Source organism: Nicotiana sylvestris, chromosome 3 (assembly GCF_000393655.2).
Source record: "Nicotiana sylvestris chromosome 3, ASM39365v2, whole genome shotgun sequence".
NCBI lineage: Eukaryota > Viridiplantae > Streptophyta > Magnoliopsida > Solanales > Solanaceae > Nicotiana > Nicotiana sylvestris.
In genome coordinates this window covers 41,103,192-41,175,280 of record NC_091059.1, presented here as the reverse complement: position 1 = coordinate 41,175,280, position 72,089 = coordinate 41,103,192, and the positions used below count along the sequence as shown (strand labels likewise).

The 72,089-nt window shown below is 39.1% G+C and overlaps 3 protein-coding genes, 2 long non-coding RNA genes and 1 other non-coding gene across 6 annotated transcripts; 3 read left to right on the top strand and 3 right to left on the bottom strand.

Moving 5' to 3' along the window:
* Nucleotides 1-6,657: 6,657 nt before the first annotated feature.
* LOC138887277 (uncharacterized) lies at nt 6,658-7,581 on the bottom strand. Its single transcript, XM_070169005.1, has 2 exons — nt 7,285-7,581; nt 6,658-6,828 (listed from the first exon to the last, which is right to left on the bottom strand). The coding sequence occupies exons 1-2, from the start codon at nt 7,579-7,581 to the stop codon at nt 6,658-6,660; spliced, it is 468 nt and encodes a 155-aa protein (XP_070025106.1).
* Nucleotides 7,582-9,258: 1,677 nt separating this feature from the next.
* LOC138887276 (uncharacterized) lies at nt 9,259-23,570 on the bottom strand. The gene is made up of 5 exons (XM_070169004.1): nt 23,139-23,570; nt 19,073-19,307; nt 18,239-18,432; nt 9,556-9,918; nt 9,259-9,453 (listed from the first exon to the last, which is right to left on the bottom strand). Exons 1-5 carry the CDS (start codon nt 23,568-23,570, stop codon nt 9,259-9,261), a joined length of 1,419 nt encoding a protein of 472 aa, XP_070025105.1.
* A 4,612-nt stretch (nt 23,571-28,182) lies between these two features.
* LOC138886859 (uncharacterized) lies at nt 28,183-29,930 on the top strand. Its single transcript, XR_011405785.1, has 3 exons — nt 28,183-28,229; nt 28,562-28,628; nt 29,759-29,930. It is a non-coding gene; the product is annotated as an uncharacterized lncRNA (long non-coding RNA).
* Nucleotides 29,931-35,607: 5,677 nt separating this feature from the next.
* LOC138886858 (uncharacterized) lies at nt 35,608-37,506 on the top strand. The gene is made up of 3 exons (XR_011405784.1): nt 35,608-35,671; nt 36,004-36,070; nt 37,201-37,506. It is a non-coding gene; the product is annotated as an uncharacterized lncRNA (long non-coding RNA).
* A 1,828-nt stretch (nt 37,507-39,334) lies between these two features.
* Nucleotides 39,335-39,440, bottom strand: LOC138888883 (U6 spliceosomal RNA). The gene has a single exon (XR_011406452.1). It is a non-coding gene; the product is annotated as a U6 spliceosomal RNA (small nuclear RNA).
* Nucleotides 39,441-68,591: 29,151 nt separating this feature from the next.
* LOC104231674 (probable phytol kinase 1, chloroplastic) lies at nt 68,592-71,228 on the top strand. The gene is made up of 6 exons (XM_009784708.2): nt 68,592-69,035; nt 70,019-70,086; nt 70,163-70,294; nt 70,379-70,494; nt 70,574-70,688; nt 70,775-71,228. Exons 1-6 carry the CDS (start codon nt 68,694-68,696, stop codon nt 70,965-70,967), a joined length of 966 nt encoding a protein of 321 aa, XP_009783010.1. The 5' UTR covers nt 68,592-68,693; the 3' UTR covers nt 70,968-71,228.
* Nucleotides 71,229-72,089: the final 861 nt, after the last annotated feature.

The window sequence follows — 72,089 nt, the reverse complement described above, 5'->3', positions numbered from 1 at the left end:
ACTGCCAACTCCACACTACTAAAAAGTAGGAAGAGAGGGTTGCAATAGCTTTTACCCGATATGAGGGTCGGGATCGATTTCCACATGGAGCTAGGAATGGAGTCGAGTATCTATCTAGACTAGAGTTGTGTAATTGTTCCAATTGTCACTTCTATATATTTTTGGGTTTTTTGATTATAAACTACTATTATCAAACTATTAATTGAAACTAGATTATGCTACGAGATAATTGCTAAGTTGTATCTAATGGGAAGAAGGGCGCTAGGGTCATGACATTACCTAGGTGGCTAATAGACGGGTATATGTTACTAAGGTTCGATTGACATAATTGGGGCTTATGTTATAACCGTTGCACAGTTTTTACCCACTCTCACACCTCTCGGTAGAAAGAGTGATTTTGCCCGAGTGACTCTCTCGAGACCAAATGGGTAGGCAAATTAGCTCAAGCAACTAGGGTTCAAGTTGGGTAATTACTCTCTCGAGGTTTAACCCTTTAATTGGGACTATAAATTCTCTTGAGTCCATCTCAATTCCTTGTTGGGTCAATTTTGGAGACTTAGGCTCTCTTTCTCAAGAAGAGCCAAGTCAACTTAGCACAAACCAGTGTTTGTAACCACCAATTCATAGATTAGACCATAAATTGACCCAAATAACAAATACTCATAGTCAATCTAACAATAGATGGCAACACCCATCAATTACCCACACTAGAGTTGAGCCACAACCCTAGCTAATGGGTTTAGCTACTCATGCTTGAAGAAGTAAAAATGCCCAAAATGGCTACAGATCGTCTTCTCACGAGCGCAGCTCTGTTCAGAAAATAACTGATTACCTAAAAATTATAAAATATTCTATATATACTAGGCTGGAAAAACTGGACAAAAATACCCCTGCGGGGTCAGTGCGGGCTGCATAAAATGGACCGCGGCCGCACTAGGCTCTTAGACTTCAATTCTGGGCTCTCTGAACTTGGGCTCCGCGGACCACGTAGAATGGACCGCGGCCGCGGAGGCAGCTGGCGCGGTCCGCACAATCATGACCGCGGACAGCATGGCTTGAACTTTGGCATTTTCCCTCTCTCTGAATCTCTCTTCCGCGGACCGCACAAAAAGATAGCGCGGTCGCAGATTCTTCACCGCGGACCGCGAAATGTGCCGCGTTACCTGAAACCCATTTTTGCCAACTCTCTGAATCTCTCTTCCGTGGACCGCACAAAAAGGTAGTGCGGAACCTTCACTGCAGACCGCACATACTGCGGCCGCATTTCCTGAAGCTTGGTTTTGCCATCTCTCTGAATCACCCAGTGCAGCCGCTTTCGACTTTGTGCGGTCCGCACTAGGCTTGTTTGCCCTCAGTTTACTTTGTCTTTGATACTTGAGCAGGTTTCACTCCTTTTGAGCCGATCTTTGACATTTCGTCACTTTGTCGGTCAAACCTGCAATCAAGAACAACTTATGAGCCTTTTGGGACTATTTTGTAATAATTTATAATCAAAGCATAAGCAAGAAGGAGCATGAAACACGTTAAATTCCCTAGTTATCAACTCCCCCAAACTTAAGCCTTTGCTTGTCCTCAAGCAAACAAAATAGACTCACCCCTTAAGGGAAAATCCAAGTATTTCCAGCTATCCTAAAGTAACCTCGACAAGCATCAATTGAGGCTAACAATTGCCCTCAATACGAATGAATCATTAACAATATTTAAACTTTGAAAAACCATGGATCATGTGTGACACAAGAGCATCAAGAGTTGACTCATTAAAGAACTCTCTCAATTACTTTGGTCATTGTGGAACCCAAACTCACACATCCTCAACTCTCCCTAAGCAAACCTCACCTTTTTAGAGTATTAGCACACAAACCGAAGTTAATGGGAATTCACTCATCTCTCTCAAGGAAAGGCCACAAGTCCGGCTCTAAGTACCATATGTTTGCCCCTCATGTAAGTATCCACTAATGTAAGCTTCATTCAACTCAAGATCATATAGGGCTTTTGAGGAGTCAATGTGAAGGCTTTTGGTTCAGGGTAGGAAAAGTTTTTGGTCTAAATGAGTTTCATCTTCCCTTAAGCACTTCTTTTGATTCATTTGGCAAAATTCTCTTGACTCTTTGAGTATCTCACTTCTTTTTAAGGGGTTAGAGAGACATAATGTCACTCTTTCTTATTCACTTCAAAGCATTTCTCCTTTTTCAACTTTTCCAAACCTTTTTCTCTTTTGCTTTTCTTGAATCCCTTTTTATTCTTTTTCACATTGGGCTTTCTTTTTTTCTTTTTCTTTTCTTTTTTTTTTCATTGCCTTCCTTTTCTTCACTTTTGTACCTTTTACCACTTTGTTCCCTTTCTCGTCTCTCCCCCCAAACTTAGACTTTTGCCATTGCTCAAGGAAATATCGGGTGCCAAGAGAGGGTATATTTTCGAACGGGTATAGGTTTATAGCATTGGTTCTTGGAAGAAAAAGGTTTAAGGCTCAAAAAGGGTTAACTAGGGATTATATCAATGGTAGGCTATGGAATTATTCAACTATCATTTGGATCAATGAGAGCCTATAATCACTTCTCAAGTCAAATTTCACTCAAGACTTCGCCTCAACAGACATTCATGGCAAGTTCTAGACCATTGGCTCGGGACTTGGACTCACAATTTGATTTCTCACCACACAAGCTCAAGGATTGCTAAAGATATAGAGTCGGGGGCTCACAACAACCTTAGACACGATTGAGCACACAATAGTCCCGAAAGACCACATGATGATTGTTTGGTCAACACAAGAGTCTCAAGGTCACGACTTTCACCATCCTAAACACAACAACTTGTCTTTGACCATGGGATCAAAGGCAAATGTGTTAGGCCCAAGTGAAACTTTGCTTGAGGTACCCTTAACTACAAGCTACCAAAAATAAAAACAAAAATGGACTCAAACCCTTAAGAAGGTTGTCACGCTATCCATCATAGGGATGAATCACCCGGTTCACACAATACTCCACCTTTTGAAAGAACCGTGCCATTAAGAAAACCAAAGGCTTATTGAAAGGACCAAAATGAAACAAAAAGCTACAAATATAATTAAGAGCTAAAAATGAATTTTTTTACGAAAATAGAAAGAATATATACAATAGGGGAATTGAATATACAACGGGGAATGAATATATACAATAATGTAAACTTTATATACAGACCAAAGGAAAAATAAAAAGTGCGATAAAAGTAACTAAATGTAAAGTTATATATAGACCAATAGAAAATCAAAAAGGCATAAACTGAATCAATATATATACAGTCATCCAAGGATAAAATGTAGGGCGCACCCCCTCAAAAAAAACTGGCAATGTCCCCAATGCCAACTAAACAAATAAGCACCAAAAAGTATAAGGAAAGGATATGAGGACTCCCTAAGCCGTGTCCGTCTGCGTAGGATCATCAGTGGTCCCCGGGTCCTCTGTATGCGTGGGAAACTCAGACTGGTTCCCGGTCTCCTGCTGCTCAACTGCTGGGACTAGGGCCTAGACCTGGACGGGCTGAATATCAGGAACATCCTGTGGCTGACTAGGGGAAGCCTCCGGTGGGTCCGCCAACTAGATGATCGTCTCATCTGCACTAGGGAGCTTCCTCTTCTTCTTTGGAAACCTATGTGTCTACTCCTGATGTGGCTCTACTGCCGGTACTGCTACTGGAGCTGGATCCTCAAATAGCAAGTCTAAAGGCAGCTGGTCTGCCTTCAGTTTGTCCATATCCGCTCTAAGCTCCTTCACAGACTCCTTGGAAACCCGTGTTTTGCCCAGCTTCTTGTGCTCCCGGGAAAGCTCCTTCAGCGCCTTGCCATGTGAATCCACTTCCTTAGCTAAGGTAGTCTGAGAATCAAGGATCTTCTGCTGGTTGGCAAGAATCTATTTAAGTGAATCCTCGATAGACTGGGGCACCTACACTGGCTATGGTGTCGACTGAGCCGCAATGGTGGAGGTCAATGTAGACAACTTGGACGAAGCAGTCGCCATCCAGTTGTTCAAGCTATGAAGTGTCTGGCTCAGCTGGTGGGCAATGATAGGATTGGCCTGGGAAGATGGAATCCCCGGGCCAGCTGAAGTAGAGGGACCAGAAGTAGTGGAAGGTTCGGGAGGCATATCAGCAACTGTGGAGGTAGGCTTAGTGGAGGTCTTTACCACAACCGGCTCTTCAGACTGGCCAGTTGGGGCAGAAACAGGCGGATTGTAATTCTTGTCCTTGGGGTTGTCTGATCCCTTCAAACTGTACCACGAAAACGGAGCCACAGGTTTGACCTTGATGTCAAAAGGTCTCTTCTCCACCTCCAAGTCCCGGAAATACATAGTAAAGGTGTTGGGAAAAAGGTAGTTCCGGTCATGCTCAACCCCCACTACAGAAATGACGCGGGACATCACATTGCCCACGTTGATAGGGTATCCCGCCATAATAGATGCAACAAGAATAGCCCGGGCAAGTGGAATAGTCTGATCATGGGTAGTGGGGTCAAGCCGACTGCACACAAAAGTCAACCACCCCCTAGCCTCAAAGTTAAAGGTCCTACGAAGTATTTTGGCCCCTGCTTGCAACCGCTCTGGAACCGTACCTGGGATTGCCAGGTATGAAGCTAACCACGGATGAACCTCCTCGCCCATTGCCAACTTTTCATTGTAAAGGGACTCATCTTCTTTATTGAACCCTATGTATTCATTTAGTGCCTTCCTGGTAAATACCACATTTTTGTTTCGTACTTTGGTCACTTTAGTGCCCTTCAAGATATGGGCCACATTGCTATAAAACTCCTTTACCATGTTCTCATTCTCCTTCACACAATTATCTTTAAAGTGCTCCCAACCCACTCGAGCTCGAAACTGTCTATGTATATTGGGGTGTAGGGGTCGAAGGTCTCTGTCAATGAAGCTCCTCTCAAGAATCAACTTTCATGAAGTCCACCATTCCCTAAACTTGTGGAACGCCACCTGGCTGACGAATTTGTCTTCCCAAACAACGGGATTTCTAGTCCAGTCAACACCCCCAACCTGAGGCACACCACCCCCAGGTAACTCACCATCTCCCTCATCACCTCTATCACCCTCTCCAGATATTGAAGTTGTGGGAGAGGTAGAGTATTCATCCCCACTACCTGCTGTTGAGCCCTCAGACAACCCAGAAGAAATGTTGATTGAAGCTTGAGCATCAGGGGAAGAGGGAGGAGTGTCTCTATGTATGGCCTTCTCTGGATACGAGATGTATAGTGGGACTGAATCCGAAGAGATCTCCCGGGAGGGCTCGTACTCACTTCCCGAGTTGTCAATGGCTCTGTCAGCCGCTTTTATGGCCTTCTTCATGTCTTTGATGTTTTTTCTAGCCTGGGGAGTGAGTTTTACCAACCTTTGCTTCCCTCCCCAGGAGGAATCACCTCGGCCGAGTTGTTTCGAGCCTTTGCCTCATTTTTTAACCATTGTCTGCAAGCACAAACATCTAGCTTTGTTAGTATCAGCACAATAGTGAATAGTTGTGGAAAATGAATTGTAGAACAGAAGCCAAAAGTTGCAGAAAATGTTGCAGACACAGTGCACCGCGGCCTGCACAAAGAGGAGTGTGGCCGCACTGGGGGCACCGCGGACCGCACAAAAGCCATCGCGGTCCGTGTTGGGGCAGGGTCTAGAAAACCACTTCTCTGAATCTCTACATCGCGGCCTGCACAAACTGGTAAAGCGGCCGCGGTGGGTCAGTGCGGACCGCACAAAGTGCAATGCGGCCGCGCTGGGCAAGAGGTCAATTCCTAAAAAATCCTAACCGCGGTCCGTACAAAGTGTTACTGCGGACCGCATCACAGCACCCGGACCGCACAAAAATGACCGCGGTCCACGGTGGGTGCTTGGTCAAGGAACTAAGTTAGGGTTCTTGGTCTTGCATTTTAGTTCAATTCAAACCTAGTTAGGGTCCCTACTCAGTTTACCCAGTTCATTATACATCTCAGGCACACAACCTAAGCTAACCTACGCATACAAATAGAGACATACGGGAAGAAGAAGTTACAGGCTAATGGCAGTGAAACAAAAATGAAATTATATAATTAAGCACAAAGAAATGGTTGAAATGTTACCAGATATGGATACAAAATGCAAATAATCACTCTAAACAAGAATCACAGACAATAGGGAAGATGAACAGTAACTTTTAGGTTTCAATTTTTCGAAAAGGGTAACCGGTGACCCCTGTGGTCTATTTATAGAAAAACATGTGGGACCCAGTCTTACCCACCAGCGCGGTCGCACAAAACGGACCGCGGACCGCGTTGGGTTTGTTCAGAAGAAGTCTGAGAAGGCAACCTCCGCAGTCCGCACAAAATAGACAGCGGCCGCGGAGGTCCACCGCGGTCCGCACTAAGTGGAATGCGGCCGCGGTGGCAAACTTCAGAGTAACTCACTTGTCCTTCACCAGTGCGGACCGCACAAAGTGCAATGCGGCCGCACTAGCAACTTCAGAGACTGTTCAATTTTTTCAAAATGTTTTGCACTGTATCAACACAATCCCTGCAACATCTCATAACCAATTAGCTCAAAAATCAATCCTACACTACAAAGAAAATCAAAGAAAACAAGAAGAAAAAGACATGGGTTGCCTCCTAAGAAACGCCTGATTTAATGTCGCGACACGACACATGTTACCCGCACATCACTTTAGATGAAGAAGTGCCACCACGTGGCTGTCATCAAATTTCCCAAGATAATGCTTGACCTGGTGCCCATTAACTCTGAAAACTTCACCATTTTTGTTCCTTAGATCAAGAGCACCAAATGAGGTCACAAAAACAACTTCAAATGGCCCACTCCACTTTGACTTGAGCTTACCCAGAAATAGACGTAACCAGGAATTGAACAAGAGAACCATATCTCCAACGTTGAACTCCTTACCCCGAGCATATTTGTCGTGAAGGTAATTCATTTTGTCCTTGTACAAGGATGAACTTGAGTAGGCATGGAATCTAAACTCATCGATCTCATTGAGTTGTTCAACACGAAGATTTGCAGCAACATCCCATTCCAAATTCAACTTCCTCAAAGCCCACATGGCCTTGTGCTCTAACTCAACCGGAAGATGACAAGCTTTTCCAAACACCAACCGATACATAGACATCCCAATTGGAGTTTTGTAAGCCGTCCGATAAGCTCATAGAGCGTCATCCAACGTTTTCGACCAATTGGTCCTATTTGCATTGATCATCTTTGACAAGATACTTTTAATTTCTCTGTTGTATACCTCCACTTGACCACTAGCTTGAGGGTGATAAGGGGTAGAAACCTTATGATTGACACCGTACTTGGAAAGCAACGTGCCGAAAGCCTTGTTGCAAAAGTGAGACCTCCCATCACTGATAATCGCACGAAGAGTGCCAAACCTTGTGAAGATGCTCTTTTTAAGAAATGCCATAACACTCCGGGCTTTATTATTAAGCAAAGCCATGGCTTCAACCCATTTCAAGACATAATCAACCGCCACGAGAATGTAAGTGTTCCCACAAGAGCTAACAAATGGACCCATGAAATCGATGCCCCAAACATCAAAGATATCCACTTCTAGAATCATATTGAGCGGCATCTCATCCCTTTTTGAAATTCCACCCTCTCTTTGGCACTCATCACACCTCTTCACCAAATCGCCCGTATCTTTGAACAAGGTGGGCCAATAGAATCCACAACTAAGAACTTTCGAGGCGGTCCTCACCCCACCATGATGGCCACCATAGGGTGAAGAATGGCAAGCCTCTAAGATACTCAATTGTTCTTCCTCCGGGACACATCTACGAATCACACCATCCGTGCAAATCTTGAACAAGTATGGCTCATCACAATAAAAATCCAAGCTATCTCGCTTGAGCTTTTTCCTTTGGTTAGAAGAGAGCTTATACGGGATTATTCCGGTCACAAGGTAATTGGCAACATCAGCAAACCATGGCATATCATTCATTGACACCGCAAGGATTTGTTCGTTGGGAAATGAATCATTTATCTCAAGGCCATCACAAGGCCTCCCCTCCTCCTCTAAACGGGACAAGTGGTCCGCCACTTGATTCTCACTACCTTTTCGGTCCACAATTTCTAGATCAAACTCTTGGAGCAGTAGCACCCATCTCATCAATCTTTCCTTGGAGTCTTTCTTTGTCATCAAGTACCTAAGGGCGGCATGATCAGTGTGCACTATAACTTTGGCCCCCATAAGATAAGGTCGAAACTTTTCCATAGCAAACACAATAGCCAACAACTCTTTCTTGGTGACTGTATAGTTCCTTTGAGCCTCATTCATGGTCTTGCTTGCGTAGTACACCGGATGAAACATCATGTTGATCCTTTGGCCCAAAACAGCCCCAACCGCAACGTCACTAGCATCGCACATGAGCTCGAAAGGAAAGCTCCAATTTAGTGCGGTAATGATGGGGGTAGAAGTCAACTTGAGCTTGAGAAGCTCCAATGCTTGCATACAACTCTCATCGAACAAAAACTTTACATCTTTCTCTAGCAACTTGCACAAAGGGTGTACCACTTTGGAAAAATCTTTTATGAACCTCCGGTAAAAACCCGCGTGCCCAAGAAAATTCCTCACCCCTTTGACAGAAATAGGGGGAGGAAGCCTTGAAATCACCTCTATCTTGGCTTTGTCAACTTCAATTCCCCGCTTCGAGATTTTGTGACCCAACACTATACCCTCTTCTACCATGAAATGACATTTTTCCCAATTAAGAACAAGGTTGGTGTCTTCATACCAGGCCAATAATCTATCCAAATTTTTCAGACACTCATCAAAAGAATCTCCAACCACGGTGAAATCATCCATGAAAACCTCCAAGATATCTTCCACCAAGTCGGTGAAAATAGTCATCATGCAATGTTGGAAGGTCGCCGGAGCATTACACAATCCGAACGGCATTCGAGAGAAAGCAAATGTGCCATAGGGACATGTAAAAGTTGTCTTCTCTTGGTCCTCCGGGGCAATTAAAATTTGATTGTACCCCGAGTAACCATCCAAAAATCAATAGAAAGCATGCCCCGCAAGATGATCTAGCATTTGGTAAAGGAATGGCAATGGGAAATGATCTTTTCTAGTCACCTTGTTCAGCTTATGGTAATCCATACAAACTCTCCACCCGTTGACCGTTCTAGTGGGAATGAGCTCATTGTTGTCATTGGTCACCATGGTCATACCACCCTTCTTCGGCACACATTGCACCAGATAGGTCCACGAATTGTCAGAAATAGGATAAACCACCCCTGCATCTAGCTACTTGATAACCTCTTTCTTCACCACCTCTTGCATCGCCTCATTTAGTCTTCTTTGATTCTCCAAGGAAGGCTTTGCATCCTCCTCCAAGATGATTTTGTGCATGCAAAATGAGGGGCTTATTCCCCGAATATCATCTAGAGTCCATCTGATTGCCTTTTTCTGCTTTTGGAGAACCTCCAAGGTGGCCTCAACCTACATGTTAGTATGGCAAGAAGAAAGAATAACTGATAAAGTAGAATTTGAACCCAATAATTCATACCTGAGGTGTGGAGGAAGTGGCTTCAACTCCAACACCGGTGGCTCCTCAATTGATGGCTTTGTTGGTGGAGTTTTCCGATTTTCAAGATCCAAAGATAGATTCCTCGACTCATAAGAATAAGAGCCCATCCCATGTAGGGCATTGACACTTTTCACTCTACTAGCATCATCATTGACATCCATGTTTAAGAGCACTACTTCAAGAGGATCCTTCACGTTGATCATAGCACTGGTATCATCCACAATCACAGTTGTGACAAGGTCTACAAATGAGCATACCTCGGTGCTATTGGGTTTCTTCATAGATTTGCAAACGTGGAAAACGACTTTTTTATCTCCCACTCGGAAAGTGAGCTCACCTGCTTCAACATCAATGCCTTCCCCGTTGCAAGGAAAGGTCTGACCAAGATAATAGGAACCTCATAGTCCACCTCACAATCCAAAATCACAAAGTCGGCCGGCAATATGAATTTGTCCACCCGGACAAGCACATCATTAATAATGCCCAAAGTCGCTTCATCGATTGATCCTTCATTTGAAGTCTCATTGAAGTTGGCCTAGGTTGCCCGATACCTAAAGTTTTGAAAACCGAGTAGGGCATCAAATTGATACTAGCTCCCAAGTCACAAAGAGCTTTGGCAAAATCCGCACTCCCAATGGTGCAAGGAATGGTGAAAGCACCAGGATCTTCAAGCTTCGGGGCCATTATATAGCACTAACTTGGTGAGTCATCTTTATAGTTTCACAATCCATAGAACGTTTCTTTGTAACCAAGTCTTTCATGAATTTTGCATAACCCGACATTTGTTCAAGTGCCTCCACCAGAGGCACATTAATAGATAAGTTTTTCATCATGTCAATGAACTTTTTAAACTGATTATCATTCTTCTGATTCGCGAGCATTTGAGGATAAGGTGGAGGTGGCCATGGCAGAGGAGCGTTGGCTTTTGGCACAACCGGCTCCGGTATGTCAATTATGTGTCCCTAGATGGGTTCACATCATTTTGGGTTTCAACCTCGACTTCTTCAATATCAATCCCCACTTCATTGTTCACATTTTCATCAACCACATCTTCAACTACCAAAGGGACTTCGTCCTCTTGCAACTCAACATAATCATCCATGACTTGCTTTTGCTTAGAGGCATTCATATCACCGCCTCTCCCACTTCTTGTTGTGACCGCCATAACATGATTGTTCCCACCCTTTGGGTTCACTACCGTATCACTTGGTAGAGCACCCTTCGGGCGAGTATTCAATGATTGAGAGATTTGGTCTAATTGCACCTCCAAGTTTCGGATAGAGGTGTTGTGAGAAGCCAATTGTGCATCGGAATCCGCATTCTTCTTCATCATCTTCTCAAACATCATTTCAATTCTGCTCATATCATTACCAGAAGAACTAGGACCTTGAGAAGGGAAAGGGTGTGGATTGTTTGGTTGTTGGTACATTAGGGGCCTTTGAAAGCCTTGCCCCCGGTTGCCTTGGTTCCCATTGTTGTTCCAACCGCCTTGATAGTTATTGTTGCCCCAATTGTTGTTATTTCCATTCCAATTGCCTTGGTTGTTGTTTTGATTACCCCAATTGTTGTTTTGATTGTTGTTGTTCCAATTACCACCACCTTGTTGTTGATTGCCCCAATTTGCTTAGGGTTGCCATTGTTGGTTTGAAGAGTTGCCTTTATTGCCTTGATAGTTGTTGACATATTGTACCTCCTCACTTTGGTCATCATAACCATCATTTTAACACCCATCATATTCATCAACAAATTACTCAGAATTTCTTTGATTTTGTTGCCTCATTTGCCTTCTCTTGTTGACAAGCATACTAACACCCTCCATGGCATTCACTTAGCAAGGATTCTGAACTTGTTGCAACTGTGTCTTAGCCAATTGATTCATCGTAGTAGTAAGCTCAGCTATCGCTTTCCCGTGATCATGTAATTCCTTGTGCAAATGGATAACCGTAGGGTCACTTTGAGGCACATTTTCTCTACTCTGCCATGCTGAAGAAGTGTACGCCATTTCATCAAGTACATCACATGCCTCCTCATAAGAAAGCTTCATAAATTTCCCCGGCCAATTGGTTAACAATGCATTGATTTGTAGTATTTATGCCCCGGTAGAAGGTTTGTTGGATCATGGCCTCGGTCATATCATTATTTGGACATTCCTTCACCATCGTTCTATACCGCTCCCAAATGTCATGCAAAGGTTCCGTTGGCTCTTGCTTTAAGGCTAATATTTCATCTCGAAGTGCCGCCATATGACTAGGAGAGAAGAATTTGGCAATAAACGTATCCGTCAACTCATCCCAAATTGTGATGGAATGGTTGGGGAGTCTCTCGAGCTAATCCAATGCCTTTCCCCGAAGTGAGAACGGGAAAAGTCTCAATCTCAACGCATCCTCGAACACATTCGTCCGTTTGCTCCCCCAGCATGTATCTACGAACCCCTTGAGATATTTGTAGGCATTTTGATTTGTAGCGCCCGTGAAGTACCCATGCTGCTCAAGTAAGTTCAACATCACAATGGTTATCTAAAAGTTTCCCTCCCGAATTCGGGGTGGGACAATAGCACTTGCGTAGCCCTGGTTCGGTAATACTCTTGGAGCCACTCTTGGAGGAACTGGGGAAGGGTTTGGAATATTGTCATTATGATTAGCATTGGCATTCCGGGCTCTTCGTTGACCTTGAGGTGCAAGAGGCTCCTCATCTTGCTCAAGATCATCTACCTCCTCCCCATTACTAAAAAAGTAAGAAGAGAGGGTCGCAATAACTTTTACCCAATATGAGGGTCGGGATCGATTTTCACAGGGAGCTAGGAATGGAGTCGAGTATCTATCTAGACTATAGTTGTGTAATTGTTCCAAATGTCACTTCCATACATTTTTGGGTTTTTGATTATAAACTACTATTATCAAACTATTAATTGAAACTAGATTATGCTACGAGATAATTGCTAAGTTGTATCTAATGGGAAGAAGGGCACTAGGGTCGTGACATTACCTAGGTGGCTAATTGAGGGTAGATGTTACTAAGGTTCGATTGATATAATTGGGGCTTATGCTATAACCATTGCAGAATTTTACCCACTCTCACACCTCTCGATAGAGAGAGTGATTTTGTCCAAGTGACTCTCTCGAGACCAAATAGGTAGGCAAATTAGCTCAAGCAACTAGGGTTCAAGTTGGGTAATTACTCTCTCGAGGTTTAACCCTTTAATTAGGACTATCAATTCTCTTGAGTCCATCTCAATTCCTTGTTGGGCCAATTTTGGAGACTTAGGCTCTCTTTCTCAAAAAGAGCCAAGTCAACTTAGCACAAACCAGTATTTGCAACCACCAATTCATAGATTAGACCATAAAATTGACCCAAATAACAAACACCCATAGTCAATCTAACAATAGATGGCAACACCCATCAATTACCCACACTAGGGTTGAGCCACAACCCTAGCTAATGGGTTTAGCTACTCATGCTTGAAGAAGAAAATAGAGAAATAGATGAAGAACAAGACATATTAATTAAAAGCTAAAGTAAATACAAAGATTCAATGATAAAAACTAAGTAAAAATGCCCAAAATGGCTATAGATGGTCTTCTCACGAGCGCAACTCTGTTCAGAAAATAGCTGATTACCTAAAAATGATAAAATGTTCTATTTATACTAGGCTGGAAAAACTGGACAAAAATACCCCTGTGGGGTCAGTGCGGGCCGCATAAAATGGACCGCGGCCGCACTAGGCTCTTGGACTTCAATTCTGGGCTCACTAAACTTCGGCTTCGCGGACCGCATAGAATAGATCGCGGCCGCAGAGGCAACTGGCGCGGTCCACACAATCATGACCACGGATCGCATGGCTTGAACTTTGGCATTTCCCTCTCTCTAAATCTCTCTTCCGCGGACCGCACAAAAAGATAGCGCGGCCGCGGAACCTTCACCACGGACCGTGAAATGTGTACTGCGGCCGCGTTACCTGAAACCCATTTTTGCCAACTCTCTGAATCTCTTTTCCGCGGACCGCACAAAAAGGTAGTGCTGCTGCAGAACCTTCACCGTGGACCGCGCAATGTGTACTGCGGCCGAGTTGCCTGAAGCTTGGTTTTTCCATCTCTCTGAATCACCTAGTGCAGCCGCATTCGACTTTGTGCGGTCCGCACTAGGCTTGTTTTCCCTCAGTTTACTTCGTCTTTGACACTTGAGCAGGTTTCACCCCTTTTGAGCCGATCTTTGACATTTCGTCACTTTGTCGATCAAACCTGCAATCAAGCACAACTTATGAGCCTTTTGGGACTATTTTTTAACAATATATAATCAAAGCATAAGCAAGAAGGAGCATGAAACATGTTAAATTCCCTAGTTATCAATGTCTTACAGATATTGTTGTTGCCTTATATAGGTCTGACGAGACCGAGGTTGCCCACATGGGGTATTGTTGCTTCGGGATTTTGATAAGTCGATAAGGTGGTGATTGGCGATAGTCCTCGAGACATTAATGGTTTCTTGCCGCCAGTCCACGAGTGTTTGGGATGCCAGTCCCCGAGTGTTCGGGATATTTTTTTATTCTTGAGCCGTTTTTGCGAACTTGGTATTGCCTAATTGAGGGCTTACGAGTTTCGAGCTTCCGACCCGGAGGTCATATGGCTTCGAGTTTTTTATGCCAGTCCTCGAGTGTTCGGGACATTTTGGGCCCTGGAGCCATTTTTGTAATTTTGATATTGCCTCGTTGAGGGCTTACGAATTCTAAGCTTTCGACCCAGAGGTCATACCACTTCGATTGTTTGACGCCAGTCCCCGAATGTTCAGGGCGTTCTTGGATTCTGGAGCCATTTTTGTAACCTTGATGTTGCCTCATTTAGGGCTTGCAAGTTCAAAGCTTCCGATCCAGAGGTCTTGTGACTTCGAGTTTTTGATGTCAGTCCCCGAGTATTCAGGACGTTTTTGGCTTTGGAGCCGTTTTTGTAAAAAAAAATACCGAACTCCTTTGAAACGTGAAATGCTTTGATGGAGGGGAAAGTATTCTTCGATTACTTGGTACAAGTATACGCATTTTTGCTGTCAAGGGCTCGGTTATTCTATACGGACACGATTCGTTCGACTGTTTGGCCCGTGATCGGTGCCAACCCTGCACTACTATAAAGTAGCGAGAGTGGTCGAAGCAGCTTTTACCCGAGAAGGTCAGGATCGATTTCCACAGGGAGCTAGAAATGGAAATTGAGTTTCTATCTAAATTAGAGATGTGTAATTGCTCTTAATTTCACTTCTAATCATAATTAGTCTTTTGATTACTTCTAATTTAATGCTAATAAGATGCTAGATTAAACTAAGAGTGAAATACTTTAAAGGTTGTCTAAATAGTTAAGAAGGCACTAGGAAAGTGACTTTCTCCTAGGTGGATACTTGACGGGCTCTCGAGTCTAAGGCAAGATTGTCATGTTGGGGATTACGATATAACCAGTGGACGATACTTCTCACTCTAGAACTCTTGGTAGTTTGAGTGATTTTGCCCTAATTGACTTTCTCAAGACCAATTGGGTATGATAATTTGTGCAAGCAATTTAGGTTCAAGTCGGGTATTACTATCTCTAGGTTTAACCCTTTAATTGGGGCTATCAATCTCTTGAATACGCCCCAATTCCTTGTTGGACTAATTTTCCTAGACTCAAATTCTCTTTCTCAAGAAGAACCCAAGTCAAATAGGCACAAATTAGTGTTTGCAACTACTAATTCAACATTAAAACCATAAATTAGTCCAAATATCAAACACTCATAGACATTCATGCCTTAAAACACAAGACTCACCAAATACCCACACTAGGGTTGAGCCACACCCTAGCTAATGGGTCTAGCTACTCATGATAATAGAAGAAAATTGAGAAATAGATGAAGAAAAACCCATAATATTTAATTACAAGCTAAAACTTGAAGATTCAATGGTAAAATTACTCAAAATAGATAAGGAACACTGTTCACGAGCGCAGCTGCTCGTTAGAATTATAATTGATGACCTAAAAATGGGAAAAGAAACTATTTATACTAGGCCGAATTTTCTGGACAAAAATACCCCGGTGGGGGTAGTACGGACCGCACTTGGTTATGAGGCTTCTTGGTTTAAAAGTCTGCCCTCTGAACTTAGCCACCGCGGGCCGCACAAAATGCACCGCGGCCGCGGTGGCTTTTGTTACGGACCGCATTGGCAATTAGCTCCAAATCTTCAACTCTCTGAATGTTTCCTTTGCGGATCGCACAATATCGAGTGCGGCCGCGGTGAATCCGTTGTGGTCTGCATGAAATGCTTTGCGTCCGCATCGCTTGAATGTCTAAAATGAGCACCTCTCTGGACTTATTGCATTGTGACTTATTCTTGGTACTTGTGCATGTTTCACTCCTTTTTTGAGCAGGTTTTGAGGAATTGTCACCTTGTTGACCAAACCCTGAAAACAAGTACATCATGTAAGCCTTTAGGACTATTTTGTACACATTTTTAATCAAAACTCAAGTAAGAAGGAGTGTAAAATGCATCATAATCCCTAGTTATCAATTCTCCCAAACTTAAGCTTTTGCTTATCCTCAAGCAAACAAAATAAGACCCACCCCTTAAGAGTAAATCCAAGAAAATTCAGCTGACCTAAAGTGACCTCATCTAGCCTCAATTAGGACTAACAATTGCCCTCAATTCAAATGAATCATTAACAACATTCGACCTTTTAAGCACCATGGATTTAGTGCGGCACAACAGTATCAAGAGTTGACTCAACACATCAAAGAAACTCTTTCTGCTACCTTGGTCATTGTGGAACCCAAACTCACACATCATCAACTCTCCCTAAGCAAATCTCACCTTTAGGATTGTAGCACTCAGAACAAGGTTAATGAAAATACACTCATCTCTCTCAAAGAAAAGTCACAAGTCTGGCTCTAAGTACCATATGCTTGCCCCTTATGTAAGTCACCACTAATGTAAGCTTCATTCAACTCAAGATTATATAGGGCTTTTGTGGAGATATAGTGAAGGCTTTTGGTTTAGGGTAGGAAATGTTTGGTCTAAGTAGGTTCCATCTTCCCTTTAGCACTTCTTTTGCTTCATTGTGGCACATATTCTCTTAACTTTTTAAGTCATTTAACTTCTTTCTAAGGGGTTAGAGAGACACATTGTCACTCTTTCTTGTTCATTTAAAATCTTTTTCTCCTTTCTCAACTTTTCACACTTTTCGTCTCTTTACTTTTATTGAATCCCTTCATTCTTTTCTGCATTGATCATTTTTTTTGTCTTTTTGATTTTCTTTCTTTTTCATTGCCTTTCTTTTTCTTCATTTTGTACCTTTTACCACTTTGTTGCATTCCTCATCTCTCCCTTCAAACTTATGCTTTTGCCTTGTGCTAAGGAATGATCGAGTACCAAGAGAGGGTATTTTTAGAACGGGTAAAGGCTTGTATTGTGGTTTTTTAAAAGAAAAAGGTCTAAGGCTCAAAAGGGTTGACTAAGGGTATTATCATTGATAGGTTATGGAAGTGTTCAAGATATCATTCGGGTCAAGGAGAGCCTATAATCACATCTCAAGTCAAATTACACTTAGGATTTTGCCTAGACAAACATTCAGGGCAAGTTCTAGACTAATGGATCGAGACTTGGACTTGCAATTAAAATTCTCACCACACAAGCTATGGGATTGCTAAAGGAACAGAATCGGGGGCCCACAACAACCTTAGTTGAGATTTGAGCAACACAATGGTCCCGATAAACCACTTGATGATTATCGGTCAACACAAGAGTCTCAAGGTCACCACTTTCACCATCCTATATACACAACAATTTATTTTTGACCATAAGATCAAAGGCAAATGTGTTAGGCCCAAGTGAAGCTTTGCTTGAGGCACCCTTACCAACTAGCTACTAAAAAGCAAAAAGAAAATAGACTCAAACCCTTAAGAATGTTTTCATGTCATCCATCATCGAGAAGAGCCACCTGGTTCACACAAACTCCACCTTTCGAAAGAACCGTGGCATTAAAAACCCAAAGGCTTATTGCACGCAAAAACTCAAAACAAGAAGCTACTAAAATAAAATAAGAAGCTATGAAAGGAAAAATGCGGAAAGTAAAAATGAATATATACAATTGGGGAATTAGTCGAATATACAATAGGGAGAATAAATACATACATAAGAACGTAACTTTATATACATACCCAAAAGTAGAAAGTACGAAAAGTGCAATAAAATGATAACGTTATATACATACCAAAGGTAAAAAGAAAGCATAAAGAAAAAAATTGTTGTCATATATGCAGTCATCCAAATAGGGCTACCCCCTCAAATGAAAGCTAGCATTATCCTCAATGTTAACTAACCAAAATAAGCACAAAATGAGGAAGAGAGGAAAAAGAAACTCCCTATCGGCCCTCCGTCTACATGGGGTCTTGAGTCTGGGTCCCTGGGTCCTCGGTCTACTCGAGAACCTGTGACTGGTTCCCTGTACTATGTGTCTCAACTGGGACCTGGGCTTGGACTGAGTCATGGGCCTGTACTGGAATCTAGGGCTGGCTAGAGGATCCTCCCTATGGGTCCTCTAACTCTATGACAGCATCGTCAGTACGGGGAATCACCATCTTCCTCTTGGATAGCCTCTTTGACTCCTGCTCTGGCTAGGGCTAGGCTGCTGGAGCCGGGTCATGCAATAACAGATCCAGAGGTAGGTGATCCGCCTTCAACCTCTCTACCTCTACCCTTAGCTCCTTTACCGACTCTTTTGAAGCCCTAGTCTTTCTCAATTTCTTCGGCTCCCTAGCAAGCTCCTTCAATGCCTTTCCATGATAATCAACAACATCTATGAACTTCTTCTGGTTGTCCAGAATCTCCTGCAGAGTGTCCTCCACTAACTGTGGGACCTGTGGCGGAGGAGGTGCTGACTGGGCTGCCACCGAAGTAGATAGTACAGACAACTTAGAAGTGGATGTTTGCATCCATTTGTTGATGTTGGCGAGGGTCTGGCTCAGGCGGTGGGCAGTCAAGGGATATGCAGTGGATGTGGGGATCTCTGGAGCTGTAGAAGTGGATGGTCATTGGGCCATGTCTATTGTGGTGGAAGGAGGCTGAGTAGGAGCCACTACTACTACTGGCTCTTCAGACTGGCCAGTTGAAGTAGTGGCTTTGCCCTTGGGGTCTTTGGGGTTGTCGGGACCCTTGGTGTTGTACCAGGAGAATGGTGCCTTTGCTTTCACTTTCATATCAAATCTCTGCTTCTCCACATCGAGGTCCTAAAAGTACATGGTCAGGAAGTTGGGGAAGGGATAGGATCTGTCACCTTCATTCACCACCCGTGTAATTACCCGGGACATCACATTCTCGATGTTAATCGGGTACCCCACCATGATCGATTCCACCAATATAGCCCGGTGGATAGGAAGTGAGTTGTCTTGGGTGGTGGGGTCTAGCCTACTACACACAAATGTTTCCCATCCTTTAGCTTCAAAGTTCAGTGTCCTTCTCAAATCTTCACTCCCGCAGTCAACCAATCTAGGGTGGTACCTGGGATTGCCAAGTACTCTACCAACCAAGGACAGCCTCACCTAATGCCACCTTTTCTAAATACAATGACTGATCCTCCTCCGGGAAGCCCAAGTAATCATTTATTGTCTTGCCATCAAATTTCTCCTTCAAGTTCCACACTTTGATCACTGTGGTGCCCTTTTTAATGTGGGTAACATTCGTGTAAAACTCCTTCACCAAGTGCTCATAGGCATCCTCCACATGGCCTATGAAATAATCCCAGCCTGCTCTCGCTCTGAACTGCTTCAACACATTGGGGTTGTGAGGCAAGAGGTCCCGTGTAATGAATTTTCTCTCTGGTATTAACTTCCTCTCAGGCCACCATTCTTTGAACTTGTGGTAGGTGACCTCACTCACAAATCTATCCTGACATGCCTCCGGATTTCTGGTTCTCTCTACCCCTCCTACTTGGGGCTCACCCCTTCTTCTTCTTCTACGGGCCCCTCCCCAGATAGTGAAGTTGTAAGAGAGGTGGAATATGCATTGTCACTGCCTATAGCTGATCCCTCAAACGACTCAGAAGATATGTGTACTGATGCTTCGGCAGTGATAGAGACCGGAGGTGTATCCCTCAACGTTCCTCTCCGGCCAGTCAGGAACATACTCTGGCACGGAGTCTGATGATGCCTCCTGGGAAGGCTCATATTCACTCTTGGATTGGTCAATAGCTCTATCAGCAGCCTTAATGAGCCTTCTGGTGAACTTCCAGGAGGATACCCCCAGTATTCGAGGTTGATTGAAGAGAAGCTTTGAATACTTGTTGAGTCTTCCTTAGGTAGCATATGGATGTTGCCTCGTTAAAAACCTTGCCGGTAAAACCCTTCTTGGGATAAAAGCCCGATCGAAGGAAAAGAGTGCAGCATATGCTTTCAAAACCTAGGGCCTTTGAGCTTTTAGCACTAATAGCGTTTGAGCATTGATACATTCCAATTGCTTGGAAGTTGTTCGCCTTCCATGGTGCCGAATTTGTAGGACCCTTTGCCAACTACCTCGAGGACGCAGTACGGTCCTTCCCAGTTCTGACCTAGCTTTCCTTCATTAGGATTTCGAGTATTCAAGGTGACTTTCCTTAGGACTAGGTCCCCGATTCCAAAATATCGGAGATTTGTTCTCTTGTTGTAGTATCTTTCGATCCTCTATTTTTGTGCGGCTATTCGAACCATCGAGGCTTCTCGTTTTTCATCTAATAGTTCGAGAGCAATAGTCATGGCCTCATTGTTAGAGCTCTCGGTGGTGCGTCGGAATCTGGCGATGGGTTCTCCGACCTCGACCGGTATCAAAGCCTCGACGCCATATACCAGGGAGAAATATGTTTCCCCCGTGCTTGATTTTGGAGTTGTTCGATATGCCTAGAGTACTTCGGGTAATATTTCTCTCCATCTTCCCTTTGCGCTTTCCAGTTTCTTCTTTAAGTTTTGAATTATGGTTTTGTTTGTGGACTCGGCTTGGCCGTTTGCACACGGGTAGTAGGGCATTGACAGGATCCTTTTGATCTTGTGATCCTCGAGGAACTGAGTCACTTTGCTTCCGATGAATTGCTTCCCGTTATCACACGTTATGTCGGAAGGAATTCCGAATCGGCATATGATATGGTCCCAAATGAAATTAATGACTTCTTTTTCCTTTATTTTTTTGAAGGTCTATGCTTCAACCCATTTTGAGAAGTAGTCAGTCATAAATAAAATAAATCTAGCTTTACCTGGCACCGTTGGTAGAGGTCCGACGATATCCATCCCCCATTTCATGAACGGCCATGGCGACAAAACTGAATGTAGTTGTTCTCCAGGTTGGTGAATCATTGGGGCGAATCTTTGGCATTTGTCGCACTTGCGGACGATTTCTTTGGTGTCCTTCTCCATGCTGTCCCAATAGTAGCCTGCCCTGATTATTTTTCGAATTAAGGAATCAACACCGGAGTAATTTCCACAGGTGCCCTCGTGGATCTCTCGGAGCACATAGTCTATATCTCTCGGCCCCACACATACTGCTAGAGGGCCATCAAAAGTTCTTCTATAAAGAGTTATGCTTTTGTCGAGCGAGTATCGGGCTGCTTTGGTTCGCAGGGCCCTCGACTCTTTTGGGTTTGCGACCGCTCTCCAAATAATCGATATATTTATTTCTCCAATCCCATATTAGGCTAGTGGAGTTGATCTCGGTGTGGACTTCCTCGATCACTAATTTGGATAGTTGAACAATAGATCCGGGGAGTATGTCATCTTCCTCAACAGACGATCCCAGGTTTGCGAGTGCATCGGCTTCGCTATTCTCCTCTCTGGGTATGTGGACCAGGGTCCATTCTTTGAAGTGGTGCAATGTGATTTGAATTTTGTCTAAGTATCTTTGCATCCTGTCTTCTCGAACCTCGAAGCTCCCATGTACCTGATTTACCACGAGGAGGAAATCGCATTTTGATTTGATGACTTCAGCTCCTAGGCCTTTGGCCAATTCCAGACCTGCAATCATAGACTCACTCGGCTTCATTGTTAGTTAACCTTATGGTTTTTATAAATTGTCTAATCACGCCGCCCGTAGGTAACCTTAGGACTATGCTGATCCCGAACCCTCTTACGTTTGAGACACCATCAGTGAACAGGGTCCATATCTCGGAAGATGTGCCCGTTTTTAGCAAAAGTTCTTTCTTGACTTCGGGTACGAGAGAGGGAGTGAAGTCGGCTACGAAATCTACCAAAATTTGGGACTTTATAGCCGTCCGGGGCTGATACTCGATATCATATCCCCCATGTTCGATGGCCCATTTGGCCAGTCGGCCCGATAATTCGAGGTTTATGCAATATGCTTCAAAGGGGATATGTTGTTAAAACGCAAATATGATGGCATTGGAAGTAAGGTTTCAATTTTCGAGACGCACTTATTAATGCAAGAGCTAGTTTTTCTAGGTGTGGATACCTAGTTTCAGCATCACCCAGGGTCCGACTTACATAATAAACAGGGAACTGCGTACCTTATTCTTCTCGAACCAACACACCACTTACCTCTATCTCGGATACGGCCAGGTATAAATATAATGTCTCATCCTCTTTTGGGGTGTGGAGTAAAGACAGACTTGTCAAGTATCGCTTTAACTCCTCCAAGGCACGTTGGCATCTAGAGTCCATTCGAAGTTGTTTTTCTTTTTAAGCAGGGAGAAGAAATGGAGACTTCAGTCCGACGACCTCGATATAAATCGACCTAAGGCTGCTATCTGTCCGGCCATCCGTTGCACGGCCTTTACATTATTTACCACTATAATTTATTCAATGGCCTTGATTTTATCAGGATTGATCTCAATTCCTCTATTTTATACCATGAAACCTAAGAATTTGCCCGATCCTACCCCAAAAGCGCACTTCTCGGGATTGACTTTCATGTTGTAACTACTGAGGATGTCGAATGTTTCCTACAAATGAATCAAATGGTCCTCTATGCATAGGGACCTAACTAGCATATCATCAATATAAACTTCCATGGAATTGCCTATTTGATGCTCGAATATCTTATTAACTAGGCGTTGGTATGTGGCCCCTGCATTTATTAGCCCGAAGGGCATTACATTGTAACAGTGTGTGCCGTACTTCGTGATGAATGAAGTCTTTTCTCTATCCTCTAGATTCATCTGAATTTGATTATACCCCGAATAGGCATCGAGGAAAGTGAGGGATTCATGGCCGGCCATGGCGTCGATCAAACGGTCGATGTTGGGCAGTGGGAAGGAGTCCTTGGGGCACGCCCTGTTTAAATATTTATAATCTACGCACATTCTTAGTTTATTCCCTTTATTAGGAACTACCACCACATTGGCTAGCCGTTCGGGATATTTTACTTCCCTAATAAACCCTATTTGAGGAGCTTCGTTACCTCGTCTTTGATGAATGCATGCTTTATCTCGGACTGGGGTTTCCTTTTTTGCTTCACCTGTTTGTACCTAGGGTCGACACTTAGTCGATGGGTAGTTATCTCTGATGGGATCCCTATCATGTCTAAATGGGATCAAGCAAAGCAATCGATGTTGTTAATAAGGAATTGAATGAGTTTTTTCCTGAGTTGGGGGGTTAATCCTGTCCCCAAGTATACCTTCTGATCTGGGAGATTCTCGATCAATACGCCTTGCTCCAGTTCTTCAACGGTCAACTTTGTTGTATCTGATTCTTCGGGGGCAATGAAGGTTCTGGGAGTGAGGAAATCCTCTTCATCATCCTCAGGGGTTTGTTGGCTTTCCAACTCTTCCGAGGTGGAGTATGCAGAATTCAGTACCTCTTCATGGACCGCGAACATTTCCTTCACCGCATGTTTCTCCCCATATACCATCTTATTCCGTCCTTTTGTTGGAAACTTCATCATTTGATGCAGGGTCGATGGTACCGCCTTCATGTTATGTATCCATGGCCTACCAAGCAAGGAATTGTACCTCGTGTCACCTTTAATGACGTGGAACCCGGTATCTTGAACTGCATCGGATATGTTAACCAGGAGGGTGATCTCTCCTTTTGTTGCTTCGCCGGCCATATTGAAGCCGCTGAGGATTCGGGAGGTAGGTATGACCTGATTGAGTAATCCGAGTTGTTCTACCACCGTCGACCTAATTATGTTGGCCGAGCTACCTGGATCCACGAGTACACGTTTAATTTGGATATTTGTTGGCCCAAGAATAGGTGAAGTTTTGAAGAATGACAAATGAACTCAGTCATGGACCAGGTCCATCTTGTAAAGCACTGTCATGATCAACCTACACATGTGAGATGCACGTGAAGGAGATAAGTCCTACTAATCAAGCAGCAATATCTCCTAATTTGATCGAAAAGGTTGCATATTGGATAAGGGGAGAAAGTCCCCTTATATGAAGAAAACACAATCCGGATAAAGAGAGTGTTAGAGTTTGATATCTTCAAGGACTCAACTACGATAGAAGATTAGAAATTGAGTCCCAATCAAACTCTAATTTCTAACCTATTAAATGACAGTGATTGTTCTCTTTTATAGGTATTGCACAAACACAGAAGTTAAACTAAATTGAAATCAAAAGAGCAAGGCAATTTTGCAAGCAATTTATGTGAGATTTGAGTGTGCACTCCTGAAGCTACTTGAAAGAGATAGAAGAACCAGTTCCATTGGATTTTTTCTTATTCTAGTTCAATTGTAGTAGGTGGTTTAAAGTTGTACCTTTCAGCTTTCATAGAAGCAATTGTATTAGGTACTTTGAGTGTTCAAGTTATAAGCTAACTTGAAGCAACAGTTGAGGCTATGTGCTACAAGGGATTAAAGTTAATCCTTAGGTTTACAAAGAGTTTTTGTAAATGCTATTTTGGCTCAGTGATTTTAGTAGAAGTTTGGAAAAATCCTATTGAGTAGTAGGTCGTGGTTTTTTCACCTTTTGGGCCAGGTGTTTTCCACGTAAAAATCTCGGTGTTCTTTATTTTATGTACTTTTTATTCCGCAAACAGTAGTAGTTAGAACACCTAGAAAAACCAGGTTCTTCTAAAGCGAAAATTGGGTACCACACAAATCACCCCCCCCCTTCTTGTGTGGTATTGACGTTTAGAACATCAATATTATTTAAGAGAAATGAGATTACCAGCGCATCGTTGTGTGGATGAGACAGAGTCTCGAAGTCTTCTTTGTTGAACGTGAGGATGTCCTCTTATGCCTGGGCCCGGGTTTGCCCTTGCGTTGCCGCAGAAACCTTTATTCGCTTAATCTCGGTCCCCTGGGGAACATTGGCCCCCCAGATAATCATATGAACGATGTGCTGAGGTTTTCCCACTTTGCTTCCCCTGTTTGCTTCTCTTTCTTCCCGGTGAGGTTTTTCCGAGTGTCTAGTTGATTTGCTCGATGTATACTCCTTTTGGTGTGGGAACTTACGCCAATGTGTTGAGTGTTGCGTAAGACCATATCGACGGGAATCGGTTCTGGTGCAACCTCAGGGTTTTGTGGTGGTAAACCATTACCTGGAACTAGGGGTGTTCAAACCAAACCGGAAAACCGCACCAAACCGAAAAACCAAACCAAACCGATTAAAAAACCCGATTAGGTTTGGTTTGACTTGGTTTGGTATTGAGTAAAAAATCCGAACCAAACCGACATATAAATATATAAATTTTATTTATATTTTTAAGATTTTATAGTGATTTTTCTTTAGAAAATGTAGAAATATTTGGGATCCTCTCATGTATTACCCTTGAAAGCGTAAATTAACGAAAAATTATTGTTAGATTACTAAGAAAATAACTATCATGTGTTACTAAAAAAAATCTCCCATTAGAATATTTTAATAGATCATATGTTTGTCAATTTTTTTCATATTCACTAAACATATATTCACTTATCAAAGCTTTATCTATGATTTTAACAAAGTAAGATTAAAATAATATTCATGTAACAAAAAAATTCGAAAACCCGACAAAACCGAACCAATCCAAACCGATATAGTTGGTTTGGTTTGGTTTTGATAAAAATCGAACCAACCCGGTCCTTGTACACCCCTACCTGGAACAGCTGCACCATAGTTTTTATGGTCATCGACGCCGTTGTTGTCATGTGCGTTTACCAAGTTAGACATTTTGACCTGAAATCAAAGATTCTTGGACAAGAAAAGTTGTGAAAGATAACTTGCGTTATGTAGTAAACCAGCAAGAAAATAATCACTATTACTTTTAGCCCCACGGTGGGTGCCAAACTGTTTACCTTGAAAATGGTAATAACAATTAGATTTGATTTTATGGTTCTAAAAATATGTGATCTATTTTTATGCTAGTTGTTAGGCAATATATGCTAAGTGAAAGATTAGAAAATAAGATAATAGCTTGTAAATAGTGCAATAATAAAACCGAATGGATGGAAATCGGAGCCTCAAGCTTGTGCATACGGAGCCTCGAGGTCAAGTCGGGTGCCCGACTAAGGGTAGTCGGTGTAGGATTAATAATTATAATAAATTCGATTGTGGCTCTTTATGACCAGCAATGAGCAATAAATGAAGAACAATAAATATAAGCAATAAATGTAAGTAGTGAGATCAAGAGAATATGTTAAGTTAGGGAGCAGAGAGAATGTTCTTGTATATTTAACATTGTGTATACCCTTACAAAAATGACAAGGGTCCCCTTTATATATGAGGAAAAAGTTCCAATATGACACATGCATAATTATTACATAAAGTAGCTGGTACAACCACCCAATCAGCCTGGTGCAGGATGTCACCGTTTGTGCAAGCGTTGTCAGAAAAATATTGCTCCTAGGGAACTTCCCGCTTACTTGCGATAAGCACTGGTTCGCTCTGCCCTGACACCGGGCACGAAGAGTCCTCGAAGACTCCGAACCCCAAGCTATTCTTCGGGCCCTTCGAGGTGAAATTATGCAATGCCTCATCGACCATAAATTGGTCTTCCCGATTTTAGCCATATACAATACTTGATCAGGACTAGAGAATAGTTGTAACGACCCGACCGGTCGTTCTGAGCTCCGGCGCGTCATTCAGCAGTTTGAGGTCATGAACGGCTTCATCTCAGGTATATTGACTTGTGTGTATGGTCAGAATTAAAATTCAGGAAGTTTGGAGTCAAATCTAAATGAAAATTCTCATTTTGAAAGCTTAAAATTGAAGAAATGAACTAGGATTAGAATTTTGAGTAAACGACCTCGGAATTGGGATCTGAAAGTTCCAGCATGTTCGTATGATGATTTTGGACTTGGGCGTATGTCCGGATTTGGTTTTGGGTAACCCGTGAGCATTTCAGCGTATATTGTGAAAGTTAGTACTTTAGAAGAATTTCATAAATTTGGGTTGGAAGGCATTTCAGTGTTATAGAAGTCCGTTTGGGATTCCTAGTCTGGGAATAGATCCGTATGATGATTCTGGAGTTGGGAGCGCGATCGGAAGTGAATTCGAATGTCCGGAGGTCATTTTGAAGTCATTTGGCTAAATAAAGAAATTTGAAGGTTTTTTAGAAAATTCGACCGGAAGTGGAAATTTTGATATCGGGGTCGGAATGCAGTTCCGAAAGATGGGGCAAGTCCGTAATGTCGATGTGACTTGTGTGTAAAATTTGAAGTCATTCCGGAATGATTTTGGTAAGGTTTGAGACACTTAGTCTCTTTTACGGAAGCTTAAGTTGGAAAAGTCAACCGAATATTGATTTATGTGTTAGAGAGCTCGAAATGCAAATTTTATGGTTCGGATAGCTTCGTTAGGTGATTTGGGACTTAGAAGTGTGTCCGGAATATTTTTGTGATGACCGGTGTAGAATTAAGCTTGAATTGGCAAAGTTAGTATTTTGGCGAATTCCGGTTGATAGGTGAGATTTTGATCCGAGGGTCGGAATGGAATTCCGAGAGTTGCTGTAGCTTCGTTATGTCATTTTGGACTTGTCTGCAAAATTTGAGGTCATTCGGACGTGGTTTGGTTGAGTTTTTGATCAAAAATGGAATTTGGAAGTTCGTGAGATTCATAGGCTTGAATCCGATGATGATTTGATGTTTTGATGTTATTTTGGGTGTTTCGAAGGTTGGGACAAGTTTGAATGATATTGTGGGACATGTTGATATAATTGGTTAAGGTCCCGAGGGCCTCGGGTGGATTTCGGAAGGTTAACGGAATGAAATTCGGACCAAAAAGAAAAGAAAAAGTTGCAGAAAATTGCAGAAATTCTGCTGCGAGTAGTCCGGTTTGGAAGCTCATATCTTGTAATATATAAGAAATCAGAAAGAGTGCAAAACACGAAAGTTATAGCCCATACATTCTAGTTTTTGGAAAGTTAAACCATTCGTAATTTGGATATCATCTCAGAAAGTTACGATGGATCGAAAAGGGCTGCCGGAGCAATTTCGGCAGAATTTACGATGCACTTTAGAAGCTCATATCTCGGGATATATAAAGAGTTATGTGGTGTACAACCTATCAAATTAAAGATCTTTGAGTCTAGTTTCTAAATCTTCAAACCGTTTGTCATTTGGATATTTATACAAGACGTTATGGGTGTTTAAACAGAAAGTGTCCGACAAGGAACAATTTTAATAGGATGTACAACTTGTATAGCACAAGTGCAAGGTACAACTCGACGAAGCACAGGCAGATTCTTTTATACACGGATTTAGCTCACTTTTCTTCATTTCTTCAAAGTATGGACGATTTTTGGGGAGCTTCAAGAGGGGATTTTCATCATCAATGTGAAGGTAAGTTATCCCCACCTATTTTGAGTTAAGTACATCAATTATGTATGGATTTGAGCATGAAAATTATAGAAAAATTGAGGATTTAGGCCTAGGGATTTGAAAATAAGATTTGGTGATTTGAGGGGTCAAATGAACTCCGATTTTGGTAAATTTTATATGTACGGACTCGTGGCGAGACGAGGAATCCGGTGATGTGACTTTCATAATTTTTCGAGAAGTGGGCCCGGGGCTCGGGTTTTGCTAATTTCGGGATTTTCGACATTTTTCGAGTCTTTTCGATTGGGTTATATTCCCTTAGCCTATTGTGACGTATTCGTTGTGGTTTTGACTAGATTCGACGCGCGAAGAGTTCGATTCAAGAGGAAAGGGCATTGCGGACTAGTCTACGGCAGGTTAGAGGTGAGTAATAGATGTAAATGCTGTTCTGAGGGTTTGAAACCCCGGACTTTCACATCGTAACGCTATATTGAGGCGTGACACGCACTCCATGGCGAGTGCGGGGTCGGATACTATTGGGGATTGTGACTTGGTCCATCCCGTGTGATGTTTATACTATACTGGTGATTGATACACATACTTCATTGATATTACTGGGCTTGATGTCATGTTTAGGGCCTTGTGCCGATTTGTAAAATCCTTCGAGGATTGATATTACTGCTTAGCATGATTTGCATATCATTTAATTTCAGTCCAAGGTTTTAAATGCTGTTTTGCAAACTCAGCCATAATTCTAAGTGTTGAAAACTTAAATGATATTTTTAAATGTATTCCGGGCTGGGAACTTCTGTTTTGTAAATGCCCAAGGGGCTTATTATATTATTTTCTGGACTGATTATAAAGTGACTTGAAACAGTGGTAACAATGACACTGTGTGATATACTTGAAATAGTGGTAACAATGACACTGGATGATATACTTGAACAGTGGTAACAATGGCACTGTATGATATAAATTGGTCAGGTAACAATGGCTGACCGGTCAGGTAACAATGACTGACCAAGATATTGCGCTTGGGCTGTAGGAGCCCCTCCGGAGTCTGTACACACCCCCAGTGAGCGTCGTCGACGATAAATAAATATGGATGGCTCGGGCTGCACGCCGCAGTGGGTACTGGAATGTACCATCATATGCATTGCATTGCATTCATGCATTTGTTCATTATTTGTCGTTGTGATATTTCTGGAGATATTTATCTGCTTTTGCTGATGATATCTGATCCTTGAGTGTTGGGGCCCGAGTGGCTGACCAAGAACGAAGATATTGCCCGAGGGGTGGGTTTCTGTGCATAGTGACACCGATGGCTGGAATTATTTTGCAACTGTTAAAAAGATTATTTTCAAAAGAGGTTTAAAACTGAGTCAGATATTTTATAAAGGATTTTCATGGAATTACTGTTTTCAAAACGGGTTGTACCGTCTTAGATAGCATGATGAAGTGTTCTTACGTGATTTCTTATCGCTCAGTTATTATTTACTCTTATTACCATTGAGTTAGAAGTACTCACTTTACTCCCTGCACCTCGCATGCAGTTGCAGGTACTGTTCACCCGGTAGCTGGTTATTAGCGGACTGAAGGTATACTATTGTAGCTGAGCAAGGTGACCGTCAGCGTTCACGGCACCGTATTTCTTCATTAATTCTAAATTCCATTCTGTATATTGCTGGTCTTGTATTAGTATTTAGATCTTTAGATGCTCGTGGCTTGTGACACCCCGATTTTCGGGCTGAGTCGGGATGGTTTCCATTATTCTATCATGTTTACTTCGCACTTGTGATTATATTATCTGCAAATTAGACTTATTCCTGCTAAGTAATTATAAAGAGATGTATTGTTTTGTTGTTGGCTGGCCTTGTCCCCACGAGAGGCGCCATCACGGCCGGGTTGGGATTTTGGGTCGTGACAAAGTTGGTATCAGAGCCTAGGTTACTTGGTCTCACGAGTCATGAGTCGGTTTAGTAGAGTCTTGCGGATCGGTATGGAGACGTCTGTACTTATCCTCGGGAGGCTGCAGGACCTTTAGGAAAACTTCACATTCTTGAATTCTTATTGTGCGTCCTCGATTCAGTTTGAAAAGAAACTTTTGAAATTCATTCCGCGTGATCGTATGCACCAACGGGCGCTCAGTATCAGATGTGTCTCGATGGCTTTTGATTCCCCGATCGAGGGGCGAGGTGTAATCTCTGTGAGTTTGAAGTTAGACCAGTCAGGAGGACTTGAGGCCAAATCTTTGCCAATGGCTTGAGCACCGAGGTGCTGATTTTGTGAGCAAGTGTTTTGAACTCATATGTTCATTATTGTTCTTGTTAGCCGAAATGGCAGTTGGATATCCACGTGATGAGTATGTTAGTGTTGCGAGGTGTATTTGTACGACTTGGTAGTGGCGAAGAAGCCTACTGGATAGTAGATGAACTGTTAAGTGATTCGTTTCTTATTGTGATTTGTTGAGTAGCCCGAGTTATGGGCGCGTGAAGAATATTTTTCGTGTCTCCTAGTTAGATAAGTCTGGGAGCTGAGATCGCTTCCGTAAATGTATTATGACGAAATCGTTGAGTCAAGGAGACCACCTTGAAGGTCGAAAATATTAAAGGAAGAATATGTTCCTACTTGGTTGAATAGCCCAATAATGGAGGGTTGAAGGGTATTTTCTATGTGTTATGATTCAAATAGGTGCAACGCATGTCCATGTATCAATTTAGATTTATGTAATTGATATGCATTGTGATGCTTTGTCAAGTTGTGGATGTGTTGTTAGGATGGTTTTGGTGATTCTCTGGCAGGTGGATAGGACCAATTACAAAGGAGGCTCTGCCGAAATTTTTGAAAAATTTAGGACTTAAAAAAAAAATTGGTCGCCAAGAGAATGGGCTTAACTGTTGTGTGAGTAAATGCAAGAATTGCAGAAGAGTTAAAATTCCAGATGATTCGTGTTTCCACGAGCTTATGATGGAGTGAGTTTAATCTCACCATGATATTACGACAACAATAGAGTATATGTGTTGTGATCTATGGCTTCGAGCCAAGTTGGGGAGCTTGCTGTTGATTAGCTGATTGCACGGTTTATTACCTGCGTGAATTCTGGTTATTGGCGTATTGGTGGGTTATTGCAGCTACGGAAAAGGACCATGAGTGGTAATTTGAGTAAATGAATTGTTGGATGCATGCTATGGTTAGCCTTATTGGCTCATGTTCAGACTTGAGGGAAGATTCATGATTTATGCCTCGTATAGGTGCAGGCTTCGAGGGAAGTGATCCCTCTAGGTGCTTTATCGAGAGGGTATTCATATGTTATAAAATTCAGTAGAGTTGGTTGCATTCGGGGCCAAGTCAGAGCTGGGTGGCTCTCAATAGCGGTCCTAGTTAATTCAAGAGGTAAAGTGTGGTGCCTAATGATTTTGAGTCTATAAGTACGGTTAAGAGTCAAGCTTTTGAAGCAACTTATGAAGAAAGGCACAGAATGTTCTATGATGTTTTGACTTGCGGTGTAGCATTTGAGAGACATGAAATAGTCATGGTATTTGAGACAGCATGGTCTCGTGATTTAAGGTCACTCGGGGTGAGTTTGGTTGAAATAAGTTAGGTGTTAAAGGGAGATATTATTATTTCTAAGGAAATCAAGGATAAATTGGAAGGAAGTAGATTGATTAGCCATAGCTGAGTTGGTATACTGGTGTCAGTGATCGGTTCGTTCAGCGTGATCGAGTTATGCATGTGAGGCTTGTCGGCCGCAGTGATTGATGTTATTCTGAAGCATTCTTTTGTTAGGGCCTATTATGAGTAGGCGGATCCCAGAAAGTGTTATGGTGGCTTGGACAACTACTTAGAGATTGGCATATTCGACGATTATGAGGATTCGCCTGTATGCTGCTATAGTTCTCCTGAAGTGAGTTAAATGGAAAGTCTTATGTGATGAAGTATTAGCCTATCGGCGGTTCCATAGTTGTGATGGAAATCGCGTCTATCGTATATTGGCACATGAGGTGCAGTGAGTGGTATGGAATTTGAAGTAAGGACCAAGGTTGCAGTTTGGTCAATGACTGTGATGTCACGATCTCAGATGAGCAGTATATGAGTTTCAGTGTTTTGAGTAAGATGGGTATTGACGTCAGTATCACCTGAGGTCGGTGTTCTGTGAGAAAGGCTTTGCATCCTGGTTAGGGATTCTTGATTGCTTTTCAGCGTTAGTGCAGCTGGTGGTTTGGATGTGCAGACCCGTTAATTATTTCGGAAGATGGTGGGAGCTTGTCCCACAGGAATATTGTATAAGTGTGACATGTAGTCACTTGATTAATTAGAAATTTAAACCAAGTATGAGGATTTTGGTAATATCATCCATTTGAGAATTTATGCCTGAAGGGCACTCTGTTTATTGGGTTATGGACCTGTGAAAGATTATTGGCCTAGCTTGGCACGATCAGGATCGACTTGAGGTCGGTTGATAGGTTTAAATGTGGAAGTGAGCCTTATGTCAGGCCAGTTGTGTTTATTTCAGCAATGCGCTCTTTATGGAAGGATAGTCGCGATCTTATTTCGTGGTCAGTTAATTCATGTAAATATATATTGCACCATATGAGTTGTTAGACGGCTTGGTAAATTCCTTATGTGTTGAGGTTCCGCTCAACGGTGATGTTATATGAGCAGGATGAGACTTAGATCATGTATCGCACCTCAGTTGTGCTTGAGTTTGTAGCCTATAGCGCTATATGTTTCCTTGGGAATGATATTATGCACCTTAGTGTGTTTATGACCGATATTCGGTATTTTGATGTGATGAGCTATTCAGCTCGACGTATATCTCCTTATGTGAGTTCTATATGTGGATCGGGTGACACACCGCCATGGGTATGTGTTTGGATCGGGTTGCACGCCACAATAGTGTGATGTTCAGTTCAGTGCCCATATTTGCTTTTGTGTGTTCTGTTTCCCTGTTTTCTGAGGAAGTCTATGTTAGTGTGCGAGTTGAGTAGTTCCTTCTAGAGTTCGCCTTCCTTTTGTATCGCGTTCGAATTGATAGCATACTGGCACATTGTGGCGCCTTATGGGATTTTTGATTATGTCTGAGGTGGCTTATTGCCTAAGCAGTTCGTACTGGGTGAGACGAGGTTACTAGATTTGGGGTCGGTGCAAACGGATTATATGTAGTATATTATAGAGCAAAGATCATTCTTTGGTTTGGGACAAGGTAATGGAACTTGTCAGGAGTGTAGATCCAATGAACTGTTGATTCAGCAGTTGGTTGTGAATTTCGGCACATCTCTTCAGTCGTATCGGTGTTGAAAAAAATATAAAAAAAAAAAAAAAACTAGAGCAAGACCTGTGTAGATCTTGAGATGCAATGGGAGCATCAGATTCGTGGAATTTCGACCATTATGTTTAAAGAATGTTATTGTGGTTCTATGAGTAAGTGATGCAAAGTGTGAATTCAGCAAAGTTATGCAGTCATGTTTGGGTACAGCGTGTGGAGATTGATATGGTGGTCGTATGATGGAAACAGGCTTGGCAGGAAAATTCAGGATGTTGGAATTGGGCCTAATGGCTTATTTGCTTGAATAAATAAGTACATCTACAGAATTATCGAGCTAATGTGCTCAACGGAGTAGTGGTAGCATGGGAAAGTGCATGATATGTTAAACAAGTGATTTTGGACTACTTCAGTGTAGTTCTCAGCACGTTCGAGGACGAACGTATGTTTAAGTGGGGGAGATTGTAACAACCCGACCGGTCATTCTAAGCTCTGGCGCGTCATTCAGCAATTTGAGGCCATGAGCGGCTTCATCTCAGGTATATTGACTTGTGTGTATGGTCAAAATTAAAATTCAGTAAGTTTGGAGTCAAATCTAAATGGAAATTCTCATTTTGAAAGCTTAAAATTGAAGAAATGAACTAGGATTAGAATTTTGAGTAAACGACCTCGGAATTGGGATCTGAAAGTTCCAGCATGTTCGTATGATGATTTCGGACTTGGGCGTATGTCCGGATTTGGTTTTGGGTAACCCGTGAGCATTTCAGCGTATATTGTGAAAGTTAGTACTTTAGAAGAATTTCATAAATTTGGGTTGGAAGGCATTTCAGTGTTATAGAAGTCCGTTTTGGATTCCGAGTCTGGGAATAGCTCTGTATGATGATTCTGGAGTTGGGAGCGCGATCGGAAGTGAATTCGAATGTCCGGAGGTCATTTTGAAGTCATTTGGCTAAATATAGAAATTTGAAGGTTTTTGAGAAAATTCGACCGGAAGTGGAAATTTTGATATCGGGGTCGGAATACGGTTCCGAAAGATGGGGCAAGTCCGTAATGTCGAATGTGACTTGTGTGCAAAATTTGAAGTCATTCCGGAATGATTTTGGTAAGGTTTGAGACACTTAGTCTCTTTTACGGAAGCTTAAGTTGGAAAAGTCAACCGAATATTGACTTATGTGTTAGAGAGCTCGAAATGCAAATTTTATGGTTCGGATAGCTTCGTTAGGTGATTTGAGACTTAGGAGTGTGTCCGGAATATTTTTGTGATGACCGGTGTAGAATTAAGCTTGAATTGGCAAAGTTAGTATTTTGGCGAATTCCGGTTGATAGGTAAGATTTTGATCCGAGGGTCGGAATGGAATTCCGAGAGTTGCTGTAGCTTCGTTATGTCATTTTGGACTTGTCTGCAAAATTTGAGGTCATTCGGACGTGGTTTGATTGGATTTTTTATCAAAAATGGAATTTGGAAGTTCGTGAGATTCATAGGCTTGAATACGATGATGATTTGATATTTTGATGTTATTTTGGGTGTTTCGAAGGTTGGGACAAGTTTGAATGATATTGTGGGACATGTTGATATAATTGGTTAAGGTCCCGAGGGCCTCGGATGAATTTCGGAAGGTTAACGGAATGAAATTCGGACCAAAAAGAAAAGAAAAAGTTGCAGAAAATTGCAGAAATTCTGCTGCGAGTAGTCCAGTTTGGAAGCTCATATCTTGTAATATATAAGAAATCAGAAAAAGTGAAAAACACGAAAGATATAGCCCATACATTCTAGTTTTTGGAAAGTTAAACCATTCGTAATTTGGATATCATCTCAGAAAGTTACGATGGATCGAAAAGGGCTGCCGGAGCAATTTCGGCAGAATTTACGATGCACTTTAGAAGCTCATATCTCGGGATATATAAAGAGTTATGTGGTGTACAACCTATCAAATTAAAGATCTTTGAGTCTAGTTTCTAAATCTTCAAACCGTTTGTCATTTGGATATTTATACAAGACGTTATGGGTGTTTAAACAGAAAGTGTCCGGCAAGAAACAATTTTAATAGGATATACAACTTGTATAGCACAAGTGCAAGGTACAACTCGACGAAGCACAGGCAGATTCTTTTATACACGGATTTAGCTCACTTTTCTTCATTTCTTCAAAGTATGGACGATTTTTGGGGAGCTTCAAGAGGGGATTTTCATCATCAATGTGAAGGTAAGTTATCCCCACCTATTTTGAGTTAAGTACATCAATTATGTATGGATTTGAGCATGAAAATTGTAGAAAAATTGAGGATTTAGGCCTAGGGATTTGAAAATAAGATTTGGTGATTTGAGGGGTCAAATGAACTCCGATTTTGGTAAATTTTATATGTACGGACTCGTGGCGAGACGAGGAATCCGGTGATGTGACTTTCATAATTTTTCGAGAAGTGGGCCCGGGGCTCGGGTTTTGCTAATTTCGGGATTTTCGACATTTTTCGAGTCTTTTCGATTGGGTTATATTCCCTTAGCCTATTGTGACGTATTCGTTGTGGTTTTGACTAGATTCGACGCGCGAAGAGTTCGATTCAAGAGGAAAGGGCATTGCGGACTAGTCTACGGCAGGTTAGAGGTGAGTAATAGATGTAAATGTTGTTCTGAGGGTTTGAAACCCCGGACTTTCACATCGTAATGCTATATTGAGGCGTGACACGCACTCCATGGCGAGTGCGGGGTCGGATACTATTGGGGATTGTGACTTGGTCCATCCCGTGTGATGTTTATACTATACTGGTGATTGATACACATACGTCATTGATATTACTGGGCTTGATGCCATGTTTAGGGCCTTGTGCCGATTTGTAAAATCCTTAGAGGATTGATATTACTGCTTAGCATGATTTGCATATCATTTAATTTCAGTCCAAGGTTTTAAATGCTGTTTTGCAAACTCAGCCATAATTCTAAGTGTTGAAAACTTAAATGATATTTTTAAATGTATTCCGGGCTGGGAACTTCTGTTTTGTAAATGCCCAAGGGGCTTATTATATTATTTTCTGGACTGATTATAAAGTGACTTGAAACAGTGGTAACAATGACACTGTGTGATATACTTGAAATAGTGGTAACAATGACACTGGATGATATACTTGAACAGTGGTAACAATGGCACTGTATGATATAAATTGGTCAGGTAACAATGGCTGACCGGTCAGGTAACAATGACTGACCAAGATATTGCGCTTGGGCTGTAGGAGCCCCTCCGGAGTCTGTACACACCCCCAGTGAGCGCCGTCGACGATAAATAAATATGGATGGCTCGGGCTGCACGCCGCAGTGGGTACTGGAATGTACCATCATATGCATTGCATTGCATTCATGCATTTATTCATTATTTGTCGTTGTGATATTTCTGGAGATATTTATCTGCTTTTGCTGGTGCTATCTGATCCTTGAGTGTTGGGGCCCGAGTGGCTGACCAGGAACGAAGATATTGCCCGAGGGGCGGGTTTCTGTGCATAGTGACACCGATGGCTGGAATTATTTTGCAACTGTTAAAAAGATTATTTTCAAAAGAGGTTTAAAACTGAGTCAGATATTTTATAAAGGATTTTCATGGAATTACTGTTTTCAAAAAGGGTTGTACCGTCTTAGATAGCATGATGAAGTGTTCTTACGTGATTTCTTATCGCTCAGTTATTATTTACTCTTATTACCACTGAGTTGGAAGTACTCACTTTACTCCCTGCACCTCGCGTGCAGTTGCAGGTACTGTTCACCCGGTAGCGGGTTATTAGCGGACTGAAGGTATACTATTGTAGCTGAGCAAGGTGACCGTCAGCGTTCACGGCACCGTATTTCTTCATTGATTCTAAATTTCATTCTGTATATTGCTGGTCTTGTATTAATATTTAGATCTTTAGATGCTCGTGGCTTATGACACCCCGATTTTCGGGCTGAGTCGGGATGGTTTCCATTATTCTATCATGTTTACTTCGCACTTGTGATTATATTATCTGCGAATTAGACTTATTCCTGCCAAGTAATTATAAAGAGATGTATTGTTTTGTTGTTGGCTGGCCTTGTCCCCACGAGAGGCGTCATCACGACCGGGTTGGTATTTTGGGTCGTGACAACAGTAAAACGTGAAAACATAAGCTTAAACTTCATTGATTGCTATTAAAAAATTTTGAAGCTTTGAGCTCGAATATTGGATCATGTATTTGGATTAAGTGTTGTTACAAATGATTAGGAATATCATTTTGAGTTTATATCTCTGTTTTGAGAGACTTTGATGAAGATTCGAGTTGGTATTTGTTGAAATTTCAGATTGAAACTTAAAGATGAAGAAAACGAGTGATTTTATTTTGTGTCTCACACAACTAACACTAGTTGTGTGAGGCCTCTTTCTATCTTATATATTTGTGGACCCATATCTTACACATCTGGCTCCACAAAATTCTGAGACTCACACAGTTGTGAGATAAAAAAGAGGTCTCACACAACTAGTGTTAGTTGTGTGAGGCACAAAATAAAAGTTTTCGAAGAAGACATAAATAAACTGAATATATTTTTTTATGTTGGGTGTATAAACGACATAATATATATATATATATATATATATATATATAAATATGTAAATGATAGTTTTTTGACAAAATTTTATACAAGAAAGTTACATACAAGCTGTATATAAATTATAGCTTTTGACAAAATTTTATACAACAAAAAATTATGTTCAAGTTGTATGTAATTTGTAGCTTTTGACTGGATTTATATATGTTTATAATAAAAAAAGTTACTTTTTTAAATAAAAAAATCTAGCTAAATCACATAAATATTATCCTAATACTTGAAGCACAAAAAAGTTAAATTAGACACAAACATACATGAACCACAAATCCTTCATATCTATGTAAGGTCATGTTCATAACACATGGGCTAAGGCCTAAATTTGCAACCAAATTGATGCAATTATTTTTGGGAAATTATCAGCTATGTCCATTTATAGGTAGCTCATTACAAAAATTGGTCAATTGATAAAATATTACTAATATTAGCCAAATTAGTCAATTAGCTATTTGTAGCAAAAAAATATCAATGTTTGCTTTGTTTTAAGTGTGTGTTATTAGAATAGATTGGGCACAACTTAAGGAGCTTGAATCTCAGTTTTGGGATGATTTGGTGAAGTTTTGAGGTGGTTTGAATTGAAAATTCGGTAAAAACTGAACATGAAAAAAATGATATGTGTATCATTTGTGTATCACATATGTATCATATTTGTATCATTCATGTATCACATATGTATTATATTTGTATCTATTGTGTATCACGTGTATATCCATGTATACTTGTGTGTGAGATACATGCGTGATACATGTTTGATACATGTGTCGCAGAAGACTTTTTTGAACTCGATTTAATTACGAATATTGATACAAAACCAGTCCAAATCACCTCCAATCTTCCTCAAATTTTGTATATTGACTTATCTATATATTTTCAATGAATTTCAACTATACCCATTGAAAAAGTTCCTTTTTTGTTTAGATTTTTGGAATATTGTATATATTTTTTGTATTTCATCACTTTATTTGTTACCTCATCCATAAAATTTCTTTTCCGTCTTGTATCTAGTGTTGTTAATCATGCTTAAAAATATGGAAGATGATTTTTGCATGTGATTCTTTGAGAGAAAGAACCCTATTATTTGGTTTTTTAATTTTTGTTGGCTAGTTTGGTAAGCCTATGATTAATGGCTAGAGGTTGGCAAGTTGAGATTTATTTGGGGCATTTGTCTAAGTTTTCCATTATTTTTGGCTTGTTCTTAATAGAAGATTTTATTTGATGATTCATTACAAATATTATTTTTAGTTTTTTTGTTTTTTTTTTAAAACAAAAATTGGATCATTTCTCGATTTGTGCATGTCAACCTTGCGCAGGGGCCATGCTAATCTTCTCTGTATCGTTCTAATATTATCGGAGAAGGGACAAATGTTATTTTAGTTATACTATAATCTTTTCACCGGAGATCAATAAAATAAAATATAAAACTTTTAATAAAATATATGAGCTCTTCGTAGATTTATTTTCTACTACTCAAATTATAATATGCGAGATAATTTTCTGGTAATGTTGTTAGCCTTAATCAAATTATATTGAAATAAGGCTCCTAAAGAACAAAATTGAAAGAATTGATTTTGAACAAATCATCATCAAAAATAAATACAACGAGAATTGAGAAAGAAAATGAATTTAATTAAACAAACTGAAAAAACTGTTTTTTTTTTTTTTGTGGTTACAAGAAGTTGCTCCTTTTATTTGATTGGCAGTAAAGTGACAAGCACCATAAACTCGATGTTGTACCTTAGCACTAAAATTACAATGATGTAGCTAACCTTTTTTTTCTTTTTCCTTTTTGATACATTTTAATGTATCAAAGTCTACCACGTTACAGCTAAACGATATATAGAGCCCGTTTGGCTTAGTTGAATTAGAGTAGCTGATAAACATTAGGTGCTGAAAAGTATTTTTAAGTGTTGAAGCTGATTTATAAAATAAGTAGTTACGTGTTTGGATAAAAGTGCTGAAATTAATAATAAGCAGCTGAAGAACTGGGTATACGAAGAGTTTTATTTTAAAAAGAAGTATTTTAGGGATAGAATAAAAAATATTTTGATCAAACCTAAAGTATTTATAAGCTGAAATTTGATAAGTTGGGGGAGACCAACTTATGACTTTTGGCTTATAAGCACTTAACTTATAAGCACTTTTAATTTTATCAAACGCGTAGTTAAGCCAAAAAGTGTTTATAAGCCAGTTTGGCCTACTTATAAGCTTAGCCAAACACCCTCATATAGGACCAATCTATATAAATAGGCCAAATACATAGTTTACCCATCAACCTTACACCCAAATCCCCATTACACATCTTTTCACCACGGACAACCTTTTACACACCCAACTTTTGTACAGTGTGTCTAAGACATACCACTTTGAGCACGTGGTCAATGCGTGTTATTATCAACAAATGAAGCGCGTGAACATGAGAATTTTTATATCAAATGTCAATTTTTAATTTTTTTTTTAAATTTAAAATAGGGTCATCTTCTTTCTTGTTTAAAAAAATCATTGAACCTGTCATAGCTACTCCTTGACGCTTAAACCCACTTCTGTCCACTCGATCCTTATCAAGTAGACCCACCAAAATTTCTCATATCTTTTCTTCTTGATTAGTCCTTCGATTTGTTGATTTGTTTTTTTGTTTTTTTGGTTGAGAAATTGTAATTAGAATTCAAAAATTAAAACTTTTTGTAGCTCTACCTATCATTAAAGCTAGGCTTAAGCTTATGTACAGAAGAGTCTTCTTTTCTCCATAAAAGCTTAGATTGAGCTTTGCCGTGGCTAAGTTAAATTTCTGAAAGGGTGAAATTTTCAAAATTTCCCCAGCTATATTAAAGCTTAGCTCAAGCTTTTCCAAATAAGCACATTCTTTAATTTTGTTAATGGGTGAGTTTACACATAATTAAATCGTAAAAACCTTATAGGTGATGATGGAAGTTATGGTGGACAAGATGAAGAAGATGGGGACATGTGTTATCTTTTCATTATTAGTCGTGACACGACCTTATTGGCGCGTGATAGTACACATGCTTTGAAAATCTGGGTAAGAAAAAAGTGGTGTGTCTTAGACACACTCTACAAAGGTTGGGTGTGTAAAAGGGTGCCGTGGCGAAAAGGTGTGTAATGGAAATTTGGGTACAAGATCGATGGGTAAACTATATATTTTGCCATATAATTATATAAAAGAGGGACATAGAAGTGTGACGTGGCACATCTCATATATGAGTATTCTTATTTATCTATTTTCCTATTTTTTGCATTTTTCCAATCTTTTTCCTACAATTTTGTTCTTTATTGTGATTTAAAAGCTCATGAATTGTGTTATTCCAATAAAGATGGAACGGTTGTGTTCTTCCAATAAACATGGAATGGTTGCAACAATTACTAAAAATAACGGTAGCAGTTTCAAAGGATGTCATAATGAGTAAATTACATAATGAATATAGTGGTGGCAATTAATACACCACTCCTCCTCATAATAACCAACCTTTCACCCAATTTATTCTTTATAAAACTTAATACAAATAACATATATACATCGACAAAAACAAAAAAGAAGAGAAAAAGAAGCTTTTGAACTCAGAATTGGATTTGCAAGAAAAATATTATTAGGGAGTTAGAGTTCAAACTTCCAAGAAAGAAAAGGACAAATCACGTTTTGCTAGCAACATATCTGTTGCATCAGTAATTGTGCTATGCATTTGCTGATAGATTTTATGTTCTAAGTTCTCTTCATTCTTCTAATGCTCTGCTTTTAATGATTGCACTTTTTAATGACTAAAGGGTTAAAATATTTTCATCATATGGATATATTTATCGCAATATTTAGGTAAGTTCGATTCTTACTTTAATCCATTACAAACTTTTTGTTGATGCACTGGCCGTCATTTAAGTATTTTATAACATTAGTTAAGAGGTATTATGGGGCTTCAGTGCGACAATCTTGATTGATTAATCATGATTGAACTTTTAGAAAGTGATCAGAAATTGTATCTAATGTCATTTTAAGATCTCTTTCGAGTTAGTATATGGAATAATTTTTTTCCTCAAGCTAGCTCTCTGTTACTTCTCACAGAAGTATGGCAACGTCAACACTCAAGTCCAACATTGATTATGTGATGAACAAAAAAATACACTCACTTATTTTTTGAAAGGCAAAATACATACTTTACCCATCGACATTGTCTCTAAATCCCTCTTACATACCTCTTAAATACGAGAATAATATTACACACTAAAATTTTTAAAGGTGTGTCAATTACACACCAAGGTGTTTGACCACATATGCTCAAAGATTGCTCTTACACGCGCCAATCAGCATCTGACACGTGTCAAATCGAGGGGAAAAAAAAGAAAAACTCGAAAAAAACCTCTACAACCCCCCATCCCCCCAAACCCCCTCTTCTCATCTTCTCAAAGAAAAAAAATACATAAAAGAAACCTCCCCTCCCTCTTCATCTTCCTAACCCCATCATCTTCTCCATCACCACCATACTACCACCAACCCTTCCACCACAAGAACTTTCTTCCCTAACTATAGATTCAATTCTTTGCCGATTTTTAACAACATCCATCACAAATTCTTATACAAATTTCAAATTCAAGCTCAAACCCAAAGCTTCAAACTTATTAATGGTGTTTTTTGAATTTTATCAAAATTAATTATCTAAGTAAAGTTTTACTCAACAATAATCACGAATTCAAACTAATTTTTTAGGTCATGGAACACTAAGACCCGATTAAATCTTTTTCAAAAAGTCAATAATGATGATTTTTATAATACCCAATAGCTCCTATGTTCTTATTTTTTTTTCTTTTCTTATTAGTCATGGGGTTGGAGAGACGAAACATGAGGGGTAAATAAAACTAGGATGGGTATTGGGGACAAAGACGAACTGGGAGGAGGGATGGGGAGGGGGAAGAGAAAACGCTGGATTTTGGGGTTGGGAAAGATGACATGGGTTATATTTTTTTCCTTTAATTTAAAGGAAATAGTTAAAAAAGGGGAAAAACACAACTTAATTTCAGGTGAATTTTTTAGTTTTCACGCGCCTCTTTTATGTGTAATACACGTGTGTGACACATGACAAAAAAAATGTGTAATTGACACACTTTTAAAAGTTTTGGTGTGTAATACTATTTTCGTATTTGACAAGTGTGTCAGAGGGATTTGAGTACAAGGTCGAAGGGTAAAGTATGTATTTTGCCTTTTTGAAAACCCAAGTTATTGTTCCTTTTGATTTATTTTACAGGATAGCACCAGAGGACATGGAGCAATTACATGAATATGATTTCAAGTAATATTTCTATTAAGTTACGTGATCTATGTAGCTAATGACATTGAAAAATGCAACCCCAACCTTAATTATGACAGATTACAAGAGGAACAAATGATACGCTTGAGGTACTTTTTGTAATATTTACTTACTGTTGACCGTTAATGTTTTTAATATTAGTGTTTCCATTGCTCTTACACCTTCTTCCCTTTTGTATTATGTAATATTTTAAAGTGCGAACCAATATTCCAAATATTTTTCATGTTCTCATATGGGATTCAGTATTCAAAACTCCGCAATATTAGTAGATTAACATTTTTGGACTACTTTCTGAGAATTATATTTGAGTTTAATATTTTGACATTTGATAATTCTATTCAAAAAAAATGAATGGGTAGATAAATAAGAAACAAAAAGTCAAAAAAAAAAAAAAGAAGAACAAGAGGAAAGGCAAAAGACAAGAAAAATGTCTAGAAAGGATCAACTATCTCTAGAAATAATAAAACTCCAATAATGACAAACTAGAAAAAATACATACTTCATCTAGAAGTCTTTTTGTTGCATTCATCGTTTAAAATTTTTACATTAAATCTTTAACGTATTGGTCAAGATAGAGGTTGTATGAGCAATTCAATTTTGATAAATATTTTCATCTTAAGAATTTTTGTATGATCATCATTATTTTTTTTCTCCTTTTTTTACTTCTTTTCCCTCATTTTTTATTTATTTTATTTTTAATAGCACAATATGTCATTAATTTATTTCATCTTTATTATACCATTTATACTCTTTTCCGAAATGTCTCCTTCATTCCTAACGCATCATCTTCCTTCTTATTAGTTTCATTCTCCTTCCTCATTTAAACATATGCATTATTTTCTTCCTACACTCATATTTTAATATTGTTGTCTTTTAATTAGTAATTAATTATTTTTATATCCTTCTCCCCAGCACCCAATTCTACCTCTATTCGTTTTATTTTTCATTCACGTACTTCTTTTGTACTCATTTCATGCTTGCATATGTCTTAATTTTTTTTAATAGTTTTATATATGGGTATTAAACGGGTGGGCCGGGCCGGGATGGGTAGGGAAATTTAGTACCCCTACAGGTTATGGTCCGGGCCGGTTAAGAGTTGGACATATCGGGTTTAACGGGTTTGGGTTCATCCGGGTAAAAATTGAACCGTAAGGATTACGGGTTCATGGGGCCGGGTCAGGTTAGTGTTATGTTTTATTTTTTTGTATTTAGTATAACTATTGTAAGTTATATTAATATAAAGTAAAAATATAAAGAATACAATGAAGATGGGAAAAAATTATACTTATAAAGTGCTATATTTATTTCAAAATTCAAACTTACAAATTAAAAGGTATACATATAACAACAAGTAAATTAACCAAAAAAGAGTAAATTCAAAGGTTTTGCATTGCCTTAGTAAGTTCTTCATAATCAATATGAACTGAGTGACCTTCTTCTGGAGTGTTAAATTCGGATGGGTTACCATGTGTTAATATATCTCCAAGTTCCTCGTCTTCTGGGCTATCAACATCTTCACGTCCTTGATTTTTTCGTTCCGATCTAATCCAATCTCTGAAACATACTAAAACTTCCAAAGCATTGCTTCCCAATGAGTGACGGGTGTCTCCAAGTTGTTGTCTTGCTTGGCTAAATGCACTCTCTGATGCAACAGTTGAAATTGGCACATTCAGCACGTCCCGAGCCATAGCGAAAAGAACAGGAAATTGCTTTCCATTCTCATGCCACCATCCCAACGGTGAAAATTCCTTTGTGCGAGGCTCTTTTTGCTTCTGCAAGTAGAATTGAAGTTCATCAATGTTCCTGCTACTGGTTTGAGTGTTAGAAAATGTAGAAAAAATATTAAAACTATCAAGGCCTTCTTCATCATCCACAGTAGCAGAAGTGGTACAATGCATAGTGGGATTAACATTGCCTACATTAAGAGTAGCATCATCAATTACATTTGCATAATAACTATATAATTGTTGTAAAGATTCATTTAGCTTGTTCATACAAGCATATAAATCTGGGATTTCAGTTGGTCCAATCTCCATATAAGTATATAAAGCATTCATTAATTGGTGATAATCAGACATCTTAATAGAAGGATTTAAAACATCACCAATTAAGTAAATCAGAGAAATTGTAAAGAAATATTTTTTGAATTTTGCTTGCATTTTTTCAACAACATCCCTATATTTTTCTTTTTTCTTAAATTCAAAGAGTAGAAAAGAAATTTCAGCTATATGTACTAAAGTCATAGTAACAGTAGGGTAATATGCTCCAGAAAACTCAACAGTAGCTATATAAAATTTATGTAAAAATTTAACATCATTAATGACCTCCCAAGTGTAGACATGTGATTTTTGACTCTCCCCAAGATTTTTTATATTTTAGCATGTAAATATTTAATTTAGGCCTAATATAGCTATTTTAATTATTTTGACTCTTTTACTTTATTTTATTACAAGAAAATAAAAATTACAAAAATATTTTATTTTATGTACCTTTCATAAAGTCAAAAAAAATTATTACAAAAATAGTACCTTATTTTTATCTTTATATAATCTTGAAAAATACAAAAAAAAAATATACTAGTTTCATGTTTTAATATAGATTAGTTTAATTAATTAGAATTTGTTTTTGCATCATGTAGTATAGTTATCTTATCTTAAAGGAATTTAGCTATGGCGTTTTGAATAATAATTTTTGGAGTCTTCTTAGCCCAAAATTGAGACACAAAAGACATGGTCCAATCCAATTACTCTTAGCCCATTCTTCCCAACCCATTAGCCCATTTAAGTGCAAGATTTAATCTTAGCCATCTATTTCCTTCTAATCCTATGGTCATCATCCTTTCCCACTTCCATATAAAATACACAATTCTAGAAACCCTAACCCCCCCCCCCCCAAAAAAAAAAAGTTTTCAATTCCTAGACCTAAACACACAAAAATAACGCCTAAAAAACCATCAGATCCCTAAGAGCTCATAGCCGCCATGCATCTTCAACATAAAGACCATCTCCTGATAGAATTTAGAGAAACAATCTAACTAAATACATGAGAGATTAGGCAGAAAAGTTGTCGTGAACATGAAAACTTTTTATCATAATTTCTCAATAGTTGAAGACCGGTTCAAGTGATCAGCTTCGTGGTCATAATCCAACGAGCTTTCAAAACTGGCGACGTTCATCAAAATTGTCGTTTGAGATCGCCGCTCCGAGGTTCGGTTCGACAGTCTTCGTTTTTTGTTCAATATTTTTCTCAGCAGCCACCATTGAGGTTCCTTTCTTCCGATGTATCTTTAGTTGAACACTAAATTCATGGATATATGATTTTGTCTTTATGTGATTTGTGAGATTAGAATAACTCCCTTACTTTTGTTCCATTCTATTGTTGAGATTTGCTTGGTTTATTGCTTAAATTGTTGATTTCTAGTGCGCAGTATGTGTTAGATTTAGAAGAAAAATTCATGTTTACCAATTGATAATTGAGAGCTGATTTATTTGTTAATGGGTCATATAATATCTTTTGAGAATGACCTTAGAGTACGTTTTCCCAACCCCGTTTGATTGAGCGATAGTCATTTATAGTTCAGCAACAGATTTGGTTAGCTTTGGTATATTATGAATAACTGTAGGTTTGCTTTTTTTCCATGTTATATTCTTTTGTTTGATGCAAACCTTTAGTGACAAAAACATATCCAAGTTTGAAATAATCACAAACTTTCCTTCAACGCGTAATTAGTTATTAATGAATCCTTTCCTTGGCTAATTCACATGGCTTCCATCTATAAAAATATAGCCAGCCACTAATTCTGGGGTACGAGGTAAAGAACTGCATTTGATCACTCGTAAAAAGATCTAGACTATTAAAACCATTTGTTCAAACTCACAGAAAAACGTCCATAACATCGAGCCTCTACAATAACTTGAAAGTAATTTAGGAAATAATATGAACATCCATAGTTTGCTTTAAGTTGAGTACAATCTTTTAAAATAAATTGAGGTGTGCCATTCACGAATAAATTCATAACTCATGGCCCTTATATAATTAATGTGAACTCTTTAGAAATTGAGGTGTGCCATTTAGTTGAATTTTCTATGGCCCTCGCAAACTTCAAAATGCGTAGTTGCTTTAGGCACGCTATTCTAAAAATTACCTTCCTAAACTCGGGTGTGAATTTCATGTGACCCAAATCCAAATCTTAACAACGTTAAATAAAATGTCTCTTGGACTGCGGGTGCATTTCATGTGACGTGGTTCAAAGACGTGTTTTAGGTGACGTTGAAATCTTCCTTAAAATAATTAAAAGCGGTTCAAAGTTAAAATGCACATAGTTTTAAAAGTGTTTTAAAATCAGATAATTAGGCTAATAATAACAGTTGAGCGACCGTGCTAGAACCACGAAACTCGGGAATGCCTAACATCTTCTCCCAGCTTAACAGAATTCCTTACCTGGATTTCTGTGTTTGTGGACTGTAGAACAGAATCAATCTTTTCGTCGATTCGGGATTTTAATCGATGACTTGGGATACCATAAATTATCCCAAGTGGCGACTTTGAATTTAATAAATAAATAACCCCGTTTCGATTGTCACTTTAATTGGACAAACTCCCTTATATACTCCCTTCCGGGAGTGTAGTGAAAAAGGAGGTGTGACAGCTCTGGCGACTCTGCTGGGGATCGAACCCATAATCTCTCGTTCAGGGTTCAAGAATTCAAGCTTAGAATAATTGTTATATTTGGCTATATTTATTATCTAATTTTATTACATATTTGAGCCTAATATGCTAAATGTTGCTTTTACCGCTTTGATATTATCTGAACTGTATATAAACTGCTACGAAACCCTTCCTCTCTCTGAGTCTTCTAAATCATGGAGAAGTGTGCACTTCGTATGACTTCTCTTCTGTTAGAGTCATATCCCAAATTTTAGAACGAGGTTCGGACAAGTTGCAAAGTCGGTGAAGCTTCTGTATTCCTGGTACGCTGCCCCTCCCCCCTCTCGGCTCGAGCTGTCCGCTCGGGTAAGCCAGGTCTAGAACAAATAAACTCAGGTTTTTATACCTAGTATAACATAGCCTCATGTCGGATCCCTAGTAGGAACACTTTTTGGCATCATGTGCATTTTGACTTTGGGGACTCAACACAGGGGTTGAGTCCGTCTAGGACAGGTGTACCCAAAATTCAAAAGATCATCTTGATGCATCTTACGTGCTACTTGCGTATCTGTCTGTTTCGGCGTGCATGTTGACTGGCTTCTAGAATAGGGAAAGCAAATGAAAAGAAAAAGAAAAAAAAAAAGAGAAAGAAGAAGAAAGAAACAAGAGAGTGAGATGTAGGTATTTGAAATATCCTGAAACTCTGCCGAAATTTTGAAAAAATAGAAAAAGAAAAGTCATTTCAAAATAAGTCATGTTCTTCCTGTTCCGTCAAAACGGGCGAACTACGCGGGTCTGATTCTCACCGGATGTGAGATACGTAGGCAAACCTCATCGGTTCCGGCCCATAATTTTCAAAAAATTCAAAAATATTTTCCTTTACTTCCTCTCAAGAAAAGTCTTTTTTTTGAGACCCCAATTTTCAAAAAATCCAAAAATATTTTCCATTACTTGCTTCTTTAGAAAGTCTTTCTTTAGACCCTAATTATTATTATTTTTTTTAAAATATACAAAAATATTTTCATTCTTCTTTCAAAATTTAAAAGAAAATTCAAAATTCAAAAATATTTTCTTTTTTTTAGAAGAATTTATTTCATAAATTCAAAATAAAATTCCTAAAATATTTTCTTTCTTCTTTAAAAGATTTTCTTTCAAAATTCCAGAAAAAATATTTTAAAAAAAATCTTTCTTCTTTAGAAGTCTTTCTTTGCAAAAATGCTGAAGAAAAATCAAAATCCAAAAATATTCCCTTTCTTCTTTATAAGTCTTTCTTTCGAAAAAATAAAATAAAAAATTCAAAAAAAAGTTAGTTTATTTACTTTATTCATGATCTTTCCGAACTACGCAAGATCTGATTCATATTCCCACATGATACGTAGGCAACCCACATCAGGTTCGATCAACCATTGAAAAGAAAGATGAGAAAAAAATGAAAAAAAATAAAAAAAAAAACAAAAATGAAAAAATATTGCTAATAATAAGGACCGACTAAGTCCATTCTAACATGTTTTGTTTTGAATTGTGAAGAAAGTTGAGGTGATCGGTTTGTGGTAAGCTGGAAACACAAGATCCAGGGAAAAATGATAACTGACATCGAAGTTGTTACAAGTGCCCAAGAAACTCAGGGTCAGAGGGTTCAACAAGAGGCTACTGTGTTTGAGAGAAATAGAATACTAAAACAGCAAATGACCGAAATGTGTCAAGCATGGGCCAGTGGTCAAGGACAGCCTCGTCATAAGTCACAATTTGCTACACAGCAAGAGCAGTACCACTCTCGAGTACCACTCGTACTCGTTTGATCTTCCTACAAACATTGAGAAGCCTGCCCAAAAGATGGTACAGGAGGAAATAACCCAAAGAGTGAAAAGCTTAGAACAACGGTTGAAAAACATGCAAGGGTTGGCAGGTCAAAAGAGTGTTGCCTTCAAAGATCTATGTATGTTCCCCGATGTCCACTTGCCGCCTGGTTTCAAGACTCCCAAATTTGAAAAGTATGATGGACATGGAGACCTCATAGCCCAGCTAAAAAGGTATTGCAATCAACTGAGAGGTGCGGGAAGAAACGAAGAATTACTGATGGTTTATTTTGGGGAAAGCCTTACGCGAGTAGTATCCGAATGGTTTTTGGATCAAGACACATCTCGCTGGTACGTCTGGAATGACATGGCACAAGCCTTTGTCAATCAGTTCCAATACAACATCGACATTACTCCAGACTGCATTTCCCTTTCAAACCTAAAGAAAAAACCAAGTGAAAGTTTCAGGGAATGTGCCATTAAATGGAGAGAGCAAACAGCTCGAGTTAAGTCACCCATGGATGACCACGAGCTAATCACTGTCTTCCTTCAAGTGCAAGAGCCAGATTACTTTCAAAACATGATGTCCGCAGTTGGCAAATCCTTCTCGAAAGCAATCAAAATGGGATAAATGGTAGAGAATGGTCTTAAGACAAGCAAAATTATAAGTCAAACAATTCTCAAAGACACAACTCAGGCTGTCCCGATCGAATCTGATAATTTCAGTGGCACGAATGAGAAGGATGAAGAAACCATGACGACAACAGGTTCGAGAAGAGGTCCCAGGAAAACACCTCGAAGGTATGTGCAGCCTCATCAGGTTTCCCATGACTCCCCTGAGCATTGTTATCCATCTCGGAACCCACAATACTCTGTTGCTCCACATCAGTATGTTGTCCAGCCACCAAAACACCCCAGAAGGCGAGCACGAGCATCACAAAGTTTCTACCAGCTTCCACAAAATTTTCAGGTACCCTATAACCCACATCTAGGCCAGAGGTATAGAGGGGAACAAAAGTTGAAAGATAATTTTACACCAATAGGAGAGTCCTATGCAAGCTTGTTTGAGAAATTAAAGCATTATGACATGATTGCACCTATTCCTCCAAATCATGTGGACCCACGTGCAAGAAGCTTTGACCCTTCTAAAAGATGTGAATACCATTCCAATGCCCAGGGGCACAATATTGAAAGTTGTCGGGATTTGAAAAGAGAAATAGAAAGGATGATCCAGGAAAACCTGATTGTGATCCAAGACAGTGACACCCAGAATATTGCGAAGAATCCTTTACCTGCACATGATGATGCACACTTTGTGGGGATGATGCATGGTGATAAGGAGTATGAGAATCCTCTCGGGAATTTGCTAACTGAAGTTAATGATTTTGAAATTGGAGAAGGCTCTGATGATTCTGATGAGCAAATTTGTGGCTAAATATCAAGCATAGCAATTGAAAAGTCATTCCCTCCTTACTAGGAAGGAATCTTGGTAGCTTGTTTTGATGTTTTTTCTATTATCTAGGTTATTTCAAGGTTGTGATCCAGATTTTATTTGTTTTATTGAGTCAAATCCTTCTATCCCTCCATTCTGTTTGTGTGAGTCTTGTCTTTCTGTTCTGTTGTTATTTTCATTAGCTGGGTTATTAGGGTTGTAACTCGGATTTTAGGTTGTTTGTCTTATTGTTTACTCAATGAAATACAGTTTGTCCTTTTGTGTCATTCCATGCTTAGTTCTTTTCCCGCTAGTTTTAATGACATGACATGCATGCGAAATTTTGGCCAGATCTTAGGAACTAATTTAATCTGGAATTCGATAACTAAAAAAATACTTTTGAGGATGAATAAAGAGTTGGAATACTTTGGAACTAAGGTCGAGTAAAATTCACCTTCAAATCATTATGAAGATCGGGTTTGAGGATGTTTAATCAATTGATGTTTGTTGAAAAGTTTGTCACTAAGGGATGAAAAAATGTCTTGCGACTACGGCACACCAAGAAGACAGACATGTTCATCAATGCTGTGATCGCGAAAAGATGCCATGTTTGACGTTCTTGAGGTTGGGAGGCCCTTTTTCTTCTACCCAAACACTTTATATCCTTCGCTACCCCTTTTGAGTCTATGTTATTTTCTTCGACTACCCTCTTTTGGAATCACGTTTAGAGTCAAGAGTCAAAAAAATGAAAAAGAAAAAAAAGTCCATGTCCCAAGAGTACAAACTGGGGCAATTTTCAAGTGGAAAAAAAATGAAGAAGAAAAGAACTGGCAAAGATCCATGCCCCCAGCTAAGCTGGGGCAACCTGTTTTGAAAAAAGAAAAAAGAAAAAAAAGACAAAAGAAAAAAAGACAAAGAAAAAAAAAATGAAAGATGAAATTATAGTTAGGTCAGATGTTTGAACTACGTTCGACCTGATTCCTTAAAAAAGGATACGTAGGCAGCCTCACGGTTCGGTCCAACCAAATAAGAATTCAAAAAAAGAAAAAGAAAAAAATCCCAAAAAAATCCCCAATAGTTGAAACTGGGGTAAAGATTTTATTTCACTTTTGAAAAAGTCGATTCCAAGAGTTGTAGGTCTACAACCCCCTTTACTTTGAGTTTATTTTGAGCCTTCATGATGTCCTTTCTTTCTAACCCTATCCAAAATCCTTCCAAATAAAGACCTCCCGATATGCCTTCAAGAATGCCAAGAGAAGCATGCAATGAGAAACGGTTGTCACATGACGTAGAACACCGTCGAGTTTCTCACAAAAAGGGAAAGAAAAAGAAAAGAAAAATGAGAGAGTCTTATTAGTGAAAACCCTCACGGGCACTGTAAGACGACGGTAAGCAGAGATGAATAAATGAGAGAGACTTGATGGTGAAACCCCCTCGGAGCACCACTAGTCGAAAGTGAGTCGCGAAGTTGATGCAAAAAATTGGCACGAACAAGCCCGACTTCAAAGCTTATAAGAATGGCAAAAGGGAAGATTGGATTAGTTTTATAGATCATGCTGTTGAGTCCAAAATGCATGTCATGACCATTAAGGCTAGTTATTGAAAAAAAACTCTTCCTTCTGTCCCTCCGACAGGAGGCATTTCTTGTTAATATTGTTTCTTTATAGCATTGTGCCCTTCCCTCTGAGTTAGTCCTTGTCAAAACAAGCAAGAAAAGATTTCAAAATCTGTTACCACTTTTTCAGTTGCACAAAGTAAATTTGGCCAGTACACTCGGTTGTTACTGTCAACGTGCCTTGAGGATTCATGCAAAGGCTCCCCCAAAAGACTCTTGTGAGCCTATTTGGCGTAAGCAAAGATAACTTGTGATTCTCTCTGACAGACAAATTGCTCAAAAGCAGGAAGTCATTCAAGATATCAGAAAAGGTCATCTAAGAAAAAATCTCCAATTGGGATACGGCTGTTTGAGCTGCAAATACAAATGGTACTGGTGTGAAACAATCAGAGTTGGTGCAGAACAAAAGTCTTTTGAGACTGACTCAAGCTGATTGAGTAGAAGCCAAGCTGCCCAAGACTCAAGGCCACAAACCGACCACCATTTTCAAAACTGACAAATTTTTCTTTGTATGAAACAGGAACAAAGCGGTGCAAGGAAAGTGATTCAAAAAGAGAAAAAAAACAAACAAAAAAGAGAAGAAAAAGAAAAGACGAGAAGAGCCGACAAAGGGAAGTTTCTCAAATCTTTGCCTTTATTTGTCTTGTTATTATGCATAAAATCTTGCCATTGATCTTCACATTTTTCCTCCTAGGATAAAAAGTCCTAGTCTGATGGATTTTCCTCCCAATAAAATCTTAGTCTGATGAATTTTTCTCCTAAGATAGAGAACCTAGTCTGATGAACTTTCTCCTAGGATCGAAATCTTAATCTGATGAATCTTTCTCCTAAGATAGAAAACATAGTCTGATGAATCTTTCTCCTAGGATAAACATCTTAGTATGATGAATCTTTCTCCTAAGCTACCAAAAAAGAAAAGAGACCTAGTCTGATGAATTTTCTCTTAGGATCAAAATCTTAGTCTGATGAATCTTTCTCCTAAGATAGAAGACCTAGTCTGATGAACTTTCTCCTAGGATAAACATCTTAGTCTGATGAATCTTTCTCCTAAGATACAAAAAACCTTAGTCTGATAAATTTTTCTCCTAAGATAGAAGACCTAGTCTTATGAACTTTCTCCTAGGATAAACATCTTAGTCTGATGAATCTTTCTCCTAAGATACAAAAAATCTTAGTCTGATGAATTTTTCTCCTAAGATAGAAGACCTAGTCTAATGAACTTTCTCCTAAGATTAAAATCTTAGTATGATGAATCTTTCTCCTAAGATAGGAAACCTAGTCTGATGAATTTTCTCCTAGGATCAAAATCTTAGTCTGATGAATCTTTCTCCTAAGATAGAAGACCTAGTCTGATGAACTTTCTTCTAGGATAAACATCTTAGTCTGATGAATCTTTCTCCTAAGATACAAAAAATCTTAGTCTGATGAATTTTTCTCCTAAGATAGAAGACCTAGTCTGATGAACTTTCTCCTAGGATAAACATCTTAGTCTGATGAATCTTTCTCCTAAGATACAAAAAATCTTAGTCTGATGAATGTTTCTCCTAAGATAGAAGACCTAGTCTGATGAACTTTCTCCTAGGATTAAAATCTTAGTCTAATGAATCTTTCTCCTAAGATAGGAAACCTAGTCCGGTGAATTTTCTCCTAGGATAATAATTTTAAAAAAAGGGGAAGTCTGAATTTGGAAAAAGAAGAAGAAGGGAGTCATTTTTTAGTTTTCTTAAGATTATCAATGTTTAGTTTTCTTGAAATCAGGGGGCCCCACCTGGAGAATAGGGTCAGTTTTTTACTTTAGTCAAGCTTAGTTTATAGTTTTTCGCAAGCTCAATCACTTTTAGGAGACGTACATCCTAGTCTAGTCTTTAGTTTACTCATCATTGCATCAATAGTATAAGTGATTTACAATATTTCTAACAACTCACAAATCTTCCTAGTGCAAACTGGGGCAGAAAATTTTTGTTTGTTTTGTTGGTTTTGATTGCAGGCACCCACATGAAAAACAAGGGAACACGAAAAGTTCCAGCAATCAGGCGCCCACATGGAGAACAAGGGAAAACAGTTCAAGTTTCGAGGAAAAACAGTTGTAAGTTTCAAAGGAAGACAGTTCAAGTTTCAGCAATCAGGCACCCACCTGGAGAACAAGGGAAAACAATTTGAGTTTCAAGATAAAGCAGTTCAAGTCTCAAAGGAAAAAAATTCAAGTTAGAAGTAGCAGAAGCTCGCGGCAAGAAGGCAAGTCAACAGACGAGATGATCAATGGAAGTAATCTCTGTCTAGAATTAAAAAAAATAAAAAAATAAGAAAATAAAAAAGGGGAAAAAGGGAGTGAATCCAAATGCATAAGCAGATGAAAAACTGTGGAATGCTCAAGACATGATTGAGGTCACAAGCTCTGCATGTCCTGCCTTGATTTGAAAAGCTGAAGAAGATTGAACCAACACCTGCAGCTAACAAGCATCAAGATTCAGATCAGGGTCCGCATGAAGAACCAACCAAGACTCAAGATCAAGCTTCAGAAGACTCATAGATAGGAATCTTATAACTCGTAGCTGATTGGCTTAGTTAGTCCTTTTCATTTTTGATTTTGATGTAATAACGGGACTGCGGATCGGAACCTCGACGGCACCTCAGCCGGCCCTCCACCTCGGTAATCCATCACCTTATTCACTTCTGAACTACACGTGGCCTGATTCCTTTATAGCCAAGGATATGTAGGCAGCTCAAATACCAGGGCTCGGTCACATTCCCTTCTCTCTTAGTTTTGGTCTCCTTAAATAAGGGTCGGGTCAAAAAACATGTCTAGTCGTTCTTTGTCTGAAAACTCTTCGTGTTTCCAGTCAAAGAGGGGCAGCTGTAGACATGTGATTTTTGACCCTCCCCAAGATTTTTTTATATTTTAGCATGTAAATATTTAATTTAGGCCTAATATAGCTATTTTAATTATTTTGACTCTTTTACTTTATTTTATTACAAGAAAATAAAAATTACAAAAATATTTTATTTTATGTACCTTTCATAAAGTAAAAAAAATTATTACAAAAATAGTACCTTATTTTTATCTTTATATAATCTTGAAAAATACAAAAAAAAAATATATAATAGTTTCATGTTTTAATATAGTTTAGTTTAATTAATTAGAATTTATTTTTGCATCATGTAGTATAATTATCTTATATTAAAGGAATTTAGCTATGGTTTTTTGAATAATAATTTGGAGTCTTCTTAGCCAAAAATTGAGACACAGAAGACATGGTCCAACCCAATTACCCTTAGCGCATTCTTCCCAACCCATTAGCCCATTTAAGTGCAAGATTTAATCCTAGTCATCTATTTCCTTCTAATCCAATGGTCATCATCCTTTCTCACTTCCATATAAAATACCCAATTATAGAAACCCTAACCCCAAAAAAAAGTTTTCAATTCCTAGACCTAAACACACAAAAAATAATGCCTAAAAAACCATCAGATCCCTAAGAGCTCATAGCCGCCGCGCATCTTCCACATAAAGACCATCTCCTGATAGAATTTATAGAAACAATCCAACTAAATACATGAGAGATTAGGCAGAAAAGTTTTCGTGAACATGAAAACTTTTTATCATAATTCCTCAATAGCTGAAGACCGGTTCAAGTGATCAGCTTCGTGGTCATAATCCGACGAGCTTTCAAAACCGGCGACGTTCGTCAAAATTGTCGTTTGAGGTCGCCGCTCCGAGGTTCGGTTCGACAATCTTCGTTTTTTGTTCAATATTTTTCTCAGCAGCCACCATTTAGGTTTCTTTCTTCCGATGTATCTTTAGTTGAACACTAAATTCATGGATATATGATTTTGTTTTTATGTGATTTGTGAGATTAGAATAATTCCCTTACTGGTTTTTGTTCCATTCTATTGCTGAGATTTGCTTGGTTTATTGCTTAAATTGTTGATTTCTCGTGTGCAGTAGGTGTTAGATTTAGAAGAAAAATTCATGTTTACCAATTGATAATTGAGAGCTGATTTATTTGTTAATGGGTCATATAATATCTTTTGAGAATGACCTTAGAGTACGTTTTCCCAACCCCGTTTGATTGAGCGATAGTCATTTGTAGTTCAGCAACAGATTTGGTTAGCTTTGGTATATTATGGATAACTGTAGGTTTGCTTTTTTTTTCCATGTTATATTCTTTTGTTTGATGCAAACTTTTAATGACAAAAACATATCCAAGTTTGAAATAATCACAAACTTTCCTTCAACGCGTAATTAGTTATTAATGAATCCTTTCCTTGGCTAATTCACATGGCTTCCATCTATAAAAATATAGTCAGCCACTGATTCTGGGGTACAAGGTAAGGAACTGCATTTGATCACTCGTAAAAAGATCGAGACAATTAAAACCATTTGCTCAAACTCACAAAAAAACGTCCATAACATCGAGCCTCTACAATAACTTGAAAGTAGTTTAGGAAATAATATGAACATCCATAGTTTGCTTTAAGTTGAGTACAATCTTTTAAAATAAATTGAGGTGTGCCATTTACGAATAAATTCATAACTCACGGCCCTTATATAATTAATGTGAACTCTTTAGAAATCGAGGTGTGCCATTTAGTTGAATTTTCTATGGCCCTCGCAAACTTGAAAATGCGTAGTTTCTTTAGGCGCGCTATTCTAAAAATTACCTTCCTAAACTCGGGTGTGAATTTCATGTGACCCAAATCCAAATCTTAACAACGTTAAATAAAATGTGTCTCGGACTGCGGGTGCATTTTATGTGACGTGGTTCAAAGACGTGTTTTAGGTGACGTTGAAATCTTCCTTAAAATAATTAAAAGCGGTTCAAAGTTAAAATGCACATAGGTTTAAAAGTGTTTTAAAATCATATAATTAGTCCAATAATAACACTTGAGAGACCGTGATAGAACCACGGACCTCGGGAATGCCTAACACCTTCTCCCGGGTTAACAAAATTCCTTACCCGGATTTCTGTGTTCGCGGACTGTATAACAGAGTCAATCTTTTCCTCGATTCGGGATTTTAACCGATGACTTGGGACACCATAAATTACCCCAAGTGACGACTCTGAATTTAATAAATAAATAATCTCATTTCGATTGCCACTTTAATTGGACAAACTCCCTTATATACTCCCTTCCGGGGGTGTAGTGAAAAAGGAGGTGTGACACCAAGTAGTAGTTGTTAATATAGGGTTTGGATCAGTACAATGCACATTAGCAACTTCAGTTATTGGGAATCTATATTTATAGCAACATTTTAAAAATATATATGTATAATTCCATCTAGTAACAATTTCGTCTGACATGAATCTAGGTTTAAGGTTATACTGGATACACTTATTCTTAAATTCCTTTATTCTAGATTGTCTATTATTTCCTTGAATAACACCAACTGCTCTTCTAACATGAGTAATCTCAGTTAAAATAAATCAAGGCCACTTTTAACAATTAAATTATAAACATGACATGCACACTTAACATGAAAAATTTCATCAAGAGGTGATTTCAAATGCAGTTTTAATATTGAATTGCGGCATTATTGTTAGAAGCATTATCAAAAGACATACACAATACTTTTTGCTTGAGATTATAAAATTCAACAACTTCACAAATAGTACTACTTATAAACGCAGCAGTATGACTCTGATCTTCATCATATTTAAAAGCGATAATACGTTTTTGCATACAAGTAGTATCATCTATCCAATGATATGTAATTGTCAAATAATAATTCCCATTAACAGTATGACCAATATCAGAAGTTAGAGAAACTCTACAAGGAAGGTGGCTAAACAAAATAATGTATGTATGTTTGATATTGTCCATGAAGTCTAAAGATATCAGATCTACAAGTACTTCTAGGGATACCTTTAAATAAAGGATTGTAAATCCTTTGACTATACATAATAAGATATGATGAAGAAACAAAATAAAAAGGTAGACAACCCAAAACAATCATTTTTGCTAACTCCTCACGATCCTTCATTTTATCATATTTTACAAGACCTCCAGTAGTAGGGTTTAGAGTTGATTGATTTCCATCTCCATCAGATCCCCATTCTATAGGATGCTCAATTCTCATATGTCTACTAAGTGTCCCAGTTCCCCCATAATTGTCCTCCAGTCTTATGTTTAAAAGTATCATTACAAAATTTGCTTTTAACTCTATCACTATTCAGTATGTCTTCAAAAACTTTTCAAACCTTACTTCTTTTTCTACGATTACTAGTCTAGGCCACAGGTGGTCTACTACTAGCACCATGACTACCACCCCTGCCACTAGCTCCAACACTACTAGGTGTAAGTGGTATCTCATCTTCCATTTCTAATTCATTATCTTTTATACCGAAATCTTCCTGGAATTGTTCATAATCTATATTATTATCAGGTAATGTTTCTGAAATAATTGGAGAGGTATTTAAATTACTACCAGATGCTGAAGCTGAAGTACTACCTCTTTTTTTATTTCCCCGATTAGTAAACTTGATACAAACTCTTTTTGCATCATTAAATATTGTAAAAATTTAACTACTAGCAACAAATAAATATGAAAATAAAATAGTAAATAAGAGAAAGAGTTAGAGGGAGTGCACCGAATTCGGCAATAAATTGAGCACTTGATGATTTCGCAACTCCAATGTTACCACGAAGAAACATCAATTATTCCAATTTTGAAGTTCAATTGTTCAAACTTCAAATAATAAATACTACGATAAATTAAATTCCAAAAAAAGAGCCAAATAGTTTATTGCACTTTAATAAGTGAAGATTGAAGAATGAGAGAATATGAGAATTGAGATTGAAAATTGAGAGATGAGTGAAGAAATGAGGAAGAGGGGGAGGATATTTATAGTTTTCAAAGGGGGGTTAATTTTTTTTTAAATAAAAAACCCAAAAATGGGCTAAATATGAAATTCAGCCATTGGGCAATGGCCATTTTGTGGAATGGACCGTTGCCAATGGTCAGAAATCTGAGCCCACGTTTAAAAAAAAATTGTTACCGTTAAACCGGTCTGAGTCGGGTCGGTTAACCGGATGAACAATATTATTTGTTGACCGGGTTTGACCGGTCCGATTAACTGGTGGTTCAAAAGTGAATGGTACAAACTGCCCTGCCCCTATAACCCAGCTCCACCCGGCCCCCTTCTACCGGTCCGGTCCGGTTTCGATTTTAACCGATCTGGGCCGGTTCGAAAACGGGCTGACCCGGCCCGTTAGATACCTTTACTTTTATAGGATAGCATAATATTAGTCGCACATATTACAAACACATATCCTAGCATATTTGGTTATTTTTTCAGTTTGGGAGACATAATTTTGACGGATGTTGATTATGTGTAATTTTTCTTTTTCAATTGATGAGGTTCAATGACAATCTTATTTTTGTGGTATTATCCTAACATATTTGATCATTTTTTAGGTTCATGGGACATATTTACGACTGAAATCTTGGCACATGATGGTCATATGTAATCTTTATTTTTCAATTGGTTATGTTTACTGACAATCTCACCTTTGTAAAGACTGTGCACGAGTATTTATATGGAATAGTGTACTTCACAAATTTATTCATATTTGTGTGTGCATATATATATATATATATATATATATATATATAAAGAGAGAGAGAGTCCGAAACTTATATAGTGCCAAAAATGGCACAAAATACGTTTCTACTGTTAAAAAAAAGTTACATAAATACACAAAATACAGTATATACTGCGTTTTACTTTAACAAAAAGTTAGCCGTTAAAGTTAAACACAGTATTATACTGCGTTTTATTAAAAAATTAATTTTTTTAAGGAAAACGCACTACAATATTGCGTTTTCCTTAAACGCAGTATTGTACTGCGTTTCCCTATAAAAAACTATAAAATTTGGGGCCACCTTAATAAACTTCTGCAGGACTGCAGAGAATATTTGTTTTTTTAGTGTAAAACATAGTATAATACTGCGCTTTACACTAAAACGAATTATTATACTGCATTTTACACTAATTTTTGGGTCCACCAAGTGTTCTGCGGATAACTGATATAACAATAATTGAAATACATAAAACGGTAGTATACTGCGTTTTACATAAAAAATTATGCACCCCAAGCTCGTACTTGCCTTATTTAAAGGCGTTTGAATTTTATGAAAATCCATTCAAAATTTTCCTTCAAACTTTCGTTCATACTTCTCTCTTCTTCTTATCAATCATTTTTTTATAATGTCTGAAGAGCCAAAAATAAGGGTTTTATTATATTGGAGGGGGGGTGAGGTTGTGCTGGAGAATAACTCTGTGAGGTATAGCTCACCTCCACAGTGTAATGTTAAATTCTCGCTTACAATGGAGTATAATAAATTGGTATTGCTGTTACGTAAAAAAATGAGGGTGAGGAAACGTTCGGTTAACCTTAAAGTAATCGGTAGATTTCCGTATTCAGTGACTCCATATGGGTTTGCTTATTATTCTGAGTTTAACATCGAAGATGATGAAACTCTTAGAGATTTTTTGCGGATTCCGGATGAATACAGGGAATTTATTGTAATAAAATTATTGGAAATGTACGTCAAGGTTGAAGACGTTCCCAATAATGAGGGGCGTGCATAGTAGGGATAACCCCTAGTCATCGGGTGGTTATTCTGGAGTAGTTTTTGCCAGACAGATTGCTAATAAAAGAGCTTGCCTTGATTTAAAATTGACACCACCGGCGAATGAGCAACCACAAAATAATTTTTCTACTTTATATAATCCACAATACGACTGGTAAACTTTATTTTTTCTACGATTTAGCGATGTTTATTTTATGTTTTAATTGGATTTGTATTAACACTCATATTTTTCATAGGCGGTACTGTCCGGATATGAATTTTACAAGTTATGACCCCGCCCCTAGTTGAAATATGCGTAGTTCTGGTATATTGGACCACGGTGGTCCATCCGGGAGTCATCACCAACAAGAAAATATACATCATGAAACGGCAAGACAGTATGACTTGTACGTAAAGTGATATAGCTATATGTAAAGTATTTATCTAGTTGGGTAGCTTATCATTTTGTTCTTTTTGTGCAGTGAAAACGAGCATCTTGATGTTCCTGACCTCACACAGCTGCCCATAGACGACGTACTGACTCGTGATTTGGCAGATGCACAGAGTCAGGAAGATGATAGTGATTATGACAACAATGCGGATGGGTCTGGAGATGACACACCCTTCCATGATGAGGGTGATGACGAGGAGGAAGTGGATGCCGAACCTAAGCTGACGAGGGAGCATGCTCCTCCACCTCCCGCTAGACCAAGAGTGTATGAGTCCCACGTGCCATTTCATGAGCGGAATATTCGATCGTACGAGGTCACAATTCACCCAATCCGGGGTGAACAAGAATTGGGGATCGGATGCGGACGAAATTCCCGCCAATGGCTGAGATGTTCAGTCGACTCCCGCCCTACCTTGATAATTTGCCAAGTATGTCAGACGTGGATGCCCTCACAGGGGATGATGACGAAATTTGGTCAGCGATGTGGGATGAGTCTAGACCAGCGGTGCTGGCAAAGGGCATGTATTTCCTTGATAAAGCTGGCAGGATCGGTAGAAGAGGCTGCCGGGCCGTCAGCAACCTACAAAATAAGTACTAAGCTTAGCATGTGAAAATGTATATTAGTATTGTACGTGTTAAGTCAAAAATATTTTCTCACTGTGGTCTCGTCAGCCTCCTGAGTATATGCATCTGTGGTGTCCTCATCAGCGCATACAGTGGCCTCCGTGATGGGTTGGGACGAAGCCTTAATAAGAAAATTAAAAGTTAATTAATGACAAATCATTAAGGAAAAGAAAACAAATTGAAATTTTACAGTAATAAAAGCATACATGCGCCTGTGGTAGATCCGGATCAACCACCGAGGATTAGGCATAACTCAACCTACGTCCGCCATCCACGTCCTGGGTCGCCCGATCCTCAGCTGCAGTAGATGGGCCTGAAAAGAACTGGTCTACATCTCCGTCGAATGTACCCGTGATCAACAATGCATCTGACGGGGTGACCTATGATGCTGGCAGAGATAACTGAAGGTTGTACGACGGCATGCTGCTGGAAGGCTCATCTAGCTGAGGGAAATAACCCGGCTGATCATATCCAAGATCTTCATCTCCAAAATCCTCATCATGTGCCTCAACAGGTGGGTCGACAGGTGCCTCAATGCCCCCTTGCTGAGGACCAACTCATTGCCGTCCCCCGCGACCTCGTGGGGCACCCCTGCCTCTTGGGACAGCCCTGCCTCGTGGGGCACCCTTACCTCGTGCCCTACCCCTGCCTCGTGGGGCACCCTTCCCTCATGCCCTACCCCTGCCTCGTGGGACAACCCTACCCCAATGGTAATCCTCTGGCGCTGCATACTCAGCCTCGTGATCCAACCTCGTGCCATCTCTCGCTTGATACAGGGTCCGACGAGCCAACTCTTCCACCCACCGACCATACTCAATGACTGAAGCACTGTCGCCATGCTGCTGCATCTCCTATCCCAACTGGTAGAACATGTGATGCCCAATAGCCTGCGCAACATTTAAAATATTAATTAAATAACGATATATCACAATTATAAGATATTAATAAGTCACAAAAACATACTAGTGCCTCGTGCCTTCCGGCGTATGGTCTGTTTCGATCGCCAAGTACATGAATGGGGTTCCCTATCATTAGTCAGGTGTGACGGCGGTACCATGACGTATGCAGCTCAATAGTGGCCTCCTGGATATGCGAAAGTGGTGGCGGAATACGGTACTCTCGCTGGTCCCAAATATGGACCTGCTTCTCTAGCCATCCTACAAATTCATCGTCCATCCTGGTATGGTAGTCCCACTAATAATGTGTAGGCACTCATGCAGGCTCCCCCGGTATAGGCTGGGGACGGTGAAACTGGCGAAGAACACGCTCTGTGGCATAATGCTCAACACATCGAAGAAGATCATCGGGATGGAAGTGCTCCAAAGTAGTCGGTCGACTGAGCAATAATCGGGCAGCTGGGCTAGCAACTCGTCGCTCTATGGCGTCCAGATGAACTATAAAAAAATAACATAAAAGTGAGTATGCGCAACACAAGTGAATTTATAACAAGTTTAGGTACATATTTACCTGTCCGGCCACCAGCATATCTAACACATCCCTGACAAGGGGGAGATTATGATGAGCATCAGTCCCTCGGTAGTTCCCACACCGGAGAACCCACCTCGTAGCTAGAGGGAGAAACGGAGGCGCGACACTCGGCTCTATTGGTGGTAAAGGTGGCTGCAACGGCAAGATCCACTACCAGGCCCAAACCTAAGATAAAAGGTTGACGTAAAATTTAAGAGTCATTTTGACCATATAGAATTCGGAGTAATGAACAGAGTATTCAAAAATGTTATCACCTGTAGAAGCGGCAGAAAACCACATATGTCCACCTGGATACCCATGCTCGCCCGGCACATACTCCTGTAAAGGTATGCTAGAATAGCAGCACCCCAACTGTATCGGGGTAACTCATCTAGCTGTTGTAGATGATGCAGAAAGCGCATACTTACTAGATTTCCCAAAGTGTTCGGGAACAAGACACCCCCCAAAAGAAGGAGAAGCGCCAACCTCATGTACCGCTCAATATGGATAGCCTCTGTTTTGCCGGTAATGTCTGGGTGCAATACCTCCATATGCTCTCTGATAGCTGTCATAGAAACGCGACTGCCCCCTCTAAGTGCAGCATCACCCTGTGGTCTGTAACCAGTATATTACCCCATCAAATCCAAATACTGGGGATGCGCCATAGATCTCATGTACTGGGGCAGTGCAACGGCCAGTCCATCTACACGCAGCCCATACAAAATCTGAACATCCTCAAGCGTGATGGTGGCCTCTCCAGTGGGCTAGTGAAAAGTGTGCGTCTCCGGTCGCCACCACTCTATCAACGCTATGATGAGAGACCACTCGAGCTGCATCCGCCCAATCTGAAAAATTCTAAGGAAGCCCATAGCCTCCAGGCGATGGACTACGCGAGCATGGAAATGTCTTTGCCTCAAAAAGTCTCACAAATCGTCAGGTCTCCTAGCGCGGAGAGTCTGATCCAATAGATGTCTCTCCCATACATAGGAGGACCTATGGTCGCCCTGCAACACTATGATCCTCGGTTGGTCCAGGATGTACAGGCGGCAAGTCCATATCGTCTACTGTAATTTAAATAATATTAATTGTGTGTTTGTGTTATAATAAATTAAATAATTAATTATTTAATTGGACTGAGTAATTATCTATGGGTTCCAGGCTCGATATTTGAGGCCCGGTAGCACCAAGTTTTTCTTAATTATTATGTGTGTCAATTTCAACATTTTTAGAATTTTGTTAGTTTAATAAATTAAATAAGTAATTATTTAATTGGACTGAGTAATTATCTATGGGTTCCAGGATCGATATTTGAGGCCCGGTTGCACCAAGTTATCTTTAATTATTATGTGTGTCAATTTCAATATTTTTAGAACTTTGTTAGTTTACTAAATTAAATAATTAATTATTTAATTGGACTGAGTAATTATCTATGGGTTCCAGGCTCGATATTTGAGGCCAAGTCGCACCAAACTATCCTTAATTAGTAATTATCTATGGGTTCCAGGCTCGATATTTGAGGCCCGGTAGCACTAAGTTTTCCTTAATTATTACGTGTGTCAATTTCAACATTTTTAGAATTTTGTTAGTTTAATAAATTAAATAAGTAATCATTTAATTGGACTGAGTAATTATCTATGGGTTTCAGGATCGATATTTGAGGCCCGGTTGCACCAAGTTATCCTTAATTATTATGTGTGTCAATTTCAATATTTTTAGAATTTTGTTAGTTTAATAAATTAAATAATTAATTATTTAATTGGACTGAGTAATTATCTATGTGTTCCAGGCTCGATATTTGAGGCTCGGTCGCACCAAACTATCCTTAATTAGTAATTATCTATGGGTTCCAGGCTCGATATTTGAGGCCCAGTAGCACCAAGTTATCCTTAATTATTATGTGTGTCAATTTCAATAAGTTTAAAATTTTGTTAGTTTAATAAATTAAATAATTAATTATTGAATTGGACTGAGTAATTATCTATGGGTTCCAGGCTCGATATTTGAGGCTCGGTTGCCCCAAGTTATCCTTAATTATTATGTGTGTCAATTTCAACATTTTGAGAATTTTGTTAGTTTAATAAATTAAATAATTAATTATTTAATTGGACTGAGTAATTATCTATGTGTTCCAGGCTCGATATTTGAGGCCCGGTTGCACCAAACTGTCCTTAATTAATAATTATCTATGGGTTCGAGGCTCGATATTTGAGGCCCGGTAGCACTAAGTTTTCCTTAATTAAAACGTGTGTCAATTTCAACATTTTTAGAATTTTGTTAGTTTAATAAATTAAATAATTAATTATTTAATTGGACTGAGTAATTATCTATGGGTTCCAGGCTCGATATTTGAGTTAATTTGACAGCATATATTAATTTGTTATTTTTGTAAGTTTATTTTTATAAATTAAATAATTAATTTTGTAAAGAGTAATTGGATAGAGTTTGTAGTTAGTACATACTTAAAACTACATAGACTCTACGCTAAAAGACTCTATATTTTACTACGCTAAAAGGCTCTATATTTTACTACGCTAAAAGACCACTATTACATATAAAAACAACAAACATAACATACATATGAACAACAAATTAAATAAATAATTCAAGGCTAATAATTAACTATTTTTTGTCTCAAGGCTAATAAGGGTAAAAATAACATACAAATTTAAACACAAACATAACACAAATCAACGTGAAAACACATTCAATAAAACAAATATGCATATGCTCTACGAGTTTCGCCATAAACAAAATCGAAATACCTCGATTTAAGTTTTTTGAAATAGATCCAAATTGAATTTTTCAACCCGAAAGAACGAATCCAAGGCTTGTGATGTGTATGAGACCTACACTCTTCGCTTTTTGTGTACATGTGGGGCCCAAGAATTTTTTTTCAAATCGCGCGGCACGGGGTGGGGTGGACCAGCAGTGGTGGGGAACAATGGCTTCTGTCGTGAAGCCAAGGAAGAAGAAGGGTCCCTATAATTTATTATAGGAAAACGCATTACAATACTGCTTTTTCCTTAAACACAGTATTGTAATGCATTTTACTATAATAAATTATAGGGATTTAAATGTCCTGTAGAAGTGGGCCCAAATATTACAGGGAAACACAGTACAATACTGCGTTTAAGGAAAACACAGTATTGTAATGCGTTTTCCTATAATAAATTATAGGGATTTAAATGTCCTGCAGAAGTGGGCCCAAATATTATAGAAAACGTAGTATTATAGTGCGTTTTCCTAAAAAAAATTAATTTTTTAATAAAACGCAGTATAATACTGCGTTTAACTTTAATGGCTAACTTTCCGTTAAAGTAAAACGCAGTATTATACTGCATTTTATGTATTTATGTAAATTTGCATCTATACCCGTTTTTTGGGTCACGTTTTAACTTGTGCCCGCTTTGCAAAAAAAATCACAAGCGTACCCACTTTTTCGCGGTACTTCAGCATACAGGGCTGAGGTAGCAAAAACAATCACGCAAAACTTCAGCATTCTAGTAGCCGGGCCTGAAGTAGACCAAGTGTGCTGAACTTAAGCATTTTGGTGCTGAAGTTTTGTTCTCTATTTGCTGAACTTAAGCATTCTAGTACTGAAGTTTTGTTCTCTATTTGATGAACTTGTTTTTGTTTGTAATTGCTGAACTTAAGCATTCTAGTGCTGAAGTTTTGTTCTCTATTTGCTGAACTTAAGCATTTAGTGTTGAATTTTTTTTTTTATCATGAATAAGCTTTTTCAAAAACTTCAGCAGAAGATGCCAAAATTATTTAGTTCATTTGTAAAACTTCAGCACTATATAAACTGAAGTTAAATTCATAAGACCACGTTTACTTTATTAATCCTCAACAACTTTTTACATCTCTAACGAAAACATAAAAGGAAGAACAAGTCTATTTCCATTATTGTCGTTTATTTTCCTTATTTCAGTTGAGTTCATTACAAAATATTATCTTCAATGCTTGCTAGATTAATCAGTAATTAATCACCTTTTTTTTCTTTTGTTCTGGGCTTGTGGAAGCTGCGAACTTGGGGTTTCATGGTTTTCTTTTTTTGTCTGTTGTCACCTTTGTCTTGTCGCTTGGATTCTTTATACCTTTCATAAAATGTGAAATTTCCCCAGGGTGATAATATTGGTCCCTTGATTTCTGTACCCAATTGGTATTAAGCTTAGCCATAAAAAAAGAAAAAGAAAACGAAGGAGGAGAAGAGGAGGAGAAAGGGACTGAAGTTGTTTAAAAACTGAGTACAAGTTAAAACTTTTTAAAAAAAATAGGTATATGTTAAATGAGTGCGACCAAATAGGGCGCCCCGTGCAAATTTTACCCATTTTTGGCACTATTTAAGTTTCGGACTCTATATATATATATGTATGTGTGTGAGGTCACGTAATTTGGCATATTTATCCCTAAGAAACATATTTATAATTATCATTCCTTTTTTCCCTTCAATTATTCTCTTTTTTGGAAATAATTAATCGAATAACATTTATATGTACTATAATTTTTTAAATTAAAGAAATAAAATTATAAAGGATTTTTTTTTATATTTTATTAATTTATTTTTGCCAAATTTACTAGTTGTCCCCATAATCGTCATAACAATTTCAGTCTTTTTCTATGGATAAATCTAGTTTATCTGCTAATTATATGTGAAGACGGATGAAGAGAGTGTAGATTCTAGAACGAAAGCTTGTGCTAGTGCTACAAATGAGCAGAGTTTTAACTATCGCCGCCGCCGCCGCCGCGGTGGTTCGGTTCACCCACTACCCCAACTCTGTCCTTCCACGTCACGTACGCCTCTCGAATCTGCCTTCCTCTCTCACTGTAACAACCCACGCTCTGACATTTCGCGGACGATTCTTCTCGCCGTACAGTTCCCGAGCTGTTCCCGGTCCTGCCGACGCCGGTTTAACAGGTGGTTTTGATGCTATAATTGGAGATGGTGGCTCAATGCTACAGGATGCGGGAGCCACGGCTTTCGTCATCGCCGGTGCTTACGCCCTTGTTTCCACTTTCGATTTCTTATCCGAGCGCAAGCTCATTGAACAGGTTCCCTCTCTCTCTCTCTTACACACACACAGAGGCACACCCTCTTATATGTGTGTGCGTATATGTATGTGTAGCCGTGTAGGTTATATGTAGCTGTAAATGTCAATGTACTGAGACTCGTAATCAACAAAAATTGACAATCTTATCAAATCTTAGTGGAGGCAAAAAGTATTAGGTGATTTCTCCCCATCACCTAAGCCTTTGTTCACAAAGAAGGGTGCGAGCCAGGATTTTCACCTAGGGAGTCAAAATTTAAAAAAGTAAATACACTAAGAAAGTCAGAGATTCCGGTGAAGGGGAAAATTTGACACCCCTTGGACAAAGGTGGCTTTGCCAATGCTTGCCAGCGCATAGTTACCCAATACCTGTGCTGGTAGGAGATTGGGAGGTAACAGGGTATCTGGTGGAGTCGTCGCCAGACACCACCGTCATAAAAAAGTTTGACAATCTTATTCAGTTTCATGAAAAATTGACAACCTTTTTCATGAAAACCTTATGCAATTTTTTCTTACCTGGAATCAGGATCCCTTAATAGCTCATTTAAACTTGTGGTGATTGAAACTATTTATAGAGAGGAAATCAGTTAATGCTGAGATTTCTAGAAATTGACTCTTCAAAATTTGGCTTATTTCAGATGTAGTAACTTGGTATCCATAAATAAACTGCCCATGTTCTTTTAAAGTGAAAGAGCATTACTGGTCTTTCTACGACACTCCACTTTCTTATTTTTAGCCATTCCTATGTATTATTTATTTTAGATTTTAAACGAAAGCTCACAGAATTACAACATGCTCTGAATACTTAAAAACCTTCTTTCTGGGAAGGGGGAGGAAGAAAGAAAAAAAAGGTAGAAGGATCGTGATCTTGTGCGACGTCAAACATTAAAGGTTCTTATAACATATTATAATGGCCGTGTGGTCTCTTGATTTTTAGCAGCTTTTGTTTCTTGGGATATTTATTTTCCTCTTCATTCATTGAAACAGAATTTAAGCCGAAAGCTGGTCCACATATTGTCTGGTCTGCTTTTTATGGCTTCCTGGCCAATTTTCAGGTATTATTTTGTCTTACATAGATGATTGCAAAACCATATTTGAAAGTTCTCACTGATGATTTAGATCTTAGATTAGTGCATCAAGATGGGCACGCTACTTTGCTTCTGTGGTTCCACTTACAAACTGTTTGAGACTTGTCATTAATGGCCTTTCTTTGGCTACCGATGAGGGACTTCTAAAATCTGTTACTCGGGAAGGAAAGCCAGAGTAAGTTCCAGAATCCCTTTTCTGCCTCTTTCAACGTATACATGGTATTGATTCATCTCTTAAATTTCAGCCTTTTCCTTGCAGAGAATTGCTTAGAGGGCCTCTATATTATGTTCTAGTGTTAATTTTGAGTGCACTTCTCTTTTGGCGTGAGTCACCGGTTGGAGTAATTTCGTTAGCAATGATGTGTGGTGGGGATGGTAACAGCTGAAGCTCATATTACTTAGTCTATGATTAGTTCCTTTTGTACTTCTTTTTTTCTGACTATTTTCTATGTAGGAATTGCTGATATTGTTGGAAGAAGGTTTGGGTCCATAAAAATCCCTTATAATAAACAGAAAAGTTTGGCTGGTAGCCTCTCCATGTTTGTTCTCGGTTTCCTGGTGTCCATTGGGTAGGTTTTTTGTCCCTTTTCTGTTTATGTTTGGAGATTTTGCTGTAAGCTTTATGCTGATGCTACACTTTTTCATATGGTTAAAGGATGCTCTATTACTTCTCGGCCTTGGGATATCTTCATTTGGACTGGGTTTCAACTGTAGAAAGAGTAGCTGTGGTGTCATTTATAGCAACAATGGTGGAGTCTCTCCCTATTACTCCAACGGTAGACGATAACATTTCTGTTCCTTTGGTAAGCATGGTTGTAGCATCGTTGGCTTTTGATTTATTAGCTTAGAATGCCCTCATCTTCCCAGCATTATGCTGTCCTGATAAAATTGCATTGTAAAGTGATGATTCCTGCTTTATCTTCTTGTGGTGCCCTTATCTGTATCCTCAAGTGGTTCCTTGATGCCCAAACATGTCAACTCATTGTGTTCTCAATGTCACCTCCTCCCCCACCTCTCTTTTTCCCTCATCGATACTGGTCACTTAATGGATCAATCAAGAACCACATTATCAATCTATGGATGAATGCCATGGGAAGTCTTCTTTTGTAGCTAATGGTTCGTATTTCATTAAAGCAATTTATTGTTTAGCATACTATCCACCATCATCTTTTATGTTGGAATTAGATCTAGAAAGACATTTATGTTGTATCTATTGAACTATAACTTGTGTAATGTTGAGCTCTGTTTCTATCTACCCTTTTCTTCCGAAAAATTGTCTTTAAGTTAAAGCGGTTCCACAGTAGAAAGTTATGCAGGTGTCACACTTACTGTTATGCCATTGCATTTACATGCGGAATCCGCACTGGTCCATTGAAAGAGTGTTGTAAAAAGAGATTTGACTGAGAAGTTAGAAAAAAAACTAGCCGAGAGAATTGCCAAGAGAAGTAGTCTAAGTTCGAATTCATTAGAGAAGAAGGTTTACAACTTATAATAGCTAGCAAAAGTGGAGAGAGAAGCAGATGCGGGACATGCTCTGCTGATCTCACCCTGTAACTACTTGACATGGACCAAATAGGAAGGACTTTAAATAGTGGGACTAAAGTGCAACAATTGAAAGTGCTGCTTAAAATTATGCTCGACCAAATTGTAACTTTTAATATCTAAAACCCAACTAACTTGAGAATAATTTGTTCAAGTCTCACTCCTCAAGCCTCATGTACCACTCTTCAAAGCTTAAAATTCCTTCTGCACATTTCAAATCCCACTTGTTACATTCCATGCTCTCCAAAATTTCTTGTCCCCAAAGAAACAGTGATGAAAATCGACTGCACGTTAGTTAATAATCCTCCTAGGTTACCTGCTCTGGAGCTGCATCCATCTACTGAACAAGAACTTGAGTAGCAGCTTTGTTTCCACGCTTAATCATTCGTCTAGCTAGGATTGTGTTAGTATCTGCACAATAGGGACTG

Coding starts and splice junctions, on each gene's coding strand:
- LOC104231674 (XM_009784708.2), top strand. CDS start 68,694: ATGAGCAGAGTTTTAACTATCGCCGCCGCCGCCGCCGCGGTGGTTCGG. Junction 69,036..70,018: donor AGCGCAAGCTCATTGAACAG/GTTCCCTCTCTC, acceptor TCATTGAAACAG/AATTTAAGCCGAAAGCTGGT. Junction 70,295..70,378: donor ACTCGGGAAGGAAAGCCAGA/GTAAGTTCCAGA, acceptor TTTTCCTTGCAG/AGAATTGCTTAGAGGGCCTC.
- LOC138887276 (XM_070169004.1), bottom strand. CDS start 23,570: ATGGCCGGCGAAGCAACAAAAGGAGAGATCACCCTCCTGGTTAACATA. Junction 9,919..18,238: donor TAAAGGAGCTAAGGGTAGAG/GTAGAGAGGTTG, acceptor TATCTTGGTCAG/ACCTTTCCTTGCAACGGGGA. Junction 9,454..9,555: donor CATCAATTGAGGAGCCACCG/GTGTTGGAGTTG, acceptor ACTAACATGTAG/GTTGAGGCCACCTTGGAGGT.
- LOC138887277 (XM_070169005.1), bottom strand. CDS start 7,581: ATGCCGCTCAATATGATTCTAGAAGTGGATATCTTTGATGTTTGGGGC. Junction 6,829..7,284: donor AGTACGGTGTCAATCATAAG/GTTTCTACCCCT, acceptor TTTCTGGGTAAG/CTCAAGTCAAAGTGGAGTGG.